The sequence below is a fragment of the Neopelma chrysocephalum genome, unplaced genomic scaffold (assembly GCF_003984885.1).
Source record: "Neopelma chrysocephalum unplaced genomic scaffold, ASM398488v2 Primary Assembly neopelma1_43, whole genome shotgun sequence".
Classification (NCBI taxonomy): Eukaryota; Metazoa; Chordata; class Aves; order Passeriformes; family Pipridae; genus Neopelma; species Neopelma chrysocephalum.
Window position 1 is genome coordinate 23,109,417 of NW_020897702.1, and position 60,948 is coordinate 23,170,364.

Here is a 60,948-nt window from a genome sequence, read left to right on the forward strand (position 1 = left end):
TGGGGTACCATAGGCAGCTTTAGGATCCACTTTGAAAACCATCTTAAATTAATCTCAGGTTGTACTGTTGCTGAATTTATAGAACTAGCCTTTTCAACAGGGGGATGGTCTTAGATAACCTACATCTAATAATCAAAATATACCTGCAGAGAACATTTGTGGAAAACACAGGCTGTCTTGCTCACATGGTCTGCCAAGAGCTTGCCCTCCCTGCAGAGATGCATAACCAGTGAATTTACTTGATCTCTGATGTTCAGATCTCAAAATACGTCAGCTTACTAACTTAAATAGTTTCGTTAGCCTTGCTTGCTTAAGGCTATTAGATAGTCCACGCACAAAATTCTTTTTTTTCCAGAAAGCCAACTGTATTCTGGGCTGCACCAAAAGCAGTATGCCCAGCAGGTCAAGGGAGGTGATTCTCCTGCTCTACTCCACTTCCAGGAAACCCCACCTGGAGTGCTGCATCCATCTCTCGTACCCTCAACATAATGAGGATGTGAACCTCTTGCAGTGAGGCCAGAGGAGGCCGCAAAGATGAACAGGGGGGTTGAATACCTCTCCTACGAAGACACGCCAAGAGAGTTGGGGTTGTTCAGCTTGGAGAGGAGAAGGTTCCAGTGAGACCTTAAAGCACCTTCCAGTACCTAAAGGGGGCTACAAGAGAGCTGGAGACGGCCTTTTGACAAGGACATGGAGTGACAGCACAAGGGGGTAAGGCTTTAAACTGATAGAGGGCAGATTTAGACTAGATATTAAGAAGAAATTATTTACGGTGAGGGTTGTGAGACATTGGAACAGGGTCAAGTTTTACACTGAAAGAGGGTAGATTTCGACTGGATATAAGGAATAAATTTTTATCATGAGGGCCAAGTGTAAATGTTTCTTGGGATTACAAGGAAGCAGTAGCTTCAGAAGCTTGGTTTTGAGAAAATAAAAAATCAGCAGTATTAACTCCATGCCAGCAGAGGGAAACAGAGCCTCAAGAAAACTAACTCACTCTTGTAGAGATGTTTTTCACCCATCATATCTACTGAAATGGACTGTTTTAGCCAGGGATAAAAAGACCCATTGAGATGTGGTAGGATATGTCATCTTGTTTCCTGTATTTATTATGCACACTGACAGAAATAAGTAGAAGTGATCTCTGCCTTGAGATGGACCTGCTAATATATGATTCAGACATCTTGCGCTTAATTTTTTCTAAGTTAATAAGTGTTTCCTACTCTCCATTTAGTTAATGGGTCCAAAGTGCACTTGGCAAAATATGATCCAAATCCAGCACAGTCAGAAGGGACTTACAGATTTTGGAATTCACATCTTTCACCTTGGAAGATATCATTCAAACACCAGTCATTGCAGCACTAGGTGCTTGTGACAAAACATGACTGGTGAGCTGGAAGAGCACTTCACACACTGGTGGGAATAACAAACAGTGATGACCCAACACATTTTCTATGCAAAAGACAAGTGCAGGTTTAGGCTAGGTTTTATTAAAAGCTCAGTGTTGGGGAGCATTGCTGCCTTGAGGTGGTGTTTCCAAAACACTGGGAGGGTTTCCAAAACTAATGGGGAAGACAGGAATTGTACAAAAAGGATCAGATTGCATATGAGCATGAATTTAACCTCTCAAAGCCCTTCACCATTCTGGGATCATAACATTTGCTTCCAAATCCCTCCAAACCAGCTTGCTTCTCATACTCACTGTTCTAGGTCCTAAGGGTTACATCTGTTAAAGGACACTTACGAAATAAGTAATTAAAAGATGCTGAACTCCAGGTAACCAAAGCAACCCACCTGCTTGCCTGCTCTATACAAACAAAACAAGGCACCACTGTGTATTCCACTCCAAGGAACTCAGGATGTAGTGATATTAAACAACAATCACTTGGGCTAAGGGAAAGAGATGGAAATTTAATTAAAGGATGATGTTTGTGACTAGTAATTTTGCAAGATTTGCATGCCTTAAGAACACATTCTTTTTCTTCCCCTCCCCCATGCTCAAAGTCAGCTACTGCCTCATGCTGGAAGTTTTGAGCTCCTTCTTTTTCCTCTGAAGTCAGGAGGCACTGACAAAACCAAGCACTTCAAATAATTTTCTGCAGAGCATCATTAATGTATTCCCCTTATACTGTACTCCTGCCCAACCCACGTGGAAGAGCTTGCTGCCACTGAACAGAGACCTGATGTGACTTTGTGAGTTTTGGTCATTGCAAGTGGGTCTGCACAGGGTCCTCAGTGCTAAATTCCTGTGACTGCATCCTCACTTTTGTTGCTGGCATCTTCAGTTGCACGCAGCTCACTGGGAGCTCCCTGTGTGACAAAGAAAACTGTGCACCTGAGTCTGGGAAGGTAGGTCACTGCTGCCCTTCCTGTCAGTGCACAGGATATAACATCACCTGTTCAAGAAGAGACATCCTTAGCTTCTACCTGCAAATGTGGTGTGACTCTGGTAGTAATTCCGTATATGAGGTTGATAAACAGGACACATGCAAAGAAAAGTAGTCAGACAACAGACAGAACCTTGGTGTTTTTAGCAGCTTTCCATCCAATAGACTCTACAGCACGATGGATTGCTGTCACTGCATCGCAGATGACTTACACCTAGTAATTACTGACATGCTGTTTCCCTGTGTCCTTTCACCTTGTCATCTGCTTTGGCTATATGCTTTCCAAAGCAAGTTCATCTTTTTGTACAGTCTACAGTAACACACATTCAACACTGCTTTCATCTCAATGAGTAACTAAACTTCCAAGGAAACAAAGCGAACTCAGACGGTGTAAAAATGAGAAGGGGCTCCATACCATCGATGATGCAAAACAGTCTTGCACAAAGGGACGTTAACCTCAGCCAATGAAACTAAGCAGAAAAATGTAATTCCATTTCCCCTCTGCACCCTTTCAGGCAAGGTGACAGACATACAGATTTCTTAAGAACAATGGCCGGTCTTGTGAGAAGCATCACAAGGCCCTAGTTCAGTTGCAAAGAAACTGGCAACAGTTAAAAACTGTCAACCTTGGAAATTCAATTAAAAAAGTCATATACCAATGCACATTATGCTAACTGGTGTCTAAATAGAGCAATGGGAGGAATAGAGTTTAGAGAAAAAAAAAATTGTTAGGAACCCCTCTTACCCTTCTGCTACTATACCAAGCAGTCAGCTACATCTAACCAAGGCTATACTCCTTTAACATCTCCCATCCAAACAAAGTGACTTCATGTGACAGCTGACGAAATCATAACCACTGGTGTTATAATGGAAAGTTACACACACATCCCCAACAAAATCTGGAAATTTAGATACTGAAAATACTCTTTCTTTCCATCCCTTACTGGGCCTCCTCTCCCGTTTCAGAGGTTGCTTGTTCCAGAGTGAAGTCTCATAACCGGGCTGCAATTCTCTATTTCCATTCACTGCTCACAAGTTCAGCTGTTTTCAAAATACAGGAGCTATTACTAAGACTGGGCTAAGACAAAAGATCACCAATCCAAGCCACAAAAGTATTCAGGCTGCAGAGAACGCTTTGAATGATTTTGAGAGTACTTCTTCCCTCAGTCTTACCTTGCAAATAGGACCACAGAAAGCTGTATGCTGGGATGTTATGGACAAGATAAAGCAGGTATTCTTCCCTGTAACTCAGCACTGCTCACAAGGCTGGAAAGAAGGGACCAGAAAACTGTGGAGGTTGTTTCTTTATTTCTCCAGAAGCCCAAGTTCTCCACCCCGCCTCACCCCCACCACAGATATGACCTCTGGTCCATTAGTGACATCGCAGCTGTAAGGGATTCTGTCCCTTCCTTCCCTGCTTCCTCCTGTCACAATTTCATATTGTTACAGAGACAAGCACTGTTACTGCTAGGCTGTTGAACATGGATGGGCACGAGGGACGCTAGAAAGCAGCATCCCATTCTTTTCTCTTGGAAGAACATCACTATATCCCTCTGTATGTTTTTGTCCTGAATCTTGGGGGCTGTAGGGAAGAAGTAGGTATATCACAGACAGCTCTGGCAGCTGCTATATGCTCTCTCTAGGAAGGAAAAGAGAGACAGAATCAGAAGGAAGATTTAGAAAGAAAACAGAATTTTTTAATTAAAATGCTGAAGAAAAACATGGAGCAGTTGTAACTCCATCTCTGACAGAAACTCTCCCTACTGTGTTTAACACGATTTTGGAGCCCAGTATTACTCAACTCCCGTCCATAAACTGGGATAGTAGATCCAAAGCAGACCAGGGTAAACATGTAGGAGACCAAGGAGCTTGGCTGAATCTCAGTACCAGGCATTTGCAAAGTGAGAAAGAGCAGAGAAGTACTGACACAGTGATCACTGATCTCCCCAGCTGGCCCATGTCTACGATAAAGTGCATATGCCAATAAGCAGAGTAGGGTTTACCTCATTAGCATGTGCTTTGCTGACAAAGCCTCTGCACCAACAGCTACATTAAGGAGGGGGGGGGGGAAGAAGCACACAGCAGCAGCCTCTCTCCCATGGATTCCTCCCTTGAGCCTTTAGAGGTGATCATCACAGTCTGGTCATCACAGTGCACACTCTCCTATCTCAACATTACCATAAGAGCAGAGGAAGCCCTCCAAAGCAGTACATCTGGAAAACATTGCAGTGATGACAACATGGGATGAGAGAGTCACAGAGCAGGTGATGTGATGTCCAGTTCCAAGCTGATACCTGGATTTTGCAGACCCTGCTAGATAAATCAAGTTGTTTGGTCAAGGAAAGAGTGGACTGGAGAAGCAACCAAAGTGATAAAGCAAAAAATAAGGGAAGTGACCTAGAAAAATAAAAAAGACAGTGGTTGAAGCACAGCTGCCTGCTTACATCATGCACAACTGGGAATGCAGACCAGACAAGTTACAGAGGTTTTCCAGATCTAGCTAAACACAATTACAACCTCTCTGCCAGTTTGGCCTCAGTACAAATATACCCCACCCCAAGATCTCATTACACTAAGCAAAGCAGAGTTTTACAAGTACTCCATTTCTGTAGCCAGCATAAAAGCACAATTCCAATTAAGAAGTACAAGGAACTGTTTATAGCAGGCTTCCCTATCCACCACAGCACAGGTCAGTATTATCGTTACAGACCTATTATTACTCTGTTTTCACTGTACTGTACAAATAATATCAAAATATTGTATTATGAATATCCAATTACTATTTAGTTCTTGATACCCAGTATTCATATTCAAAGGACAAATTCAAAGGAACAAAAGAAATGCAAAGGAAAGTAAAACTTTACATGTTACATACATATTCTTGACCGCAGTTCTTGAACTTGGGCTTTTAAGTGAGGTACGTGAAGAGATGGATTGCAGGACCAATCCCTCTAACCAAAGACAGATAAATGAGTGCAACAGTCAGGAACTATCCTTTCCACATTACAGTTTGCTGACTCTCACTCACTAAGACATTACACAGTGATAAACTTCTTTTAATTTCTATTTAACTTCTAACACATTTCAGGCTGTGAAATATCAAAAGGAAATGTGTAGTAACCAAACCTTTCTCCCCCTAAAAGAGGAAAATACACTTTTAGAGTAATTCAAAGAATGGTTATCTGTAATAGACACTAAGAAATATTCTTAAGCTACTACGTGTGTGTGTGCGCACTCGGGACACGGACAAGAACAAGTAGCGCCAGTGGTTAAGAGCAGAAACAAGAGCAGGACTTTTCCTACGAAAAGCAGGGAGGAGCATTTGGGAACTTAAAAAAAAAAAAAAGAAAAAAAAGGCATTTTGGACTATGAAGGCAGGAGGAGCAAACCTGTAAACCTGAGGCAGCAGAGCAGGGAGAACATTGCTGAACACCCGCAATGAAAGTAAGAGAAATGAAATACAGACAGGGCCTGGAACTATCTTAGTAAGACAGGATATATGAAACTCAGAAGGAATTCAGAAAGTTCTCAGCTGTTATACTTTTGTAACATTAAATATTAAGGACAATGACACAAAAGCATTTATGGAAGCATTAGCATATGCATCAGCACACTCCCAAGCACTGAACCACAAGAGATAAAATGGCCACTAGTCTGCAGTGGCAGCCATTTCACCTGCTTACAGAGGTAACAGAGAGCTACGAGAGGCACAGTTTGACATACAGATCTGCAAAAAAAAGCAACCACAGCTATTGGAAGAAAGGCACAGCTGCAGACAAAGTACCAGTCACATTCCTAGTTTCCATCCACATGCGAATAACTAGAACAAGCACAAAGAAAACAGGAACTAAAATTTACATGAAATGAATATCCATGAAATGAAGAGGAAGAATGTGAAGAACAAGAGGTGTTCTGACAATGTACCAACTCAGTATCTTGATTCCCTTTTTTACTTCACTATTTCAAGTAGGCACATTGTAGAAAGGCTATCAGTATAAATCTAATTCTTTACAGTGCTTCACTAACAAGAAACCAGTTGAGCCATGTGCAAGATCTATAACCTATGGTTTGAAAGATTAGCTCTCTTCAGAAACAACAGATAGTAAGAATTTACGTGACCATGTCTACAACAAGCCCTGCCACTGTGGCTTCAAAATCCAAAGGCATATTATCTCTGGTAGATTAACTGAGCTGCAGTTTTGTTTTTCTCTAGCAGTCATCAAAGCTATCAGTATAGTATGATCAGTATGGTATGATTTTACTTCTAAAACTCATAAGACTTGTATTCTCAGTGACTCAGGTGAAGTCATAACATAACATCAAAGGCCTGATGCTAAAGTTACCAAGGTATTTGGGAAGATTATTCATGTCAATATAAAATACTTTGGAACTCTTACAAACTAAATTCCTGGAGGAAAAAAAGATTACTATAATGAAAAATATCAAACAGGTTTTACTTTTCTGGCTTAGCTGCAGCTTTGATACAAGATGAATAGATTTCTGAAGTTAGCCAGCATTTCAGAAAGGGGAGATGATGCAGAAGATACCAAAAAGAACCTCACACTCTCATGAATTACAATTCAACTCTTTATTCAGTTCTCCATGCTATTAGGACAGGGATCATAATGACTGTTAACGCCATGTGTGGACATCACTCCATTCCACATCATTGCTGGTCCATCCTTTCTTCCCTTCATTGTGATGGAGGCATTATCAAAAGGCTAAATGTCCCCATAAGAGGCAAAAGACGACCTCCTGTTGCTGCAGAAAAACCTAGACAAATAAACCATTGAAAAAGTTAGTCTTTGCCCCAAAATATGAACACCAGAAATTCAAGCAAACATCATTAAAAAAATCTCTGTACCCGGCACCTATCTGGCTTCCTTGATAGCTGCATTACAGACACACCAAGGACTAAGCCATGGGTACCAAACTCCTCTTCTGACCTTGGAAAAGGTCTTTCCAGGTCAGGGAGTGAGATGCAGTGAAGGCTGTGTTCTAAAGATAAAATCTAGTTCCTGTTACCTTTCCAGTAGGTAGAGTTCAATCTCTGCAACTGGTGATCCAGCATCTTTTGCACGCATTAGACTCCTGCGGAAATATTTCATGTGGAGGAAAAATTGTATAAAAGTTTAGCAAAGTCAAACTGCAGACTCTTCCTGCCTAGTTCTCCCACTGATAAAGCTTCCGTATTTGCCATCCAGTAAACAAACATTTCCATTCAGACATGGACAAGTATTCCTACATCACATTACAATTGCACTACTCCTCCCATACACTGTTGTAAAGATGGGTGGGGAGAGCAACCATAACATTTGTGTTGTTTCTGCTGGTCTTGTGTTTGTTAGATGCATGGGAAAATATACACAAAAGCAGACCAAGTTTCCTCTTGAAACTCTCAAAATACAAGTTTCAGACTTAATGCACGACACCATTGAACAGAAAAAATCCAGAGAATAAAGACTACCAGGCAGTGCTTTGCACAGTAGCAGCAAGAAAGGGAACCTGCACACACATCCTTGGGCAAATCAGACTTCTTGTAAATGAAATATTTACAGATGTGAAATATATACAGTTGCACAAACAGTCAATGTGATGTTCCCATTCCTCATCAAGGCATAACTGAAATGTTCCTCTTGACTCCTGGCCTCCCACTACATTGATATGATAGAACGAAAAGAACATCTGTGTATGCAGCCACTGCTTAGTCTTTTCTCTCTGCTTCATAGCACCTTCATGTTCAGTCCATGTAACACTGTGTACAGTTTTCACCTCTCCAGTTCGTCTCTCTCCAAAATGTATGTATTTTACAACACAGACAAACTAAGCATCAAGGAAGCTCAGCAGTACCACTGCTTCCAGGAAATCTACATAGAAAAAATGGATGATCGGCCAAAGAGGTAACTTTGGGTTACTGGCTAATATAATATGGACTTTTCCTCCTTCTCTAACAACAAATGCTAATCTCTACAAGAGGGATTGTCCCAATAAATTCTGGAAATTAGTATATATGCCTGAAAATTCATTAATGTGATAAATTAATTTTATTTATTATTTCTTTTTTTTTTTTACAACAATGAATTATGTTCAGGTTGGACATCAGGAGGAATTTCTTCACAGAAAGGGTTGTCAAGCATTGGAATGGGCTGCCCAGGAAGGTGGCGGAGTCACTATGCCAGAAAACACTGTACGTGGCACTTAGTTCCATGGCCTAGTTGACATGGTGGTGTTCATTCAAAGGTTGTGACTCAATCTCAGAGGTCTTCCCTAAACTAACTGATTCTGTGATTCTGTGAAATTAGTTTTTTCCAATTAGAACACTTCACCGAAAAAAAATCCAATGACCTCTAATAAAACTTAATTTCTTTTCCATTCATGTATGAAAAATCTCAATTATATTCCAATTTGTCTAAGACAAAAATTCAGTCCTGAGTTGGAAAACTGTATATATATCATATTACATTAAACTTCAGATTAACATAACACAGTACCTGGACTTGGGAAAATGAAAAGCATTACATGAAGAGGGAAATTTAAAAATTCATTGTTGAGCAAAAGCAACTGCACTGTCTACAGACACAGAGGTACTACTGACAAACACTTCTGCTACTACTGTGTGTATCGCAATAAAACCATACAGCTCAGCAAAATCTATGTTAGACTTCTACTCTCTGTCCCCATTCAGACAAGACCAAGATTAGCACAGCTGACTGTTTTTAGAGAGCACTCCACACCTATATTCCACACCTTGTTCAACCAATCTCAGCCCTACACACCACTAACATTTCAGAAGCCAATATTTTTTTGGTAAAAGATGTGTACAGAAGCACATCGAGGAGTTCTGAAAGCAAAAAGAAATGGCAACAGAAGATGAAGATGCAATTCAATGTATGCAACACTTTCAAAGTTCTTTCTCAGATGCTTCGTCTGCTCTTAATAAAAGATAAACCAAAAAGCTTTCTCCCCAGCAACATCAATGACTACTCGACTGACACCAGACTTGGGATATAACTAGTTGTGTAGTTCCTATGCATAGTAACTGCTCTCCCTTAACCATTCTGCTTCCTATAGAAATGGATAATAGAATGGCATATTCAACTCCCCAAGCACATTCCTCTCCTTCCAAACAAACCAAAAATATCTATTACCCTAAGAAAGAGTACTGTATGTAGCTACATACAGCTAACTGCCTCCAAATAAAAAAGCAGACACACAGAAATTCACATAAATCTTTTATAAGCCCTTCCCGCACAGAGACTTGGCAGAACTTAATATGCTGACATATTACTGTGCAGACTGTGTATATTCTAGTAACACTTACACTGTTCCTAAAGGGAACAAAAGAAGGATGCAGAAATACCTTGAAGATGCCTTGCATGAGTGCAATGTAAATGTTAACTTTTCTGTCAGCCTAATCCATCATCTTGCTTTCAGTCAGTGTGAGGATCCTATCCAGTCCCTTCTTTCACATACGTATCACCCCCCTTGCCTGCCCATGCAAGTCTATGACAAGAATAGAAAATATTCTGCTTTCTTCAAATCTCTACCATATCAAAGATACAGAAAACAGGATGCTTTCCTATGTCACATCTAAAAGAAAAAAACCCAAAACCCTTTGTACTGACGGCCACATGCAGAAATGTGGCGGATCTGAGACAGTATTCTAAATGCCTTTTTTTTATACAGAAAAAAATAATCCTTTCCTGACCAGTTGACTCTAAGTCATCTTGCTCATTAAAAAAACTTAAGATATATTTATATACCTCTATCGTTTAATATGCTAAGAAGCAAGAGGTTACAGGTGTATTGGGGCATATAGGCCCATGTTCAGGGCCCTTCTTCCCAAATATTACTGTCATCTAAACTCAGTGCAGTAACACCTTTAATCCACATGACCATCCATTCAAGTAGACAAGCACTACAGTTAGTTTCCATATCAACAGAACTTTCAGCTCTCCTTCTCGAGATCCAGCTCCCAAAGGTTAGTATGCTCAGCATATATTATATACAGAAATTCTAGTGAGATTCCTCCTTACAAAAGCAGCTGAGAATGCTCAATATCAGCAAAAACTGTTTCCTTGCCTCATCTCTATTCTGATGATAGACTGACAACAGGCTTCAGACTCCTTTGCCTCTACTACCAGAAATTACTTTCTCTTCTTCACTTCTCAAGCCTGACCAGATTTAAAACCCTTTCCCTATGACCTTCTTCTCACATACAGACTTTGCTCATCATATATAACAAGTGTCTAATCAATTCTCCATACAAAATATTTTCCACTTTGCACATGCAATCTCCTTCCACTCTGCAGTAATTCAGTTCTGGGATTTCCAGCCTGTAGTCCACATAATACTTTCAAAGGCTGTATGATAACTTAGAAGCTAATGAGAAAAGCATACCAGTTGTCCACAGTCCTAAGTGGTGCCTGATGTGCACTGGAGAGTATTTAGCTGCCTGGCTATCAAAATTCAGATCCAGTTTAATTCCTGCATATAAGCACTGTTCCTGATTTTAGTGTAACCCCATGTAACAACAGGAAACAGAACTTTGAATTTATCAACTAATACTCAGCTGTCAGTGAACTAAGAAACATTTATGAAAGTACAAAAGCTATTGCTGTATTCTGCATATTGGTATATGTTCTGGACACAATTTTTTTTCCCAATCCACTTGGACGTGCTTCTCTGCATTTTCAGTTGATCCAGATTCAAATTTCTCCTATGCCAGATAGTTCATCAGTGCTTCCATATCTTGCTGTTCTCTCCTCTTTTACTTTCTTTTCAGAAAGAGAAGTCATCCTAATAAAGGTCAGCATTTTAATCTCTGGTAGGAGACTTACTCAAAATGGAGGTATTGTTACGGTAGAACATACTAATGACAGCTGCAACAGTAAGTATTTTATGATGTCTGGATCAGTGGTCCATAAAGGGGAGTGCACCTTCCCCAGGGAGGGATGCAAGACAATCCATAAGGCTGCAGGGCGAAAATATTTTTTCACTATTAATAAATATAGTTAAGTAAATGTTTTAAATAGTCTTCATCTTTATCTCATCCTGTTTTAATTTCTTGTTTTTATGTAAGTTTTATAATGTATGTAGCAATCCATGAATATAACTTCTAAAAAATATATATTGGGGTGCATGCTCAAAATGTCTTTTTCTGATAGGGATGTGCAATCAAAAAAGTTTCAGAGTCATGGGTCTAGGTAACTAAAGAGGTGGTTGAAACTACCAGCTGTTATCCACTAAGTCAGAAACATTATATATTTTGTATTTCCCATTTTCAAAAGGAATTTTAACTGTTGGTGATCCAAACCTTTTTTTCCTGCCTTGAGATATAGGAAGCCTCCACAAAGAACATGGTTCTTTACTATCATGGCGCTTCTAAGGCTTCTATCATGTCATCTATATGGTGCTCTCTAAGTAGCCAAAAAAGCATATGAGCTCTGGGCCTATGAGGTTGATCGCTGGCTGACCGTAAGGATACTTTTACCTTCATAAAATAAAATTCCACAGGTAAAGATTGCAGAATCCTTAGATTATATACCTCTATCGCTTAATTTGCTAAGAAGCAATAGGTTACAGGAGTATTGGGGCAAATAGGTCCAATTACTCTTTGGTTTTTAAACTAGGTTAAAACTAGAATTTCACCAATGGTACAACTATAATTAATCTTCCTGTGGGGCAGAGAATGGACGGGCTAGATAAATTCCTTCCAGCCTTATTTTCCAGTACTTGGAAGATGTGGCAATTTTGGTGAAGTTTAATTTTTTAAGACATATACTATGCCTTATAGAGGCAGACGGGAAACTGGAATGTTGAATCAAAGATGAGAATTAGGACATCAGGTAACCAAACACCAAATCAAACAGGTCAGTGTGCCTACTGTACTACAGGCAGTCTTTTGATGGTTAGAATTCTGTAAATTAGACTCACCATTCAAAGGGACAGTTCAGGGACTCTGCCTTTCTCCTCCATTCCCCTTACTCCAGTTAGTATTTTGCAATCCATTTCTCCCAGTACTGGAGGTTTCTCAGGTCCCAGTCATGAGTTTCTTCTGCTGCTGCTGCTGCCACCTACCAGTTTTATTATTCTGTTGCAGCAGAAGGGCATATAGAAGAAGTTCGTGTTCAGCATGCACATAATCATCATCCTTTGTCTAAGATGTCATGGCCTATTCAAGTTCTACAACATTTCCCCATACACTAGGCAAAGCACTGGGCAAAACCAAGATCAATACAAGGCTTTGAAAGCCATTCCATGAAGAGGAAGGAGCATGATCTGTAAAACCACCTTTCCAGCAACATTAAATACTGAAACATTACTTTCTGCAGAATGCAGTATATTTTTATCAACTCTCCCCAGCAAAGATCAATTGCAGACACTGCAAAGAACTAGTACTGTATCTCTTTCAAGACAGTCTCTACTTAATATGTATCTAAAATGAGGTTAGAGATGCAAAACTGTGATCCAACATGAATTCATTAATAAATTTGAGGAAAAGAAATTCTTATTTTTAGACATTATTACAAACCCCAAAAAGACACCCAACCACATGCCTGAAAGTGTTACACCCGTGTCCTATAGCAGTTGATGCACAAAAATATACACAAATAAAGGAATAGGCCTGCCCAGTGCTGAGACGCAAGAAGTGGGTGTGTCTGAAAGGAAAAAGCATTGGAAACATAAGTATAACAGGTTTGTAAAATTATCTTGCAAGTAAAATTAAAGACACAAATTATACACTCAATTATACCAGTGAAATTGGATATCACTCCACTGACTTTCACAGAGTGATTCCAGGTTTATCTCAGTGTAATTGAGAGCAAAATTTGGCTCTAAAATTATTCCCTCCCACCTTAATTTGAAGCTGCAGTTTATGGTATTGCTGATAAATTTACTGTGTATCAGGAAAATATAAATTGAGACTACGAAAAGTAGACTTTTATTACGGTATAGAGGAGTTATTAGCATACACAGAAAAATAATCTGAAACAAGTGCTAATTCTTTACAGATGTCATGGGAAATAGAAAACTGCATTTGGAAACTTGGAAGTCTGTTTGTAGGCTCATATTCTTCAACTTGGAATGGTATTCCAATTGTCTGATATTTACATCTGAGTAAAATACAAGATTATCCTCCTTAAAAGAAGTAAAAGAATATTAAGTACCCAGCACTTTTACATGGTTTGAGATTCAAGGAGTTGAGTTACCAGAGAAGGATAAAATGTACAAGTGCTTTGATATAGCAGTATGGACAACATAAAACATGTCCCCCCATCCTCCACAAACAGAAATAATCAACCCAACAGTCTTTTTCTTCAGCACACGTATTCTTCCATCTGTCCTCTTTACCGGATCCTGCTCTACTGAATTTTAATAGATTTAACATTCTTAGCACTAGTTTTTCATATCTATCAACTCCTAATTGATGCAGTTATATTTTATGTTCATTTGGCAAATGGAAAGCAACATACCTTTCAAAAATCTAAGCTAAAATAGTACACTTGAAGGCAAACTACCTTGAACTGACAAAGAAGTGGAATGAATGTATTACAAAACTATTCCTCACACAGTCGCATGAGGGGACTCACTTCTGTCTTACCTGAGTAAAGCAAAGGACAATGACAGTTTTTTTAAAGGTCAACAAGCATAAGGAGGGGAACTGAGGAAGAAAAGGAGGATTTTCTCTAAACATCACGGTTAAAGAAATCATTCAACAAGTTTCACCAAAATGAACTGATGGGAAGAAAGGAAGGCAGACAAGTTAGCAAATTTATGAAGGTTACAGTAAGAGCAGAAAAGTCTCAATTTACCTGACAACAGGTCGGTTTTGGATGTCACCAAACTGCTGCGTTTACCATTTTACCCGCTTGCATTACTGGGGGGAAAAGTTTAGGAAGGAACATTCTCAAGGATTTTTCATAAGTTCTCACTCTTGCCATCGGAAAGGGGAGAAGGGGTTTTCTCTGGATTGTTTGACTTTTTTGGCTCCTGAAAAGTTTTGCAAAGAACAGTAACAAAGTGTGAACTGTTAGAACACATTTCTGTAAAAAAAGGTAGAATAAGTCACACAAAACAGAGCAACAACAAATCCCACCCGAAATCCTCAAATCCAATTTGTGTCATTGTTTTAAACAAATAAACAAAACAAAAACTTTTCAACTCAAATTATAAACATGAGAGGTTTGAAGACTTCTAACAGCAGGCCAAGATCCACCATCAGAATGCTCCAAAAGTCACTCTCAAAGGTTAAGAAAGGTTTAAAGAAATAAAACAAAGGAAAAGGCAGTAAACACCTGGTTATTAATCCTGCAGTGTACAGCTTAAAACAATTCCTAGAGCAGTGAAAAAATTAAAAATTAAAAAAGACAGTAGCAACAGAAGTTACCTGTCCGAGCACCTACTATTCCATAGAGAGAACAGGAGTGGGTCGTGTGTCTCACACCAGCCATAAAGCCCATAAACCTTCTCAAAAAGAGTGAGCCATGAGAAAGATACTGTGCATGTGATCTGCTTTCAAAGTCTCTCTAGGCCCTTATGGTCTCTTATGTATTTAACTGACAGATTTTTGCAATAAGGGGAGAAAATATTTAGCAAAAGTCACTGGTTTCATTTGTTGGATTTTGTAGTCCTGTACAGCACCCGAAGAAGTATCTCCTTTGCGTCTGACATACACAGATGTTCCAGAGATTATTTCCTGAGTAAGTATCACACGTCAAAGATAGCACATGAAGCGGAGAAATTGCTTCAAGAGTGACCATCAGCTCAGAACGAAAACATTAACAGTCAATATAAGCATCAAGCATTGACATTGTTTTACAGATGAGATGTTTTAACATTACAAGAAAAGGTTTTATAAAACACATTAAAGCATTGAATACAAGGCTTAAAATACAACCCATACAATGACATAGTAAGATATTAATTATAAATACATTAAGTTCAACAGAAGAAAATCTCCAGTGTTACAAAGAACAACATTTGATCCCATGTAGATTAAGAAACTTATTCTTGCAAATAAGAGTTTCTAGCTGGCTCTTTCAAAGATTAAAATACACAGAAATAGTTGTATCGCCATCAGCTGTACAGGCACTATTGTAACCACCACTACGTTGACCATTTTTTCAGCACGTGCTTCCAAACCCACATATGGAGGTAGTGTTAGTGCAAATGTATGAAAGTTTAGCATGTGATTTTCAGCATAGGGAACTGAAGAAGATATAAAGCTGACATCTGTAAAGTTCACCTTCAATGGGAAACACTGCCTGGTTACCATGGGCTAGATTTGTTGGTGGTTTTTTTCCTTCAAGTAAAAACAAGACACTTCTCTTGCATCCCCAGGCAGTTCTATGCATTTCACTATTTCAGGAGGTAAGTAGGGAGTAAATACATGAGACAAGTGTGCCCATTTGTATCAATGAACCCTCAAGCAAGGTATTCATGCAGCATCAATACCCAGTGCCCAAGCAAATGTACATGATGTTTCAAATCCTGTCTCCCTCTGTGACCACTATGCACAGACTTATCTCCAAACTAGCAATGAGAGCACCAACCAGAGGTCTTTCAAAAAATCTTATGTTTACTTCACACATTTTACAACTGTGAGGTGTAACCTGGACTTTCTAAAAACGTGATAGAAATGTAAGGTTCCTGTGAGCCACAAAATACTATGGAGACTCAAAAAACCCAGTCCAGAACCTTCAGTTACGAGCTCTTTTCTCTAAAAGATGTTTCCTGTGATAGAGACACAGAGGTCCCATTACATCAACTAGCACATGTTTACTCCCTGCTGTTATTCCGCATGTGCTCAGTGTAAGACACAGCTGGAAAGGGAAGGATTGACCCTATCAGGCCCTAGAGGAGTGCAGGCACCTACCAGTAAACAGACAAAAAAAAGAACAAACACCCCCACCCCCACCCAAAATTCCCCTTAGATAAACAAGTAAAGGAAAAAGAGTGTCTGGAAGAGACAGTTTACTGCTCAGTGACTAGAGCTCAGTTACTAGAGAATTAGGTTTCTTTCATGTTCTGTGGTTCTGCAACTCTTCATGGAAGTTGAAGACCTTTACATTCTTCATGTATAACCTGCACACTTGAAGGCTCAGGAAGGATTTGAAAATACCTTTACTGCTGAAGATCCTTTTTTTGCTGGACCAGCCGGTCCACTCTCCTGCTTAACATCAACAGTCAACCTTTCACTTGATTTTAATAATAATATTTAATTCTACAAAAAAAAAAAGCCATTTTATTACATTCCTTTTAAAATAAAAAAACCAAACTGTACAAAGAAGCATGATCAAACCTCCATAAAGCAGGTTAATACTGTTCTGTTTATTGCCTCTTGAAGACTCTCTGCATAGTGTCCGTGAGTTGTGTTTAAGGTCCAAGTGAAGATAAAACAGCAGAGCAGCAGAGAGGTGAGGAAGGGCCACAGAGGTGGGCAGTGCAGAACCTCAGAGGGTACATGGGACATGCTCCATTAAAGTATCCAGAAAACAGCAGCATTGCACACACACAACCCCCCTCCAAACAAAACCTATTTTCACAAGATTATTTTTCAATTGTAAACGTTTTACTTTATGTTTTTAAAAAAGAGGCTTATCTTTATATATATATCTATAGCTCCAGGGTTTTATGAACCCAGAGAATGAGAGGGGAATGAAAAGGGAGAAGGAGGAGGAAAAGGAGGAGGAAGACAAGGACTGAAAAATGAGCTCAGTATCTGTTTTGGTTATTTGTTTTCCAAACCAGCTCAAGGCTAATGAGAAAATGCACAGCCAGAAGGATTAAGGAAAATCACGAAGCCTGGAAAAAAATTGGCTAAACAGCCAAAACCTCAAAAGAAATCAAGCAAAACAAATGCGCGCGCGCACAAACACACACAAGTGTGTGCACTCACATCACACACATGTAAGGGTCCAGGATCAAACTCTTGATTGATTGTGGACCTAGGTTATATACTTTTTTTCTTTTTTTTTTTTTTTAATTCTGGCTGAGCTCTCTTCTTTTTCTTTTTTTTTTTAAATCTAACGCGTTTTTTTCCCAAAGCTACAAACTGAGTATTTCTCCCCAGTTAAACTCTTTGGATTTCTGCCAACATCAGCTTTTATGTTCAGTGGGGAAAAAGTAAGCCTGGTACATATTGTGTGAACTGCTTTATTCTAAAGTTCCTCTGAACGACTAATCACTTTTAACCAGCTCTTCCCTCCTCCACGCCTTACCACATTCCTCCCTCCGAAAAAAAGCGAAAAATAAAAACAAACAAACAAAACCCCAACAATGTACAGGCTATATCTCAGTGTTTTCTTAACAAACAATCTGCAGTGTTTTCACTTTGGCCACTGTTAAAGATGCAGGCATAGAGAAGGAAGTGTTGGACTAGCATGTATTAAAGAAAAAGGAACATTAACATTGCAGATCTCTCTCAGAAAGACTAAAACACTAACAAACACAAGTCGATGCACGTTTGCTTTAAACTAGTGTAATTCATTTTCACATTGGATTAAACATCATTTTGTATACCAAACATTACAGTGCTGTTTATCTCCTCCAACCATGCAAAAAATAGTTAAAACGTGCCATTTCTGCCCACAAATAGAACATGACTAATTCTCCTAGATACCTTCAAAAATCAGGATTTGAAATGAGAAAAACACAAGTACTAATAGCCTCCTTCAAAAGCTTTATAAAGAAATTTAGACACAAAGCTGCCACTTAATACCAAGATGGTACAATTTACAGACTTTTACAGAAAGTTCTTGTTAAGTCAACTGACGCTTCTCTCAGCCTCATCATTTGAAAGGCCATGTCCTGCAAGGTCAGAAAGTGATGACTTTAAAAGGATCCTGAACTTACAGCTCCCACCTACAAGAGTAGGAACAGTAGGCTGTCCAGAAATTTTGAAATACTTGGTATCTAACACCTTCAACTCACATAAAGAATTTGAGGCACTCAGCAATTTACAGGATCAAGCCTTACAGAGGTAGAAGAGACTTTATTGGTGCAGTAATTCACAGAAGTTTCTAGAGAGCTGCCAGACAACTTTCTGAAAATCTTCAAGTGTGAATCATGCTTCAATGCTTGCCTGTGAAGACACATGAACTGCAATATATCTGGGGACCAAAGCAGCATTCAAATAAATCTGCTGCCTGGTCATGAACTGAACATCTTTATTGTAAAGCTGATGCTGAAGAATGAAGACAATTTAATGTTCTGCAAAAAGGTAGGGACAGCAATCACAGCACGTGTGCCTTTTACTCTTGCTCTCTTGACTGACACACCCACCCCCTTTCCTCATTTCCTCTGAGCGTCTCTGATAAACAGCATTGCAAGTTGGCTTAAAAAAAAAATTTACAAGAGAGAGTTCTGTTGGTCATCTATTTACACGTGGCATCACTCCACCAGGAGTTTAATCTCATTGGCTAATAGCTGGTTCATGTTGAATAGAGCCCCCGGGAGCTTGGTGAGCAACTCTCTCTCCGTGGTCTCAGGGTCGCTGTCGACAGAGCTGGAGCTAGCACTCATATTGTCGACAGCGGCACTAGCTGGAGGGCCCAGCTCTGGCTCGCTAGTCTCGCTTGCCGTGGACACCACAGAGAGCAAGGACATGCGCCGCGTCAAGCGGCCGGGGGTGAGCAGAGAAGCGGCATAGTCCGCTATGATACCAGCTACATCTAAATTACAAGCCTTGTCAAAGGCAATGAAACCTACATTTGCATTGGCCTCGCAGACGTAGAATGAACCGTCGTCCTTCATCAGCAGGTCAATGCCGCACACATCCATCCCCAGGATGTTTGACACTTGGACTGCCAACTGCTTGCCTTGTTCACTCAGTGAGCACATCATTCCTACACCACCTGGAAAAAGTGAAAAAAACTTGCTGTCTGTACTCTGGTCATGGGTGACTGACATCCTTCTCAGCTGGTTAGCACTTTTCTGTTGGGAAGCTCCAAAGTGAGCCTGCAAGCAGACTGCTGATGACTCAGAAATCAACCTCCTTTTCCTCTGTGACTACTAATGAACTTGAAGCCACATGAGGATTTCAAAATATTCTGACCTGCCTTTAGCAGGTCAAGATTACGACTTGTTTAAAAAGCAGTTAAGTGATGACTTTTTAGTCCAGAAAAAGTATCACACATTTTTATGATCCCAGGATATTAAAAAAAATGAACTAAAAAACCACACTTGTTCCTTCTAAGGTGGAGGCTTTCCCTACATATTTGTAAGTTGTCACAAGCTCTTGATAAGACTACAGCTCTAACAAATATAATTGGGGGGGAGTGGGGGTTAAGGCGTCGTCTACTCATGATGTCCCCTCTCAACTTGTTATCACAGGTTACTGCCTTTAAAGCAAGAATTAGGGATCATTTGTGTCTGAACCGCAGCTGGTCCAGTTAACAGTCCATCATCTAAGAATTAACTGACTCAGACTTCATCTATCACAATACTTAAGTTCGAAAAATACCCAAAAAATAACAAACAGAAAAAAAATTTAGCAGAAAAATCTTTCAGGCTACATTTCCTCAGCATCAGGTAGTAACTAAAACCTCTCAGGCATTTTGACTAACCAAAACTGTACTACACATGAACATATTTTATCCCATCCCTGCTCAGGTTCAGTACAGTTTTAGTCAGGCAACCTCAACATTCCTTCCTCCTTTTACCTTCATAAACCCTGTGTCCAAAGCTATGCAGTCTCAGTTCTGAGTATGCTACAATCAATGCAGTAACCTCCTCTTCCTTCCACATAACGGTCTTTGAAGGAAGCGGTTACAGAGGGGAACTTGACAGACTTAAGGCAGCACAGAAGATGCACAATGCAATCCAACTGTTTATTGCCTTCAACAGTTTCCTCTCTTAACATTCTCTTCTACCCTCTTGCCAACTCTCTCCTCCACCTCCCTTAAGTGTCGCTTTCTGTCTTCCTTCTTTTTCTGTTCCTCTCAACAGGATGGAACAAATGATAACATGGCATTAGCATGAAACTGCCACTACCACATCAGTTGCTCCATTTGCGTTCTAGAACTTTCCCCTGCTTTTCATCCATCCTATCCATCTAATACTGTGGGCAGAGAATGTCTCTCCCTCTGTGTCTGCTCAACAGGCATCTTACTTAATCCCTACTCTTATGTTCCCTCTATAAGCCCCCAGCAGTAAACACAATTAATACAAAATAAAACCTGCAGCTTATTTCAGTTGGCTTTGTGATTTTTCAGCTGGATTGAAAAATTCTGACCAAAACTATGAACAATGCTTTTCCTACCAAGTGAGCAGTTACTCTGCATCCTCCCATCTGTTGAGCAGCGGAGCATGGTGCCCACCACACGACCTCCTACTACGATGACACGTACATCCTTGCCATGGGACTCTTTAACGTATTTTTGAAATAAGTAAGGGGCATCATGACGAATCAAATGGCTTAGGTCGGCCAAATGGTGCTTGTCTCGTGCCAGGAACACAGCTTTACCTGTATGGAGAAAAAGAACATCAGAAGACTGAAAACAGCTACCCATTTGAGCTGCATCAGTGATTCAGCACATGAAAATAAAACCTCTGACCAGCATATTGCCTGTTCTCACAGGCCCCATCCATATACCCATTTACAAATTCTGCCATGGACAACAGTGTTCCACTGATGCAGCGCTTTTAAGTGTTCAAGTGCTGCTGACAGAACTGAGGAGACATGTGAGGAGTTTAAAAAAAAAAAAAGAAAAAAAAAAGGAAAGAAAGAAAAAAGAAAAACTTGTAGATAAAGAAGGTGGTCTTGCAATTTCAACTCCTTTTGGTACAAGTCCTTAGTGAGAGAAAAAAGGGAAGAAATATTTAAAGAGCAGTAGACATTTAATTAATAACAATTTTATTCATCCAAGAGGACTGGACCCACAACCTACAGCTTTGACACACAGGAACCAACGACATGAAACTGTTAAATACTGGGCAACTAAAAACTCTGAAGTCACAAGTGTGCCACTGCATAATCAACCATTTCCCTGTTGGGAAGTTGCTGAATGCTGCTCTTCCCATTACCTACAAGGGCTTACAACTCCAGAATGAGGTTTTGCAGTGGAACAACTACATTCAGAGGAAAATACTAGACTCTACAGTATCCAAGATAATTTACCAGATTCCACAAGACATGAAATGAATGGAATACACTACAATTAAAAAAAAAAAAACCAAAAAACTCTTTAGAAATCATTAGCTTTTCTGCAAGCAACACCTCTAGGACTTGGAATTTTTAAACTAAAATATGCCAATTCATTCCCCTTCCCTTCTAGAGCACACCAAAGACTTCTTTGTTCTTTCCCAATTTTACCAATACTGATGAAAGTCACTTCTGAAACAGATTCTACCAATTTCCACCTCATTTCTAGTCTTAAAAGGCTGCATTCCTTCCCACCTTAAGCTACATTTCCCAACTCCTTTTCCCATTTCCTAAGGGCTCTTTCTATGTCATATTAGACTTATGTTTTGCAATAGGGCTGCACAGTTCTTGTCGCAGAATGTCGTTCAAATTATGTTACAATGTTAACAGAGTACAAAAATAAATTGATAAACTGCCTATCTTAAATAAGGCGACAGAAATGCAGCAGTAGCACAAGGAGGAGAAATAACATGTAAAGAATTCCACCAAGTGCTCCAAAGCCCAACTGGGGCAGCCTCTTTAGTCAGGATTTAAGGTCTCCATAACACAGAACGTTGCTTGAGGAACACAGAATTTCTCATTACAGAGAAATGAGAATGTAAGCTTAAAAATCATGACAAGACAGCAAAAACCTCCATGTGCTTTCTCTTCCTCCTTTCTCCTATTCCAGACTTTATGTCTCCTACAGGCACTTAATAATCCTACTGCATTCTTGAAATTAAATAGGAAGAATGATGCCAAGGAGGGAAACTCCGTAGTTCTTGGGAATTATGCAGCATCACAACGTCTTGGCAAAAATAAGATTGGTACATTTGCTGCAGCAGCAAATTACACAGAAAACACAGCTAAAACTACTTTTATTCATCTGACAGTACCTATGACCATGTTTGCCTGTTTATTTTAAATGCCATTTCTAAATGGCTGTTCTTCAATTAATGTGAAAAAGTTTCCCCAACTCTCTTAATGTGAAAGGATATGTACTGTGCATAAATCTGCATTAGAATGCCTGGAATTTAAAGTGCTCTAAAAGCAAAACAGATTTACATGTATCCTAGTTAAAAAAGGGAGAAGGAAGTCAAGAGCTGTAACTATCATTATTTAGCAGATCTTAACTAGAGGCAGTGTCAAGTCAAATCCACTGTCTCAGATATTCCACAGTTGTGAAATTCAGCTTGCTGCAAAATCAAACTCCAACTTGGCTTTATAGCTCCACACATACTTTAAAACCAAAGTGGTGTTACCACCAAGAGAAGCAGGTCTCATCTTCCCCAGCCCCAGCATTTTGTTCTCACTCTTCCATTACATCAAGACAAGCATTTGTGTCAGTAAGTGCTAAGTCAAGTAAGGAATTAATCTAAGTAAAAATAACCCATCTAGATTCATCCAGCATCCGTTCCTGATTCCTTTTACTACATGGCTACAGAAGCACTCAAGCCAGCAGAAGAGATGCACCAGAGCAGCATAGAGTGGCAGCACACTGACACACAATAAGAAGGAAGAAGTGTTGTCTTTTAGTTATGATTTTGCTTAAAGCAATTGCTGGTTTATGTGCTCAAACTTCATTTTTAGTCTGTTTATATTTCTAGTATTTTTTAAATTGGTTTTAAAGTATATTAAGAACAGAGCAACCTCCTGTGCAAATAACCTCTGAAATTGATTTATACCCAGTTTCCTTTAGTAGATTGCTATCTAACACTAAATTAAGTTAATGTGTTGTTTCATATCCAATACTTAAAACAAAAGACTAATAACAGAAAAAATTTAATCTGAACCTGCTGTAATACCACTGGCACTGTCAGAGGTATTTTTCAGAAAAACAGAGATCCAGTTCAACAAACAATATGTCAGATTTTATTCAAATTTGAATCCTAATTACAGCCAAAGTCAAGTAGAAAAAAAGTCACTGAATGAACTGAGATTTCATTTCTTAAGCCTATTTAAAAGCATCCCTAAAATCCATGTAGACTTCTCTTTATTTTCCTAAGGCCCAACCTCCCATTATTCCAGTTCAAAGCCTTCCTCACAGAAGTCACCAATGCACCATAAGTTTGAACCCCTTTCCCCCCACACTACTGCAAGACTAGGCTCTACTAAAACTGTTTCCCAGTGTTGCAGTCTATTCAACATTCAGAAGTCGAAGCGGGATAAAATTTATATGTACTGGAAAGAAGTCCAGCACCTAACAGAAGACCTTCTTAACTATCATTCCTTGATGAGACCAAATCTTAGAGTGCTGCTCAGAATATTCCTTGGCCTCACCCCTGACCTCACACCCACCTCGATGACCCCGCGTGTTCTTCACCACCATAGGGAACTCCAGCACTTCCGCCTCATCAATCATTTTGGAAAAATTCTCATGACCACCTGGCAAAAAGAAAACCAACAACATTATGTGCCACCAGTCTGGTGTGGCCTAATTGGGGATGTAATCGGCATACCTTCCTCCCACCCTTACAGCTTAGATAATGCGTTAAAAATACCAGTTAAGAGAAACTTGGTCATGGAGCATGGTCAGACTTTGAAGGTGTTTGTGATCTGTGGGATACTAACTCCTACTTCCTTTGAAATTGAAGACACAAGTTGACAAAGGCCTCTTGATCACAATTGCAAAAGGCTCAATCTAATTTTCCAAATCTGAATGACCAGACTCTATCATCTTGTTCAAGTTTACCCTTTTTACTCTAACTCCCACCTTTTCAAGTGTCTAAAAGGAAAACAGCAGAGACACAACACTAGTAACAGTTCCATCCAAACTACTAACCAGGAAAGCAACATGGAATACAATGACAAGGCATAATCCAGAGAGCAGCAACAACCAATACTTTGTCACTCCACCTCCCCCCTTTCCAAGGCTCAAGTGTCCTGTATCTCATTTTCCCTATATCCTAATGTAGTACTTAAACCTTTTAATCTCACTGCATCTGTAAGGACCTTAGAGAGTAGCTTTTAATGGCCATTCACACGATTATGGTTGATACTCCAAGGTTCTTTGAATTCAATTCACAGAAAGCTGACCAAGTACAAGAAATACAGAAGAGAAAGTCAGGAGACAAAGGGATGAGCCCCCTCTAACAGCATGTGCAGTAAAGCGCAGAAGTCAAGCCAAGACACTGGTCACAAAGCCAGCAGCAGCCATCACTACCCTACCATGGATTTTAATGCATGCCATGGAATAACATGTCATTCAGCACATCCTGCTTTACTTGGCAAAGCCAGCTCTCACTGATAACTTGATACTTGCAGTTTAGAAAAAATAATAGAAAAAAAAAAAGGTCATGCTTCTGTCAAATTCCAGAGGCAGGCATTAAAAGTAGTGGCAGAGAGTTATGAACAAACAGATATGTTCTGCAATTATCCCATCATTCATGGTCTTCCCTTCCCCCCAAAAAATTAAAAACTCATTCCTTCCTGAATGAGTTAGAGCAACCACATGTATAAAGAAACGGTGTGTTTCTTCTCTGATGTGTTTTCACAGTAAGTGATGGAAATAGTAATTTACAGTAATTAATAGAAAACCATGGGTTTTGTTCGTCAAGTTTGTTTCTGTTTTTGCCAAGTTCCCATTACGGAAGCCTATTGGTGCAACAACACAAAGGGGAGGAAAGCACTAGCATTTCTCAAGAAAGAAAGGAAGGTTGAGAGGTATCTTCAGTTCTTTAACAGATTGTAATTAGGAGCTTCAGGGTAGCTCAGACAAATGGTTCCTCTAATCTAGCACTCTGTCAGGAACCAGACTCCAGAGGCAGGCACAAGAAACAATAATTATCTGTTTTGATGGGAAACAAACCCCAAACAACTGTTAAAAGCTGAACACAATGGCTTGTACTCTTTTTGTCCTTCCACAAAAGCTAATATATTTGCAGATACTTTTATTCATATAGAAGTTTAATCTATTTTCAAATTCTAACAAAGGCTAGATCTCTGTAGTATCTTAGCACATTTAGTTCCCCAAGTTCTTGTCTGTTGTTTCTGGTAATTGGAAAAGAGTTAAAAATGTTTTAGCAGTAACAGCCAAAGTTAGTTGCTTAGAAGGCTGAGGTACAGTTAAAGTACTCTTCTCAAAGCATTACCAGCTAATAAACAAAGCCAAAACCAGAACCTGAGTGTCGCGACTTTAATTTCCTCTCCTGGTCACTGAGCACTTAGCTGTGCAACCAGCCTCATGCTACCGAATTTCTATGAATTTCCAAAACTTGACTCACATCCTTTGCACTGCAAAAGCGTAAATAGTGGTAGGCAACTATGCTATCCTTTTGATCCAAAAGCCTTACCATATGAAAAAGTGTCTGGAAGAGGCACACCATGACCAGCAAGTTCTTGAAACGTCCAGAACTTGTTGACACAGTTGAGGATGGCTTGGGGACGATTCATCAATCGACAGCCCATCTTCTCTAGGTGGCGAAGGACTGTGATATCGCTGTCACTCTGGACCCAAGGTGTTGGCACACGCACAACCACCACTTGTGGGTAAGAAGTAACGAGTTCCCCTTTCACCCGGAGACCTAAAGACGGAAGAGAAAAACATCCCAGTTTTTTACCATCCCATCAGCAAAAGGTAAACAGGCAAAGAAATACTGCACTATCTGTGATCACAACACAGATACTAGACTTCAACAGTGAGTGTTGAAACAGAGCAACTCTCCCTACTATCCATCTTGACAGTTGTGCTGTTTCATACATGTCACTCTTAACCCACTTAAAGGTAGGACTAAGCAAAAACAAGACTTTATTTAAGGCACACAATCTTGGGCTTCTTTCCAGGGTGAAGGACACTTTTTCTAGGTTGACATGCCATCCTTTCTATGGGTGTTAGCTCTACACTACATTCACATCAGCTGTATTAACAGCTCAGGAGGTTCCTGTCTCCCACCACTGGTTCTTGCCTACATGATGCAGTTCATACCTTTCCCAGTCCCAGCTGTATTGATCCCTCTGTTTGTGGTATAACATTACACAACATATTGCCAAAGTAACAGAGATTAGATACGAGCCTTAAAAAAACACAAAAAACCAGCAGTATTTTTAACACAGGTAATTTCAACAACGTGATTTATAAGTATTCAAAATAACTTTATCAGCTAACAGGGAAGCACCCTGTGACATAAAGGCAGGAACTAGAAGGAAAGCCAGCTTTGCCACCAAGACCAATGATGTAAGTCATGATATTAATCATGATCTACAGTTTTACAGACTAATTCTCTGAAAAAGAAACACTGAAAGACAGGCTGCAGGAATAGGAATACGACAGGATTGGACGGGAGGCATCAAGCTCAATGAAGACAGTCTGGCATAGGAGGATGGGAAAAGACAAATAGGATTTGATATTCACATTACTCGCTTTATGTTCGAAGTAGAACTTTATGACTTCAGCATCAAATACAGAGCTCACACTGTAGTCAGCACTTTAACGGTTAAAAAAGAGAAAGCAGGTGGGCTGAGAAATCACAGTGCATCTGCATTTCTGTGCCTACCAAAGGCCAGCTGTAACTACTGAGATCTAGCCAAAATTAATTGATTAATCTGATTACTCTATTCCAAAGATGTTACTTTACAAATACAGACTTGTATGTATTCAACTTGAAGACACAGATTCCCAAGGAATATATTTCATTTGAAAGTGCATTTGAATTGTGAGAGATGGAGGGTGGGGGGAAGAAGGGAGGGTGTCCCCCTCTCTCTACTTCCCCTTTTTCTTTTCTTCTCCCAACCAGGATGTATTTAGAGCTTGCCTTAAATAAAATGAAGCAACCACCTAACTCCCAAAAAGGAAGTAGATATATGCTGCCCAGTCCTCAGGAGGACACAGAACCACACTCTGGAAAGGCCAAAACAGAGGCACATCCAATTCAAATCCCTTTTTCCAATCCCCACAGCCATAATTGCACAGAGATGAGCAAACATAAGCAGACGGGTGCTCTGGCTGCTCACCTCATTAGCACCAAGCACTGCCGCATTGCAGCTGACATGACTCGCGTGTTTAAGCAAGCAGGCTTCAGACACACACTCCTCCCATTTCACAGAGGCATCTCAAGCAAGAGTAACAACAAGACACTGCTACAAACCTAAGCAGACTGTGAACATCACAAAATGGACTACCATCTCCTTTAGCTAGAAAAGGAATACAGATTCAGCAAGCAAAAGATTTTTTACTTATTAGTCAGATTCTACCTTACACATGTATTTTCCTGTTTAGGTGCATGCCCAATTACATCTACTTTTTGCCCATGTAATTGCATGCATGTCCTGATCCACATGCAAGCTGTGCAACAATCATTTTAAAAAGGAGTGCATATTCTACACAATCCCAAAATTGCCACCGTCTCTGTGTTGTGAACCAAAACGACATAATTTTCCAATTCATAATCTCTCAGTCTATTTTGTTGTTTCGCTTTAAAGTCACGCCACATGCTGAAGTTTTGCACCATGGAATCTGAAACAGAAAAACAGCAGTTTGAGGAGATGTGTATGCCTCACCTGGAATTCTCCTGAATACCTGCATTAGACTTGACTATCAAACTGGTGTAAATTTAACCAGGCCACCATCCCCCCTTCAGTAACTTTGGAAGTACAATGATGTTATCAAGAGAACAATCTGAGCTTTTGTTCCAGATTCAGTCATATTCTCTGGTATAGATACTGTTGTCCACAGAACAACAACAAAAAAATTCTCTCCCCTTAGAGAAGGCAGTTTACAAACAAAAATAAGAGCTACTCAATGAAATGTATAATTTGAATCAGTACTACTGACATGCGCCATAAAAATTAGCTGCAGTTTCCCAGCAACACAGTGCTGCAAACAGAAGCAGCTTTATTACAGTAAAAAGGAGAGCCAGATTCTGCCATTTTGGAGTGAGCATGCATTCAGCATTCCATGTGAGACCCATCAGTTAACAATCAGGTTAACGGTCGTTATTGCCTACTGGGCTAAGGATATAATATTTATTCACTATGATGTGCTGAAAACAGTAACACAGAAGATATTAATACACACAATTAATTTATTTTCCAAAGAAACAATTCATGAATGCACAGAGGAATAAAGGAAAAAAAAGATACGTTACAGAGATGTTACTTAGAGAGTGGTTAAGAAGTGATCAAGGTTTTTTTGAAAATCGTAGTTTCCTTAGTTGAAAGGGACTCCCAAGGATCATAATGTCCAACTCCTAGCACTGCACAGGCCAGCCCCAAGTATCACACCATATGCCTGAGAGTGTTGTCCAAACGCTTCTTGAACTCTGTCAGGCTTGGTGCTCATGAGGAAGTTGTAACTGCGATGACCCCTCAGTCTCCTCCAGGCTGAACAGACCAAGTGATGCCCAAATCTGCACACATTTGAGATGAATTCTCTTCTCTTTGCAGTAATAGTACCATCCTGGTCCCAAAATAGTATTAGCAGGTTACACTCATGGTTGCCTGTGGACAATGAGCCAACCTCACATACACACAGAAGGCAGATGCTCGGATCATACAGAAATACCTTGGCAAATAACAAGTTGGTCCATTTGCTGTCTTTCTCAGTGGATGCCCATGACAGTGCAGACATGGCAGATAGCTATATAGTCCTTTGAAGTACCAATACTAAAGGCCAGGAAAGGGAGATTTCATGCTTATCCGATACTATGAACCTTCTCATCACAAAACAACCATTTTATCAGCGCCTGGGGAACAATTTTTTAGGTTATCATATAACATTTGGGTATTCTTTGGTCCTATGACATAAAGACTCCTGAGTTGGCGTATCACACAATAAAAACAGATGTAACTTGAACAAGTCCTGTTCTTTCACTCAGTTCCAGCTTCCTTTGTTTTTCCTCTGCAAAACAAAACTCTCCAAAATGGAACATGGTACACCTATAACATTATACATCAAACATCACAGCATTCAGACAAAATATAAAAGGAATTTTCGCAATGTGAATTCTAATCACCTGGGAATGAACTTGACCCCTTACACCACATCCCTCAAACTCGAAAAGCCTCAAGTTTCTCTCAAAAACAGCTCAAAGAAGCACATGATAGAACTGAGTGGGTAAATGCATGATTGTCCATCATTTGCCCCAAGCAGTCATCCTGCTTTTCACTCGCAAAGAATGGCAAGTGAGCTTAAAATGCAAAGTTGCTGGTCTCTGCTAAAAAGGGCTATTTTGACCCAAACAGATAGAAGTCACCACATGAGCCTGTGAAGACCACAGAAAATGGACAGACTGTTAAACTGAAGAAAGAGGCAGACACTACTACTTCTGTTACCAGTGAGATAAGAAGGCATGTATCTATACCCTAACAAAAGTTCTTGAGACACGAATCTCCAACATGGTAGAGCCCATTCGTATAGCAAGATACGCCGGGTGACAGCTGCCTCTCTAAAACCTGATTTAGTACAATTTTAGGGTGGATGCACTTATTTTGGGAAAAAACTCACAAAATTCTGGGATTTCCAAACCCTCATTAACATATGCAGGGTTTTTTCAGTACCTTCTGACCTCTTTCCTATGACAAGTTTATCTCACAATCACAATTTCTCAATTGAAAAGTCTCACTCTTTAGAGTTATCATTTAGGTGGCACACATTCCCAATGAAATGCCTCAAAATACAGACATACAAACAAAACTTGACTTAATAAGTTGATGCCCATCAGCTAAGACTCCTAAGCTATGTGCTTGTTCCCATCCTACAGCAAAACACAAGGCAAAATGCATCACCTTAAGTCTCAGTGAAGGGATTCTACACTATTCATAAATCTCACAACACAACTGGGACAAGCTTGCTGCTCAAATACAGGCACTGTAGAGCCTGCAAACCAAACACTCCTCTGCAAGCCAATCAAAACCACAGTCAGAGTACACCTTTTGCAATTTATAAGCATTGGTGTTTCATCTACACAGTTATCCTAGTTTTTTGCGGTCCAGAAACTCTAGGAAACACTTCTGCGATGACAGCATTATGGATGGCTAAAAAGGATCAAGATTGAGAAACTCTGTGGCTTCTGAATATTTTAATTCACATCCAAGCAGTATTTTAAATTGCTTACATTTTTGAAACTCATTATATTCAGTTTGCAGCCTACGCCATTCCCTTCCAATCTCTACAAGAATCATTCATCAGCAGATTAGTAACTACTGCAAAGCAATATCTCATGTCCAGTTTGCATGTTACAAACAACTGTACTTTATCTGAAACAATGCAAATGTTTTCACCGAAGGAACATAATTTCAGGCGATAAGTCTAAAATCTCAAAGATTTGCAAGGACATCAAAAATAATTTCAGATTTTTTATAGCTCTCGATATAGCAAACATCAGGCATTTTTAAAACAGGAAAACTTGGTAATATTAAATAAATTTATAAAAGTATTTTCAGTCCAAATTATAATTTTGGGAAACAGTCAAAATAAGCAAACTGAGTCACCAAGGCCATGAAATACATAGGACTCCAAAACAGGTCTACAAGTACAGCATGTGACCATAAGAATCACAGTCAACTTCTTCAATAAAATAAGATACAAAGCTAAATGCCTCAAGTATTTAATATACAAGCAGAAGGAGATCTGGGTGGGCTTACATGTAAATAAAATTACTGATACCAAGCTTCTATTTTTATGCAATGATCGGTATATAATTGACAGACTAAGCCAGATGAAAAGATTAAAGTAGCTGGAAATGTCAGAAGATATGGCCTGGGGAAGAAACCCAAAGGAGACTGACATAAGAATAACAAGTAAGAAACTTCCCCAGGGAGAAATTTACCTTTATTTCTATATGTACATTAGAAAAACCTAAATCAGGGAACAAGTTTCCATGATGAAAAAGACCAAGCTTTTCACTCTGTGCCTGAAGACAACTGTAACTGCCTTGCTACCCATGGAAGCTCATGATCTATCACATCACATTTCTGACCAAACAGATCAAAAGAGCAGGAATGATGCGCAGAAGGCGGGTTTGCTAGCACTCCCTATGCAGTGCTGCCATGAATTCAGCAACATAAAACATTCTAGTCATTGAGTCATCTTCTTTCAAACTGACTTCCAAATGTATACATTTCACAGAATTTGTCTGAAAACTGTGTGACTATTAAATTATTTCATGTAGAGAGCATGGATAACTATGCAAGGAATCCTCACTCTGTGGCCTCATCTGCCCCAAGCAGCCACTTTAACTTCAGTAACTACCTGCCTATAGCAAAACCCCTAATAAATGCCAACTCTCTGAAATACATAAGTAAAATGAAGCAGGAAAAAAGTGTTTCAGTATTCAGACAAATCCAGTATGTGGAGTATTTTTCTAACAGACATACAAGTGTACAAATGGAATAACAACTGGTCATCGTGCATGTAGCATTACAAAAAATAAAACCTGAATCAAGTTTCAAAAGCACAAAACATACATTAGCTTCCATCACATTCCCTACAGGAGCTAGCAGGGTCTGAGAACTTCCAGAAATATTACCCAGATTTTTGCTCAGAGATCTGTACACTACCCTGAAAGTCTCCAGCTCTCACAACTTTGTCATACGAATTTATTCATCCACCCATCCGTGGAGTTGCTAACGTTTCCCAAATGAACAGTCACTCAGCAAGCCGACTATAATGAAGTCATCTCACTCAGCTGGGAAAAACAGGCAAGCCTTCTATCACATAAACATTTCCTCGTATTTTGAGGATATTACATCCTGCTATTTGCTTTTCCCAATTAATCAGTTGTTCTCACATAAATCACTGAATTTTTCTACAAACCTGGACTCACTCCTGGCCTCAAAACAGGGCATTACTATTTCTGGTTCATCTCTCCTCCCAATATCTGTCAGCCACAAGACACTGCATAATATTTGCATTAAATTTCTAAAGTGTTTAATAATTACTTACAGTTTACTTGCAGGGAATTAAATGTGTTTCACCCTAATTGCCATGTAAAAGCAAGCTTCAAGCTCCAAAAGGGAGATATCCCAAACTTTAATAGCAAATTACTGCAATAATAAGATATACATTCCCTCACTAAACTAAACACAACTAGATCTCTAAAATTCTTAAAACTCAGCATACTTCAAATGTACATTCTACCAAGACTGTGGTAGAATTTAGTAATAATTAACAAAAGTGGAATTATCATTAACAAAGTACTATTCTATACCTCTAAAGCTTGCTGCTATTTAACTTTATGTATCTCTTACATCTAAGCAACATAGAACTCCCAGAAATTGGGCGATATATTATTTTTTTCAAATTCATTTGAAAAATATAAGTTCATGGAGATGTGTAAGTATTTCGGAGCAGCTGACATTTCCTGGGGGTTCTGCCAAAGACAGAGGCAGTCACAGAAGTTAAATTCTTCTTCTGAGAAGTGGCTGCCTGTGGCAGCTGTATGCTAGATAAAGTATCACACTTTAAATGCAATTTTATTTAAACCAGAACTTAACCTTTGAAAAGCAGCTAAGCACTGCAATTTTAGAGAACCACCAATTTATTAACACTAAACTTCCCCTTTGAAGTTGCACAGGAATTTTCTCTGTATCACTTACCACCTGACAACCACAGTTTATTAGTCTGAACACTAAGTAGTCACAATTTCTCCAAAATTTCACTGCCTTGTAAAAGCCTCTGACATCTAGTATTACCAAGCTATTTTTTATTCTAGTGTCCAAAGAAACAGATTTCTACAATACTTCTGTGCTGGGTGTTTTAAGTGCATATTCTCTCCCTTCCTATCCCACTCACTAGTATTTTCAAACCAAATTAACAAGTGCTGACATTCAACTCCATGTGTTTAATATGACCTCAATTTCCTTCTCCACAAAAACTTAACCAAAAAGGGTTTCTTGCCAAGATACACTTGCAGAGCTCAGCAGTTCAAATGAAATCACACAGAGCAAAGACAAAACCAATCTCTCTAAAACAGTACTATGCCATTCTATTCTGAAACGGGGACAGAGAAATTAAGAGGAGCACATCCAGCTTCAATTCATAAATTCCTAACATAAGCATTGTGAAAACCTTCACAAAAGGCCACTGCTGCAGCTCCAAACAGAGCAAACAGGTACCTGAGTCAAACTACCTGTACTTCACATCCCTTCCTGGACTCAGAGGACCTCTTCCCTTTCCCAGGAAGAATACAGAAGTATTTTTAGAAATGCACAGGCTATTAAAAATGGTGAAAAATTTGGTAAGGATGATGATGCTCAAAGTGATTATGGCCATTCTGGCCTAGCGGTTCTCTCTGGGCAAAAGGGGAAAATAGACCAAATGCTTACATGCATACCTCACTAAATCAGCATTAAGCAGACTGATTATGGCTAAATCTTGTTTCTGAGCTGTATTTCTAGTCACCATACGTTGCTTGCTTATAATCCCAAAACATACACACTTCTTCAGAGTCATGCATAACTGTGTAGTGAATGGACCCAAATATAAAGACATAAGTAAAAGGGATATCACAAACACAAATTATTGTTTTTAAATAAGTAATCAATTTAGAAAGATATTCGGATGCAATCAATGTCAAATTAGTACAATATCTTAACAATTGAACATTGTTTGAACCGAAGTTGTGTTGCTATGTCTTTCATGTCTAATAGGAAAAGCCCTAAAAAAACACTGAAAACTGGATCATTTCAAAATGGTATCAAAATTATTTCAAAGTTAATATTTGTGATAAAAACTTCGTACACAATTGCAATGGTCTTAGAAACTCAATGTTTTAACAATCTGTGAACATCTGAGAACATAGATTAGCACTCCCAGATGAAAAACCAGTATCATATTTATATGTCAAAGGCAGCATGAACCAGGTCTAAGAATAAAGTAGGGATGAGAAAGAAGGGGAAAGTTATCTACCTAGAAAACAGAGATGTGACTAGAATAGACCATACAAAGCTTCACAAGTAGTGAAGAACTGAAACTTAGAAAACAGTTACTTGAAATCTAAATTAAAAGCTGTCCTCTTCCCCCCTATTTACCACTCTTGACAGCTGACCCACTTGAGCTGACAAAAGCAGTAGGGTCCTAACCAAATCAAATACCCATGAGTTACACTCAGCAGTCACCAGAGCTAAGATAAAAGCGAAGACACAGAAAACAAAAGAACAGGAATATGCTTGGTTATCAAAAAAAAAGATATTCTATACCTATCTCCCTACTGCTTGCACTTCAGAGCCAGCCTTGGTGCCCACATGTTTGCACCACAGGCCACCTCAACATATCTGAATGCCAGAAAACTAACAGGTGGAAATAGGTGGGGGTTTTTTTGTGAACTTCATTAGCTTGTGATTAGAACATGAGTTGAAGTGCTTGCACAAGGAAGAAATGATGGCATAACTGGGAACAGAGGTGACAGAGGGAAACAAGGGCTCCCCATTTTGGAAACCAGGAGCTGTATATTTAGCAAGGCCTTATGATGATGGAGCAGATCATCCTAAGTGCAATCACACAGTACCTACAGGATGGACAATGGATCAGATCCAGCCAGCACAGGTTTAGGAGGGGCAGGTTCTGTCTGACCAACCTGATCTCCTTTTATGATCAGGTGACCAGCCTGGTGGATGAGGGGAAGGCTGTGGATGTGGTCTACCTGGACTTCAGCAAGGCCTTTGACACCGTTTCCCAGAGCATTCTCCTGAAAAAGCTGTTAGCCCACGGCTTGGACAGGGGCACTCTGTGCTGGATTAGGAACTGGCTGGATGGCTGGGCCCAGAGAGTGGTGGTGAACAGTGCTGCATCCAGTTGGCAGCGGGTCACTAGTGGTGTCCCCCAGGGATCAGTGTTGGGCCCAGTTGTATTTAATATCTTTACTGATGATTTAGATGAGGGGATTGAGTCCACCATCAGCAAATTTGCAGATGACACTAAGTTGGGGGGGAGTGTTGATCAGCTGGAAGGCAGGAGGGCTCTGCAGAGGGACCTGGACAAGCTGGAGAGTTGGGCTGATTCCAACAAGATGAGGTTCAACAAGGCCAAGTGCCAGGTCCTGCACTTCGGCCACAACAACCCCATGCAGCACTGCAGACTGGGGACAGAGTGGCTGGAGAGCAGCCGGGCAGAAAGGGACCTGGGAGTTTGGATTGACAGGAAGCTGAACATGAGCCAGCAGTGTGCCCAGGTGGCCAAGAAGGCCAATGGATCCTGGTCTGGATCAGGAACAGTGTGGCCAACAGGTCCAGGGAAGTGATTCTTCCCCTGTACTCAGCAGTGGTGAGGCCACACCTGGAGTACTGTGTCCAGTTCTGGGCCCCTCCGTTCAGGAAGGATATTGAGGGGCTGGAGCAGGTCCAGAGAAGAGCAACAAGGCTGGTGAAGGGACTTGAACACAAGTCCCATGAGGAGAGGCTGAGGGAACTGGGGTTGTTCAGCCTGGAGAAGAGGAGGCTCAGGGGAGACCTCATCACTCTCTACAACTACCTGAAAGGAGATTGTAGCCAGGTGGGGGTTGGTCTCTTCTCCCAGGCAACTATCAGTAAGACAAGAGGGCATGGTCTTAAGCTCTGTCAGAGGAGGTTTAGGTTGGATACTAGGAAGAAATTCTTTACAGAGAGGGTAATCAGGCATTGGAATGGGCTGCCCAGGGAACTGGTGGATTCTCCGTCCCTGGAGGTTTTTAAGATGAGACTTAGTGGCACTTAGTGCCATGGTCTAGTAACCATGGTGGTGTTGGATCAAGGGTTGGACTTGATGATCTAAGAGGTCCCTTCCAACCCAGCTGATTCTATGATTCTATGAAACCTTCACTTAAACGCACTGCTCAGCGCAGACCACACTTCAAAAGCAGACATCTGTTTATAATCTAGACATGATCTCCTGGTTTCTATGTGTCTGTAGGCGAGACTTCTTGCACCTCACTAGGTTTTCTGTACCTCCCACTAGGAGAATCTCAGAACATTCCTGGGTCAAATAAGTATGCTTTACAGTGTTTTAAAAGTCTAAAAGCATCTTTAACTGATAGAATACCCACTTGTGCAAAGTGTCTGTCCTGTATCATGTATCTAGAGCCCACAGACACTGACAACCTTAGAAATAACAAGTTCTGGAATCCACTTCCCCCTCAAACGCAGAAATCCATAAACATTAAACAATCCCATCCTAAAACGCAAGTCTTCAATATTACAGAACAAGAAAAGAATCATAAAATTATTAAGGTTGGAAAAGACCTCTAAGATCAGGTCCAACCACTAACCTAACACTGCTAAATACATGTAAACATACCTTACTGTAAACTCACTCTACTCTTAACACATAGTCAGTCTTTTCTATATTTTAAATGTGCAACTTCTGTTCATTTTGAATAGCAGATGAAGGAGAAAAAAGTTAGGGATACACCTGAAAAAAAATATGTAATAGGAAAGGTCTTTCCAAAAGTAGGAAGAAATCTCAAGGAAGATTTCAAGCAACCCAGAATGGCAGAGTTTATCCTCCCATCTGAGATTAATCAAATTTTTTCCTGCAATGCCAAAAATCTACCAAATATCTTTAAAATGCGCAACAACGCACCTCACCTCTCTCTGCTACCAAACAATAACTTCTTTTATCTCGGTAATCTGCCCTTTTTTTACTTAAGCAAACTGCTGTGGAGAAACATCCCATGTGAGTTTTCAATCTGTAATGAAGACATACATCCTTCCTATCTGTCTCCCATAACAGAAAACACATCTAGAAGCACTTCTACACTGTCAAAAACTTTTAATAGATTATATCCAAATCCCTGTCCTTTCCAATTTTTCCTAAATATGTTTAACTGAGCCTGAATTCCAGTGAATGGAAAGATTGCCTCAACTTAATTTTTTTACCTGCCATTGCAGTCTAAGGCCTTTCTCATCAAATTGCATTAAATTTATGAATTGGAAGCACTTATTTTGGAATCAAATGTGTCCTTCTAAGAGGAAGGAATTTAACTGTGATATTTTGGAAAAAAATTGAGTTAAAACTGACTCCAAAGCTTGCAGAGATAATATCAACTCCTGTCAATGGGGAGATTCTCTGTTTCTTTGGGGTTTTTTAAATGTGTCAGAGAAAAACTTTATTTACTCAGATATACAGTATACAACAGTTCCAGGTGTCATCATGAGTACAGTATTTTTCTACACCAACAGCTGCACCCCCCAAAAATTGTTCTAAACCCAAAGCTATAACCAAAAATTTCTTAGTTTTGACAGACTAACATAAAACTATTCACAAAACAAAGGAGAGAAGGAAGAATTACATTTTTCCCACACCTCTGTAAGCACACTCACTGAGCTTGCTTCCTCTTCCCAGCTTTAAAGAGTTAAATTACACTGCAGTAGCTGTACACATGCTCCATGCCCAAACTGTAATGAAAACACCACAGTATTATTTCTCACCTGATCCGGATGCAGAAGCTTCCACCTAATGCCAAAAACATGTTAACTAATTAAGATACTTACTACACTCCCTAATTAATACACTCCATACAATCTGTAACTTTCTTCTTAAAAGAAAATGCTCCTCAGAATTACACAGGTACACAGCCCTTCCAACCAGCCCAGTCAAATAAAAAAAATCATGTAGCAGTAGTACTGTATTCACAGACAGCAGACTAAAGCAAGCAGAAGGGAATCCGCCAATGTCAGCTTGTTTTGACCTTTGAAGACATCCCATTTAAGAGATTTTACCACTAATCTCTAGATTGTAAGGGTAATTCTGAGTTTAACGATCCCTACAAATTCCTAAGTATCTTTATAAACATTCACTCTACACTACAAGCTCTAAAGCTCTCATGTCTTTTCTGAAATGATCACCTGCCCAACTTACAAAGAATCAAAAATCACAATGGGGCTATTGTTCTCAGCACAGACAAGTCATTGGCAGAGAATAGAAACAAAAGCTTTTTTACCAGCTTCAGGTATGACAAGTCTCCTTAGTTCATTTACCTTTTCCATAGATTCCTCGAAGAACCTCCTTTAAATATTTGCAGATTACATTTGTCTTCAAGTTCTTCCACTTTACAGCAACACAATCATGGAAATGTCATTACCAAATGCCACTCTTGATCTGTTCTTCGTAACAAAATTGAAATTTACATTCACTCCTAGACTCTGCCTCTAACAATTCAAGATTAAAAATTCTGAAAGGAAAAGGTTTAACAGCACGCTACGAACCTTGGAAGGCCCAAGCAAGAAAGGGGAAGAAATAAGCAACTCTTTAGAAATTCCAGTGTTGAACAAAACACTCACACAGCTTTGTGGTTCTAAGACAATTTAAGTCACTGTTGCTGCCAACAGTTTTATTCTCCAGCTCCATGTAATCCTACAGTGGCATGTAGTACCACCCACTCCCTATCACCCATACTAGTGCTCCCAGACCCAGTAATAAGCAGGTAAACTTCCTACACCAGCAGAAAACTCTTCTGTTGTTCTGTAGAATTCAATTTCTACAAGTACTGCAAGCCAAACTAGCTCACTGTAGGATCTGATCAATCCAGGTGTCAACTGTAACAGAGAAGCCTGGATCATAGGAATGATAGCAAGGATCTGAACAGTTTAAATTGTCAAGATAATGCTGTTTTGAGACTGTAGAATTTTCTTCTGTGAGGTGGGTTTTTTCTTCCTACAATTACAACTCTATGGTCACCATGCTAGCTCAGCTTCCAGCTTTGTAAAAACGAGCCTGTCAGATTGACTCCTGGTTTTCCAACTCCCGCTCTTCCGACCTATGCACATAATACATTTTTCAGTGGCTTCCGCTCAGACAGGTTAAGAAACATTTGCAGCAAAACCGCTATAAAGGCCCGGTTGCCAGACTTGTTTGAGCACAACAAATAATTACAAGCATTAAGACATGCAGTTTGCACCTATGGCATCTGTTTTGCCTGCAACCACAGACCTTATTCACCTCAAAGCATCCACAAAGGGCATGCACTTTCAGAATCCTGCCTCACCTTTAGTCCCAAGCATGTAAGGAGGAGTGCACAAAGAACCATTTCAGTCTTAGGCCAGAATGATCCTGGGAAGATCGACAGAAAAACAGAAGGAAGCACGATATGAGCACACACATCTCAAAAATTTCCAGTCATTACTAAGTTACTTCTCTCTACCTTTCTACCTGCACTTACATCATTACTTCAACCCATAATCTCCCCTCATTGGCATCTGGATAATTCCCATGCCTGAGGAATCTGGTGAATGGATAAAGACTCTTTCAGAAAGACAGGCTGTGAAAATGAGAAGGGTTGTGCTCTACACAAAGGAGCAGATCACAAACATGTAGCTTTGCTTTGGAATACACAGAGCTAGTCAAGAAATCAGCAACTGATACAGTGTGCTAACACAGTTGTGACCATATATTTGCATTTTTTCCACCTCCATAAGGGTGGTTTAACTTCGTGACAGATTGCCCCGAGAGGAGGCTGCAGAGGCTTCACCCTTGGAGATATTAAAAACCTGACTGGATATGCCCCAAGCAACCTGATCTAACTTCAGAGCAGGCTCTAGCTTTCAAGTTGGCCACTTTGAGTAGAAGGTTGGTCCAGATGACTTTTAAAGGTCCCTTTGAAGCCAAATTATCCTTTGATTCTCTGGGGCCTTCTCCTGCAGTATGCCTGGCCTCTTATGTTACTTACTGCTATGCCCAGCTGCAATGGTTGGATGCATGCTCCAAAAGGCAGTATTTCACAGCTAAAACTATATTTGTGGGTTCACTGGGAAACATCCTTTCTTTCTTTCGCATAATCAAGATCATCTGACAAGTTCTTACAGTCATTAAAAAACTAAAAATTAAATTCCTCGTGCTGAAAGTGGAAAGTGCTTCTATAGGTTTGACGGGGGGGTGGGGAACAGGACCCACAGCCTGATTCCGTGACCGTAATGAAACTTGGAAAGAGACTGAAAAAGAAATTCAATATACAGTAAAGGCCAATCCTGTATGGAAAGAAGAGTAACAAAGGAGGGAAAGAATTTATGAAGCTTTTATTGTTAAGCTATAGATAAACAACCGAAAACAAGCCTTGCTCATCATAATTTTATTTTCCTGGTGGAAGCAGGCATCCAACCAGATAGTCCTTCACAGAAAGATGTAGAAAGCTGTCAGGGACACAACGGGTCCTTTAGGTCCCAAGTTGAATTTGAAACTATTTTTGTGGAACAAAAGCTACTTCAAGCCTTTAAAAGTCAAAACTGTCTCAGTGGGAACAAGGAGAGATGGACTGCAATCCAGACAAAACAGAGTTAAACCTTTAATCTTAGTCTACAGCATATTCATGAAGGTTTTCTGAGTTAGGGAAACAGGGACACATAGTAACATTAGTAGGAGCACTTGATATGGCCTCTTTTGTTATGAACAAAAACCTTCTTCATTGAGAAGAAAAAGGCATAATACAGGAATGAAAGCTGCCCCACAGCATTTGAGAGATAAGATTTTGAAAGCTCTGCTTTCTAGAACAGTGAGTTAACAACAGTGTGGATAGTGCAGAAAATACTGAAACTCCTAAAAAATAATTCCACTATCATAACAACTAACTGCCTCTGCCATGGGAGGCTCAGCCAGGCTCACTAGCGCTCCCTTCCTGCTTCATGTTAAGAAAAATCTCAACTCAAAGCATTGCATCCTGCCTGGCCACAGAAGTAAGAATGTAGTTCATGCCGTGAGTCTATTCCTCATCCAGGAACAGAAGGCCCAATACTTCATGTTGATATTCAAAAGTAATGTATTACTTTTTTATATATATGAAGATGTCCTTAAACATGAAAAACAGCCTCCAAGGCACCTCATAAAATATGAAATATAAACACTGAAAGCAGGGCTGTCAAAAGAACCCAAACTGAATTCCAAGAGTGGAATAAGCCAATTTCCAAAGTAGCTGAGAAGTACAATAACAATGGGGACACACCAATTTACATACTCATGAAACAAGTATGAGGGAGAACAATGTACAAGAGCAACCCCTCCAGGTATTTAGACGGGCAAAATAATTCCTCATTCTCACTGACAGGACACATATTATCTTGAATGTAAATTTATCCATGGACTACTATTCAGACAGACTATTGGGTTACCCAAATAATTAGTTATCATTCCATCACTCCTGGTTTTCCCTACATCTACATTTTTCAAAGCCTGGATAGTAAACAGTGTGGATGCATCTAGCACAGTCCCTATGTGACTACACATACTTTATTTACAAAGAATGTATGCATTCAATATTACATTAAAAAGCTACATTAAGAGAAAACTATTGCAGCCACGAAGCCAAGAGCATAAAGGTTAGACACAGCCACAACTAAGGATATATCTGTAGCATTGATCTACTAGCCCACCCACATCCTGTCTTCAGTCAGACAAACAAACATCATTTTTCCCTACAGCAGATACCTAATGTGCAGAGGAGGTACAGCACTCTCTTATCAAGCAGCTACTCAGCACTGTATTTTCTGTTGTTCAATGTGTAGTCCATGGACTGCTATACTGAAATCCTTGCTTGAAACACACCATTATTAATTTCTCCTGGAGTTTTATTTAATGTGCTCATCACAGTAACACCTTAGTCCTTCACGATCTTAATTTATTTTGTTAATACCACAGGAAATCAGTGAGTAGTCTACTGGTTTCCCATATGGGGAAGGGAAACCCAGAGGTAAGTGTTAAAGAAGGGATTCTAGATGCCACATTTGGAAGACTGTGATTTCGCAGTTGCTCATGCTGCTCTGATTGACTTTATTTGTGGACGCAAGTATTCAGTTCTTTCACAAAGCTGATCCTAGTATCTAAAGTCTGGGCACTCAGAAAATGCAAAAACATGCAATTAAAGGCAATTTCTGAGCAGTTCAATTTAACTCACCAGACTAACACTTTTCTTCCAGCAATGTTCTGCTTTAATTGTCACAAATTCTTGTAACCACAAAGAAGGCATCCTACAAATTGTCCTCTCCTTCACTACACTTCAAGTTATATTTCCAGAACAGAACACCCTGTACTTTCAGGAGGCTAAAGAAAAAGTAGCAATTGATTAAGTAATTTAAAGTGTAGTATCTGAAAACAAATGCACAACAAAGGAGTCAAAAATGCAAATCTGATTTTGCAAATTTCTAATTTTTGGGCATTTGCTATTGCTACTCATAATAGTATTTTATCTATACATTTGCAGACAATCAAAAGCAAACTTCCCTAGCATCTAAGTAACACATGCATGACACTGGTGGAATAGTGCCATGAGGGTTACACCAGTTTCATCTCCCACACAGGCCTCTGACACTTGAGCTGACAGCTACAGGTCAGCAGCACTGAGCTGCAGCCACTGTGTGGACCAGCACCTTAAGGTGGATGGACTTCACCATCAGCAAGTATCTGTGTAAGCAACCAGCAGAGGAAAATCTGCACGTCTGATTCCACTCCAGGCACTGGAAGTCAGCAACTACTGAATGCAGCTTGCTTTGCCCCAAATTCTCACTCCCCACTCATCTCCCTCAGCATTCATCCCCCTAGATATAACACCTGTGCTTCCACTGCCTTTCTGTCCCACCTTCATTCTATTCCCTATTTTTCCAGTTAATATCCAACTACAGATTTCTCTACTGTCATATAATTTCTTTGCCACCAATTTTGAATACCACTCTAACCACTCGATTGCCTGCCTTTGCCTTGAAACTCATTTTCCATTTGAGGCTCCTTGATCAGTCTGTTGAGTTTCAATACACAACCCATGCTGTACTGGTTTTCAGATCCAATTTCCTTCTTGAGGGGAGCAATTTCTCATCTAGCAAGAGTTTCACTGCCATCACTTCCTGTTATCGTTTCTTGTTCCAACACGTTTGCCAAGTACACTGCCTCCCCACCAGATTTTTCTCCACTGGCACCTCAGTCCCCAGTCCCAAACCAATTTCAATCATCTTGTCTCCCCTATATTTGAATGCAATAAGTGACTCCATTCAGGTCTCTGTCAGTGAGGAGGTATAACCAACATGAAAGAAGATCTCCATTTTAAATTGTATGCTCAGACCAAACTGCATCTCCCATCCCAGAGCAGACACAAGGCCACAACACCAGAAGTCCTTTTTTTGCATAACATAGGGCTATGTTTCAAATGTTTCAGCTGTGAAGCTTAAACAAACCTCTAAGATGCTTAACATATTATTTTTTGAATTGGTAATAATTTGGGACAAATTTATGTCTACTTTCATCAGCAAAAGCTACTTCAGCCAAATCGAGTTCCTGTTCCAAGTTAGTCCTTCCAAAAACATCCTTATGGAGTTAGGGAAAAACAGAAAAATAAATTCTTTTTTCCTTGAAGTGCCCTCCTTCCACTAAATGACTTTGCAAAAAATTTCCAAAACTCTCTCAAAAAGATAAGACTGAAGGGGCAGATTTATATTAATAAGGAAGGACAAATTCCAAGCAATAAAGCTCTGAAAGGTTTGGCCCACTGCAAAGTTAAGATGGGTGAGATGAGACCCATCTACAATGTCACAGAACACATCATACAATGCTTTATAAGTATGTCACTTAAGAACAGAATCACGTGGAGAGAAGAGCTGCCAGTGTATAGAATCTGGAGTTTGGGGCGTTTGCCTGGGTGTAAAAGACTTGTCTAACATTTTCTGTCTTTGGTGGAGGTAGTAATGGAAGTGTATTTCTTCCCAGGCTCATGCCCTGACCTTAGACATGGTGAGTACAACTGAGGGACCTGCAATAAGAATTGCATTTGCACTGTGCTCCAGCAGCTCTGTCTGTGCACTTATTTCTATTCCTAAACTGCTTGTCAAACAATTAATAGCTGTATATTTTGAACAGCTAAAGAGAACACTTCCACAGCTTTTTACAAACAACTTTCTCTTCTGTCCTTGCGAAAACTTAAATTAAAAGGAAATCATCCTTCTCAAAGTTCCACAGCGTTGTACCAACAAAAGACAATCAACATGATACCTAAAGGATACTCTCAAATCACATTCTTAGAACTCAAGGGAAATATTTATTGATCTTTTGACTGCTGTGTTTCCCTACCAGATCTAATTATTCTTTAGATGGAAAATGCCAAGAAACAGATTTTGATAGCATGGATTTTGAGCATATTATTTCATGGATGTTACATTACAACTATTATTGTGAATAAAATCATCTACCCTAATAACTATGTCACTGCAGTCCAACCTCCTTCTCAGCTAAAAAATCAAAGAAAGAACACTGGCATATTTAGTCTTTTTACTTCACACCTTGACAAAATGGATCAAATCACTAGTGTGTCTCTTTCAATAGCTGTTCTTCCTTGTTTTACTCACAGATGTGTCAAGATGAGTAACAAGCACAGCAAGATAGTCCCCAGTTCAATACCTGCCCTATATGGAAAAAACACTTCCTATATGATAGGAAAGATTTTCTACTCGTTAATGCAGGTAAACAATTAATTAGTGTAACTCTAGCAGCGTTTTTCTGACAACATTGGCAGAATACCTTTGCTCTCAGGTATTCTGTTCAATTTGTCAAAGCACATGTAACACATTCTGCTTCAACTTGCTTAAACTTTTGACAATTACAAAGGCATTTTATCACACTTTTAATCCTGAAATGGACTAGGCCCTTAAACAGATATAGAAATCATGTGAGCTCTTCCATTCAAAGAACAATCATTATAAGGACACCACTACAGATTTTTGTGACATTGTCAATGTTAATTATTTACAATACAAGGAAATAAAAAATAATTAATAGTTTCAGTAGTGGCATTCTTTTTGTTATTGTTGTTCTCCTTTTCATTCCACTCTTTCCATGGAGCAAAGGGCAGATACAAAAGGAAACAGTAATTCTTGAAACTGGTAATTCACCACATTTTACAGACAAGAATTTATAAAAATAAGTAAATAAAGGGACTTGTCCATGAACACTGGTATTCCTAGAAGTCCATATCAATTTAAACACCATCTGCTCAACAGAAGACCCATCTCAATACTGGTCAAAGTTCAGCAGCACCAGTCTCCCTCATATTCACAGTCACTGAGAATCAGTCAACTGCCCATCATTCACAAATGGACAACGACTAGACTTGGAAAAAAGGTGGAAAAAGCCAAAGCTACTGTCATTGCTTAAAGAACAGGTAATAGAGAACTCTGTTCACAAATCTAGTAAAGCAAGCACAGCTGTCAGTTCCATAAGATTAAGTTTTTCACATCAGTACTTGTGGTATCTCCTAATCTCTCACACTCCAACACACAGTCTACCCTTTTGATTTAAGTGCTGCAGAACACTACTGTTTGCGCAGTCACGCTGTTCCCTGACTCAGAGGACTGACACAGTATAAAAAAAAACACCTGCCACCAAGAAGAGGCTGATTTAAAACTACACCAGTATGCAGACATGGTTCACAATACAACTGCTCAGACAAATGTGCCAGCAAAACTTGCCTAGGTGACACAGCACTGGAACGGGAATTGTTGGAAAAGTGACACAGAAACCCCTGGCCAGTTAGACTGCCTTGTGAAACATTAGGTTAATTTTCATTTCTTGACTAGGATGTATGGAAACACATCTTTCATTTTGATTTTGTCCTTTTTATATTGTTTATCATCCAGATGGCCATTCCTGAGACTTACTACAATTAAAAATCTGGCAATGCTTTCTGGCATTTTCAGGTATGATGGCATGCACGTATGCTCAAGATGACGTGCCCTATGAGTCTGATTTTCCTGGCTGGCTGTTCTAGAATATACGCAAATTAAAATCTTCAGACCTTAACACAGCCCTCTGAAATTAACATAATAAAATATTTCCATGCAGAAACATTCCCACCTCTCCACCTTGCAAGGGTGGTTTTGGACTGAGCCCATATCTACCACTGATGACATACTGAAGAAACAAAACACTTTTGAGAAGATCAAATTCATTGTTAGCCTTGTTATTTAGCACCAGTTTGAGATAGTAGCAGATCATTCACAAAAGAACAGAAATCTCTGATAGGAAGGAGGAAAACTGCAAGAACACCCAGGATGGTTAGAGAGTACAAATCCTTTCTTCCTATAAGCACTATAAGAGAGCTGTCTTTGGTGTCACAGTTCTGAAAAAAAACAAAACCCAATTCTTCTTAAAATATGTGGCAGCTGTTGAAATGTAGTTATTAAAATATGATAATAGAGCAAATGTTTGAATTGATGTTTTTTCTACTAGAGCTGTGTTTGTCTCACGCATCTAATATCGGGGTGGTCACACAGTGGATCACACCCCCCTCTAAATACAGCTATCATTCCGGAATCCCCTCTATATAGTCCATAACTGCCTACTAGTACTGCTTATGGCTCCATCAGATTTAACACCCATCAGACTGGCAAGTGATCAATTTCCACAGTGAAAGAACATCAGAAATGGTTTCAAGTGATTCTGAGCCCAGCACTTTCAACAGCACAAAATTCACTTCGTGTCAAACCACCTTCCAGTCCTTTGCACACAATGCAGTTTCTTCTCCAGTTCTCACTTAAGTTACAAACCAATTTCCCAACTCTGCAGAGGAAGCAATGGCTGCTCTGCCTGTAGTTAGTAGCAGGAAACAGGCCAACTCCGCAGTGCTCAACAAGGCACCTTGCCAAGGCTGCTTGCCTCTGCTCCATCACTCCCAAAGCCACTGCTGCACGCTGCCGGAAAAGCTCTTACAGTAAGGTGCACTGATGGACTGACAAGTGCCAGGAGACTACTGAAATGGCCAGAAGGAAGAGGAGGCGATTATTCCCCCTCTTGTGTGATAGAAGACAGCATTTATGTAACTAAATGACTCAAAAATATTATAAGTTTTGATATTTTGATACAGCAACTGTTTTGTATCTGTAAAAGCCCTCTCTCACCATAGACCCAGCTGATTCATAAGTCCTTTTCTCACCATTTCATGAAAACACGGGAATTTGTTATCCAACCTTACCTTTTTTCCCTCAGCTTTCTATACTTTACAGAAATGAGATGAGCTGAGTTGGTTAGAACATGGTGCTAATAATGCCAAGGTTGTGGGTTTAATCCCTGTATGGGCTATTCACTTCAGAGTGGGACTTGATGATCCTTGTGGGTCCCTTCCAACTCAGAATATTCTGTGACATATTCTGCGAGATCTTTCAACTATCCTGATTCCTCCATCTTTACTTCCACTGCTATCGAATCCAGTGTGAGAAAAAAATCAAAGATCACAACTATTTGTTAACCAGTTTAAACTAAATAAGAAATGAAGGACAGATTATACAAAACAAAATCACATTTTGCAGATGAAAAACCTAAACAAAACACTGACTTCTATCACAAATTTGAGGCCCACCCTGGAAACGCAGATGCCTAAACCAACACACCAACCTTTACCAAATTAAAAGAATCTATCTTCTAAATACTTCCTCTGCAGAAAAAATGAAGGTAAGAGATCTGTTTCCAGATGTCACTTATCTGACTTAAGAAAAGCCAGCTGACCATGCACAAAGTATTACCAGTTTAGAATATATTATTACTACGCCCTTTTTATTCCTCACCTAGGCTGATCATTTGGTTTTGACTTCCAGAGAGAAAGCCAAAAAAGTCTTAGGAAAAGTTCATACTTTGTTTTATACTTTAGTCACTCCAGCATCTTCAATAGTTTAAAGTTCATGAAAGCAACTTTCCTTAAAACTATTTTCCTTCACAGGACAGTATCAGAAAATATGGAGATTCCAGAAACCTACAATAAAGGTATTGGTAAGTTGCTGACCCAGTGAATTAAAATTTCTGCTGTTCTGGTAGCAAAGAATTTTAATTAAGATATTATTGTGTATCATTTTAATGAGGGAAAGATCCAAATTTCCATAACACATTCTTCACCAAAAAACAGTTCATGAACTGTGCTGCCCTACAGGTAAGGTGTGCAGTCTGTGGGGAAAGGTACTGCTCAGTCCTAGACACGGGTAAGAAAGAATATTCAGAATGAGGAGACAACCCATGAGCGTGTTTTGTCTCTTGTCCAGTAAGTCTCCCCTATAGGGTGGGACTTTCCTACAGGCTTGCTCCACCTCCACCCCATCCTACACTGTACATTCCTGCTCACAAGCTTTAATTTATCTATCTTCAAATTCCTCAAGCCTGTTACATCACTGCATTAGCAAACTTAGACAAATAGTTTAAAAGTACGCGTTTTGATGGGGCTCACTGCATGTCTGAAAATGTCCTGCAGAGTTTTGTTATACTACTTGCTACGTATTTCAAATTAACATAGGAATTACCAAACTAGATTAGACAATGAGCCACTTAGATTAGCTTGGATACAACATGAAAGCATGTCAATAGAGACATAAAGTCCTCATACAGGGCAAACAGGAACAGCAGTGCTGCAAGTGGACAAGAGAAACACAGCTGCTCCATTCCACAGTAGATCATACTAAACTGGTTTAGCTTCAGGAATTTAGCTCTTAAACTTAGGCTACAGCTACACTGAGCCAGTTTAAATCAGACCAGTTGCAATATCACCCTCCACTTTTTTCCACATATGCCTTCCTGTCCATTAGACTCCATGATCTCAGAGGTCTTTTCCAACCTAATTGATTATGTGATACTTTGATTCCTGTGCAACAGTGTTGTGTATATCTGATTCAGTAACCAGCTCAGCAGGTGCAGCCCACCAAGGCAGCAGAAAAAATTCGTTTTATGCAGTTCTTACTTTATCTCAGCTTTTGCCTTGGAAATCTACAGAGTACTTACTGCCAGTGCAAAGGAAACATGAATGCATGGCTTGGGTAAGCAGACACTTATTTAAGTAAGGCATAAACAACAGTTATTTTCAAAAAATACTTGTTGAACTTAAATTATTTCCAAAACCGCTTAAGTATAAATCAGTTTAAGAATTTCCTTCTAGACTTAAAAGGAAAAAAATTATTTCTACATCTCCTAACTTCCATTTACAATGATTTTTGGACTTGTGCTGTGTTGAGGAATCTAATGTGGATCTTGAGCTGCATGCTAGGTCATCACATGGTCAGTCATACTGGGGCTGTGTGGGGTGCTTGGGATACTGAGTCATTCTGAGTTTCAGCTGCAGAAGAAAAGGAATCAGCAGTCACTGCTGGGCCTACACTGCTGGTTTGCCTGTGAATCACTGCCCCAAGGAGTCGCTGCTGCTGTGTCCACTGACTGAAACAACCCAATCTCCCCCCCTTTCCCTTCTGCCACACCAGATCTTATCACTTCTGACACACACAAATCCTGTAAGTCTCAGCATTGCAAGAGTTTCCCACTTATGCCTTTGGCTCTAGGCTTCAGTGATACATCAGTGTGCTCTACTGTCAAGGTATACACCATGTGATTTGTGGAAGGGACAATTTTCAATTTTGCTACGTATCCCACTGTTCTGTTCCGTTTTCCTAAGTTTAGAAGTGTCTTTTCAACTCTGGCCCTGTGAGGTAAATAATTCCAAGCTTTTTCATGTCCTATGCTGGATTTTTGGTTTCTGAAGCCTCCAGCCATGTTACTGACAGTCAGCAAATCCACAAGATTATTGACTATATCACCTACAGAAATACCATATTTTTAAATAGCATCCTACAATTTCCAACTTGACTTTGTAAAGTTAACATTCTTCTAACAGTTTACTTAAGAAATTGCCTAGGTCTTAAAGGACAAAAAAAGCTCTAATCAAAGGGTGAATATGTGACCAAAAAAACCCTATTATTTCCTACAATATCATGTATTACCTTCAGAGTCTGAACCCTGAATTGTTAAGCTTTCAACACAAATAACGATAGAAAAGGAAGCAAAAGCAGGTAATTATCCAGTAAGCACACATTCTCTTAAACCATTCCTCTATGTTGTACAAAATTTTACTCAATCTGGATCCCTCTCACAACAGTAGATAACTAAAAGGGTATAGAATGCATTACCTCCTGGATATTGTTCCAGGACACCTTTTCCTAGGCCAACTGAGGACTTTAATAAGGCAAATGAAACACAAAGCTTTTGCTTGTGTCTTCCACCAGAAATCTGTATCAAAACATGTGCAAAAGGTCTAGGAAAGAGAACTGGAAAATTGAGAAGGAAGATTTTTCATCTCTCTCCATGAGAAAGAATTGTTTGATACAGGACAACTCCCACCCCTTGGAAAAAAAACCACAGTTAGACAGTCCAGACTATTTATAACAAAATTTCTATCTGCAATCTTTCAGCATTTTTTTCTCACTCCTTTTCAAACCATTAGTTATTTACATCGTTTTGAATGAAGACTTTGTATGAGAATAACATCATGTTTTTTGGATTTTCTTTCCAGTAATTCCCCTAATTTTTCTCATTCAGGTACTACATATTTCTCAGCAATAATTTTCCGACTTGTGTACTTTATCTTTTTTCTTGCAATAGATGCAGCATTAGGAGACATTAGGCAGAAGAGAGTAGAAAGGTCCACGATTTATGCTTGCCATATTTAACTGCTCAAAAACAGACAGAAGACAGGAAAGAAGAAATCATCACCAAAAAATAAAAAGAATACTGAAATGGTGGAGGACTAATTATGCATCTCAGAGACTGCAGCTGAAGTCCAGGATGGCTGCCTTTGCATAACAGGCTGTCCAAAGGACAGCACACTCAGAGCAGTAAGATGTTCAGACTTTCTGACAAGAAGTTATCTTGATTTGAAACATCCTACAGAATTTCAATCTATGTTAAAAATCATAGACTCCTCAGATTAAAAGCCAGAATAGGTAAATAAAATTTTATTAATACCAGAATAAAAGACACTGGTTTTCCCATGCATAAGTTTTATGCTCGATTGATCCATGCCACAATAGGGTAAAAATTCTGACTAAAGTTCTTCCCCAGAGTCACTTCTATGATTCCACTCCCACGTAAGACTTCCCAATAAGGAACAAGGAATATGATCACGTGGCAGGCTTTTGAGCTGAGGGTACTTTTATATTTTGTTCCCACACAGGATTACTTGAATACAATTTTCAGAAATGTAATTTTTCCCTGCATCCCCAGTGGTATTTTTTTTTTGACTGATATATGGGAAGAGATATGGAAGAAGTAAAGGTAAAGAACAATACTGCAGTCTCCTTACTTTAGGAAATCCAAACTAAAAAGTTAAAACAATAATAAACTACAAGTGTTACACAGCTTGACATTGGTGGTATTAATATTCTTCCTATCACATAAGCTTACTATCTACAGCATCATTTTCCTTAACATTTCTGACACAATGTCTTGCTTTTGCCTTTTAATCACCACAGGGGAAAAAAAAACTAATAGGAGAACAAAACAGAAATCTGACCATTTAGTTTTAAACACTGTAAATTGTAGTAATAGTTCAAATTATTCAGATGCACATTCTTTGTTTTTCACCACCGTTCGTTTTTAGCACATACGTAACTCCACGTGCGTACAGCAGCATGCTTTAGTTATATCACATTATAATCTATACCATATTATAACAATTTGTACTGTTCACTGGAAATTCCTTTTAGACTATTTCAAATGTGTTTTCTATTCTGGAGTTAGAACACAAACAGAAAACAAAAAAATCCCCCCGAAACTCTTAAATGCGACCCATAAACTTCAATTATCTAAGCAAAAATTAAGCTCCATGATTTCTTATTAATTCAGAGGTCCTTATCCTGAACTCAACAAAACAAAACAACCCTCCTCTCTTTTCTGCAGAAGGAAGGCAAAAATGGTTCTACTGCAAATTAGTAAATTTAACAATTATACTCAACTAACATAAAAAAGGCTACAAAACATGGTATGATGTACATCTACACGATTTAGATGATGAATGACAGGTAGTCTGGCACACATGGACTTCATTATTAAAGAGTACAGATGCTCCATTTTACAATCTTTTTCGAAGTACCCTTTCAGCACATTCCCAGCCTCAGCTCATTCTCACCAAGATTTCCATCCTCAATGGTCAGCACCACTTCATCCATCACCAAGGCCCGGAAATCCAGCTCCTCCTCACAGCATTTGGCCTTCAGTGCTCTCAGGATCTCCTGCTGAGGGTAATCTTCTCTGATGCGACGGTCTGTTAAGAACCACAGCCTGGGAGCAACTGAACTGCACATCTTGGACTTGTCTTGCAACCTTCAAGGTTTCCTTTCAATGGAACTGCTAGACAGTGGAGAAGACGAGACTCTGTTAGAGCACATAATTCTCGATCCCTGCTGTACCAAGTCCCTCTCCCTCTCACAAGTCAGTCCTTTTCAACAGACTGCAACTTCCAATCTCCAAGAGGCAAAATAATGTCTACACCTAATCTGTCACCGAGGTACCAACAACACAAACAAATCTATTTACACTTGAAATGTGAAAGGCTAGTAATCAGGTCTTGGTCCTCATCCTAGCTTTCTTCACAAAAGGTATACAAATGATGTAACTACTGGTACTGGTAGTAGCATCCCCCTTCCTTGAGAGTACTAAGAACCATGCCAAGAACTTAATACACTTTGAATGGTCATGGCTGAAGGCCAGAATTTCAACTTCACCATTGGGATAATTCCTTACAATTGAAATAACTCAGCCCCTCTCCTAGCTACTGCTAAAACACCCAGTGACAGAGTTTATTTGTCCCTTTCCACCACATAGGGAAGAAAGTAGAGTGTGACAAATTCTTTATGTTAAAAAAGATGCACAGAAGAACAGAAGAAATTCATTAAAATAAATTTTTTCAGATAACTATTTAGGACTGATTTGCTCTTACAACTACTTCACATTTACTGCACAATATACTTAGAAACATATTTAGTAGTATCCAGAACACATAATAACAGAAAAAAACAATGGAACAAGGAGCATCAACAAAAGGTTGGAAATACAGAACATTAATAATATATATAAAATAAAGCAAAATCAAAGTCTGAATCTCAGTACTAGCCCTTTCTTGCTCCAAATAATTTTTTAAATCACCTTTATACATAAACAGCACTAATGAATTCAGCACCAAGAACAGAAAAAACAGTTCAAACTGAAGAAATTCAATGGTGTTAGAACTGGTAACAGCAAGGTACTGCTCCTTTTGCTTTAAAGACAGAGGACTTGAGCTAGTCTTGACTGAATACATTTTTACTGAAATATTTTAAAAGCTGTAAAACAATTACAGGTATGCTAATGGAATACTCATTTGCACTCAAGAAAGACAAGAAGCAGCACAGTGTAGGGAAAAAGAATTCTGGAGAAAACCAGAGCTGCTTTCAGTGTCAGATTTTAAACTTTCCTGTTAAAATAAAGAGGTAGAAATCATGATTTTCATCAATATATCTTACATAAGCTCCAAAGAGAACTGAACTCTGGGACAGAAACAGGAGTTTCACCTGGTAGTCCTAATGACAGGACCTGCTGTCAGCAGGAAATGTAAATACAGAAAGACAGTAAGTATACAACTGCTATCATTTGATATTACAAAGAATTTTAGTTTCTGCAGCAGGTCTTGGAACAAACGGATTGTTTTGCTACAACCACAAGAACTGGATTTTTTTTTGTAATCAAAAAGTGAGTTTTTTCTACTAGTACAGCTTTTTCTTAACATGAACATCAAATGTTAAGTGGACATTTTTACTCCTGGTACTGAGAACCATAATGACAACAAGCAAAGACTGAGATTTTTTTCCACTGTTTTGGTAAATGAGGAGCAACAATAAAGCCAAGGACTACAGTTCTTCATCCTAACAGATTGAAAGCAAGCAGAAGCTTGAGAAAGGCAATCATAGATCCAGACCAGCCCTGGACAGCAGTCAAGATGTTCAAGGTAACGGAGGAAAAGGACTGTTTGCTCCCTGCAGGAAAATGGGTATGAGGGGTTATAAGGAATATCTTTTGATATCTCAAAGAACCTCTTTGTTCTTCAAAGCAGCCGAAAGTGGAAAAGGCAAGATGAGGTTTGGGCTTGCAATGGCTGACAACTATCAGATCCTGCTCCACTTTTGTCTCTCTCAACAATGGATTTCTCTACGTGGCAGTTTACATAAAACTTCCTGGAACAACATGCTCGGCTAGGAACCGGGACAGGCTGTGTTTTCCAGCAATGTCACCGCCGTGCTGTGGCACAGCCCAGAGGCCCCTGGGCACCGGCCCTCGCCGCTGCCATTTGCACGAGGGGCTGGCGAGGCGGCGCAGCGCCACCTGCCGCCCCGCCCCGGGAACGCAGCGCTGCCCGCCGCGCCCGGACCGGGTTAAAGGACAGCCGGGGAACGGCGAGCACGCAAACAAATACACCAGGCACACCTTCTCTTCATTGAAAAAAAAAAAAAAACAAAACAAAACAAATCAGAAAACTACATATTTTCAGCTTGCTTGAGGTTTTAGTTTGGGGTTTTGTGGTTTGAGGTTTTTTCCCCCTCTGCACTGGTTCTAACACTGGTGCAAAAAACAAGTATTTTTTCCCCATTTTAGCTTGCTAGTAACCCGAGATTTCTTTGCCAATCTACTCTCATTTTTCTCAAGCCTCTTTTCTACATCACCCCACCTCCACCCCCTCAAGTCTGCCATCATCTCTCCCTGATGCCATTTCAGCACTCGAATTCTTAAAAATCAGCAAAGGGCCATGGTTCTTCTACTTTTGAAAGAAGTTACAGCTTCATTGAGAAGAGCCATCCAGGTACCTCAACGAGCACATTAAACGCACAGGCATACAAAAATGCCTTGGGTAGGGGTATTCATCTCCCTCCTAATACTATGTCTCATTCCCTCAAAATCTTAGGAGTTTTATAAATGTATATATAAAAGCTAACATCTTATCTTAAGGAAGGCAGGTAACAACCTCAAATCTGGAAGCAAAGATTAAGAAATTCACTTTAGATCAAGCTACAAGCCAGCAGCAGAGGCAGAAACTAGTAATCCTAACTCTTGGTTCCTTCACCCCAACCCTACACCTCCTTTTTTTTCCACCTGGAAAAATATCTTTTTCACACTAACATTCCGTTCCTAAAAACAGAATCTACTCATCAGTTTCAGTCTCTCCTTACAATCTCTATTTTGATTGTGTAAGAAGTCTCACAGAACACAAAACCTGCAATTTACCCTATTAACCCAAACATCTTAACAGTCCCTCCCACATTCTCAAGAAAACGGTCTGTAGGAGGAAAGCTGGCCTTGCAGTCAGATGCAAAAGAGCATTAAGCTCTCAAGTTGGATATGATTGCCAGAATTTTTCCTTGAAAACCAACTCCACCCATTTCAATCTAAAAGACACAGCCTCAGACAATGCTGGGCGTGCATGGAATACTTCCTAATCCATGAGAGCATCTATTGCAAAATAAGTATGGTATATATAAGGGGAAGAGCAGATGTTTAAATATGTTCAAGATGACCAGTTGAAGTGCAGTTTTCAATCAAAGCTACCTACTACAAAGTACAATCCTTCAAAAACTATTTAATAGATATATGAAATTAAAAGCAAAAAATAATCATCAACCTAACTGCGTAAAATGAACTGGGAGAGGTAAAAAGGGTGGTATCAAAGTAAAAGCTCTCATAAAAATCAAACTCTGTGTCACAGCAGCCAAGCAGACACTGCTGCATCAGCTTCAGGAAGCTGTGTGGAACAGATTCTTAGCAATTTATAGAGGGAATGGAACACTCACCTCAACTTTGAGTTGTAGCACCCTTGTATTGCTTAAACTAGGCTTTATTCCGGCAGGCACACAGCAGCTTCCTCCCCTCCCCATCACATGCAATCCCATTTCCTCCCATATTCCTTCAATCTGCAGTACTCCTTTCGCAGCTGTTCTAACAAAAGCACTCACTGTGCTCCTTTTCTACTTTACATCATATAGGAATATGTTTTCTTGAAATAACAGGGAATTCAGCCAATCAGATCAGTTGTCTAGAGAGATCTAGAAATCTTCTCTGAAGACCACTCTTTGCCTCGAAGAGGTCTTCTCTTTATAGAGAGATTAGAGACCTGTCTCCAGGAATGGGAGACTGGTCTCCATTGTTAATTTACTCCTTATCCTGTCTTCAACACCCAAAAGCAGGAGAAAAATGGACTAGTCTCTTTTTCTTTTTCATCATGATGTATGACCTCTAAGAAGAAACCCATTATTAGGGGATAATAATTAATTTCTGTTTGACTGGTAAATGTGTAAGATAAAAGATACCTAGTATGCAAAAAAAACCTGTTCTGTATTCTTTCCACTCAGAATGCAACCACTCGATGCTTCTGTAAATTAAAAAGTCTAACTTGTTTGTTCCCTATGGGAATGATGAATGGAATCCCAGATGTTTTGTAGCATTAAGAATCAATATAATCTAGCTATTTCAACTGCTCGACCTGTGATCTGATGTTGTAGCACACTCCCACTGACTATACTATGTTCTGGGAAACAAGTTAGAGGAACAATTACTACCATCAGCCCCTCCCAGAATCTCCCTTTTTTCAGAGCTTGGCTCAGACTGAGGCTCAGTTACAGCACTGAGCAGCTAACACAAACTACACAGATTCCAGCAGTTAATCTCTATTAACTAAAAAAACCTAACCTTAGTTTTAGCAAACCTCTAGGCATGCTGGATCCCTACAGCTGAGATAATGATAATAACAATCTCATGGAAGTGAGAAGGAATGAGCAAGGAGACTGACAGTCATGACTGCCATGGGAAACAGAGAACTAGGAAAAACACAGCTCCAAGCACTCACCTCACTACGATTAACACTAATAACATCATTGATGCTTATCCCTTAATACTCATTTCCAAAACAGTGTTATTCAACTTGGAAAATTTATTTTGACTTCCTTTTCATCATAAATTAGCTAAGGCTTGAAACTAAGTACACATTTCCAATAAACCAATCGTCTCCACCATTGCAGCAGTTTCTAGAACGCTAGAAGGCCACATTTCAAGACACTGAAGACCTAAGAACATTTGACAGATGCTTGCAAGTTATCTCCTTTAGGAGATACCTCAAGGCAGATCTGAATTATAAAGTCAATCTTGGATAGCAGACCAGTTAAAGAGCTAACAATCAATCAGCCAGCACATGACCCAGCACATAAGACGCCATACATTGTCATGTAAGTCTCTGTCTCATCTTAATGAGAGGAGACCAGTATTTGAAACATCCCAGAAACAGGACTTTCTATGCCATAAGGAAAGGAGGTCTGCAAACAGTTCACAGCTGTTTCCAGTATAAAGTACAAGCAATTATTTTCCACACAAAGGTATCAGAATGACGATCATCTAAAGAAAATGTATGGATGATGAATATATCCCATGGTGATAGAGATAAGAACTGACATCTTTCAAAAAATAAATCTAAGGTAAATCAACTCATTCCTGACAATGCTCCTTCATGGTGATGCTTAAGGCCAACATCAAGAAAAATTCCTCTTTACATACCAAAAACTAGTTTTCCTAAGACTGCCACATAACTGTTTGAGACTCTTTGGAAAGAACACATTTTTAAAACCTGAAGAATCTGAAAAATTAAAACATTTATTTAAATGCATTTTATATAATATATTGAGCAGCTGCAGCGCAATCTGTCCAGGGCTGCTGCATTATCATCCACCCTTTACACATGCATTGTAGAATTTAAAGTCTCTGCAGGCAGGTGAACCCAAGCACACCTCTTTGAAAGCATATCACAGTATTCACCTCCTTTTCCCTTAGAGATTTGTAGACTCCAAAAGCCAAAGGATATGGGAATATATTAATTGTTCCCATTCATTCCTAGTACAATCCCCCCACCCTGCAGACGGGCAACTGCCCGCTCAGTGATGGCTTTCATCTGCTTGTCTCCACCTTTGCACTGAGTGATGTTCAGGATGCTAGCAGCAATCCTCCCAGGCACAACTGCCTCTAAAAGGCAGACGTACACACACATACACACACACATACACACACACACGTCTTTCCTCTTCTGTGTTCACGCTTGCAAGTAGATGGTTAAGATTCCTCATTCACACACCCCACTTCCCGATCACCACCGAATAATCCATTCTCTTTCCTCTCTGCAACATGAGCCCGATACTGGTCAGCACCAGCCATCCTTCTACTTCTTGGTATTTTTTTCTACAACAGCTTTCTCACCCCCCTCCACCATCCCTGTGTGCGCACGCACGCCCATGTGCAAATAAAACACACATTTCCTCCCACATCAGCTGCTTTTCTGATGAGAGGCTCTTCCACCTGTGCCAGGTTTCCCTGCAGTGTGGTACAACACCCCCCTCTCCTCCCTGATCCGTATGTACACAGCCAGTTTTCCCTCCTCCCTTCCCCCACCCCACAGTCTCTGTGCATGCCTCTCCCAGCGCCTGGAGTGGGGGAAGGGAAACATGCACTGCGTGAATGAATGGATTGAAGAGACTTACCAGAAATTTGGTGAGGAAGGAGTGGAAGACGAAAAAGACACTAAAGATGGGTGTTTCCTTCAGCGTGCTAAGTGCTGCTTCAGTTCTGGCTCCCTTAAGGAGGTCACGTGTCTTGCTAGGTACCCCTTTTCCTGGATCCTCTACTAACCAAAAAGGGTGGCAAGGAAGTCTTCTGGATGCCTCTCTGCACTACACTCCAAAGGAGGGAAGGGTACTACTGAAGCTCTCAAAGCAAGAAAGGGATGATGATGATGAGAACGTTCTCCTGGTTCTATAACAGGCAATGTCTAGCAGATGCCTCAGGGAGCAGGGTAGAATTGTGAGGGGGGAAAGGGGAGTAAATGACTGTTAAAATAATTCCCAAATTGTTTGGGATAGGAGGGATAGGAAGGAGTAAAAAGAGTACTGGTGAAGAGCTGTAGCTTTCTACGTAAAATAGACTCAATCCTTGTGTCTCTACTTCCTCAGAACTAAGCGCTTAAATGACTCGGAAGACACCAACACCTAGGGAGGAAAAAAAAAGAAGAAACGTCCCTATTAGACATAAATAAACATATAAAGGTATGCAATAAAGATAAACTAAATCCGAAAGGAATAAAAGGTGCCATTCAAGACAATAAGCAAAGTCAAATGAAAATTGTGAGATGAACACAGCTAGGGGAAATGTGCAACTTTAAAGAATTTACACCATAATATTACCACAGATACCAATTTTAAGAAGAAAAAGACCCCAGAAGGCTAAACAACTTGTTCTTTTACTGAAGAATGTGCATTCAATGGAAAGATAAACTTGTACCTACACATGAGCATATGACAAAATTAAGTTTTAAAACCTACAGAAACTATTCTATTTATTTGTGCGAGTCTTTAAACCCCTCCCCCAGAATAACCTTTAGGATTCAGATGAGGAGACTCGAGAAAAGTACGTTTCAGGTCAGGAGCACGTATTCCTATGCATTAGGAGCATGTATTCCTATGCATTGGACTCCATTCTGCCACAGAAAATAAACATTGGTTTATAAACGGTAACAAAAAAAAGAAGAAAAAATAACATGTCTAGAGAATGCTTGCTTAAATGATGGAATCAATTCAAGATTAACAGTGGCACACTTGGAGAAACGGAGCCCCTGACAGATGCCAGGCAGTAAAGTCACCGATGTGCTCTTTAAACATCAGAAAACAAAAGGGGAGAAGAAACCTAGTTGGGAAGACCTCGCTGCCAGACCCAACGCCAGCCACACACCCCCCTGCCTCCATCACGTGAAGATCTGCCCCCGCAGCCACCGCGGATCCCCACGGACCCGTGCGAGGTCGCGGCCGCCGTGCGAGCCCGGGCGGGGCGGCGGTCCCCACCCTCGCTGGCAGCGCGACCCGCCCGCGGAACGGCGGGTCCCGGACCGCGGCGCAGACCCCCCGCACACACCCCCCGCCCCTCTCCCCGCGCACAACGAGCGGCCGCCGCCGCCGCTCCACCTCCGCCACCCACCTGGGCGTCCCGGCGGGGAGGCGCGGGCAGCTCGCCCCGCTCCGCGCGCGGGGGATGCAGCACAATCACCATGGGCGCAGCGCGGCGGCGGCGGGGCGGGACGGCTGTGAGGGGACGGTCCCAACCACCCCCCCGCCCGCCCGCCCCCTCCCCGGGCACGGCGGACCCCACCCCCGCGGGCTCGCGCCCGCTCAGCCCGACATCTCACCCGCCCCGGGCACCGCCGAGCCTGAGGGGACCCGCGGGGCGCCCACCCCCACCCCCTCCGGCACCGGGCCTGGGAAGAGAGGGCGCGGGGCGAAGAAGGCTCCGGGGAGACGCGCCCCTTCCTCCCTGCCGGCGGCGCGGTCCTAGAGGGAAGAGGGCGACGCGACGCGACGCTCGCCCCCCTCCCTCACCCCCCCGCCTTCCCCCCTTCTCGGTGTCCCTCCTCCCCGCGGCTGAGGCGAGGAGGCCGCGGCTGTTCCCTGCACCGAGCCCCCCGCCCGCCGCCGCCGCCCGCGCCCGCTCTCGCCGCCTCACAGCGGAGCGGCGGCGGTGCCGTAACGGCCGGGCCGGGCTCGGCACGCGCGGGGCCGGACCGAACCGCTGCCCGTGAGCGGCGGCACCGCCCGCGCGGTGAAGCCGCCCCTGTCTAACGGCCGAGGCCTCCCACAGAGTCTCGGAACGGGTCAGGCGGGAAGGGACCACAGCGGGTCATCTGGTCCAACCGCCCTGCTCAAGCAGGGTCA

At 40.3% G+C, this 60,948-nt stretch overlaps 1 protein-coding gene and 1 long non-coding RNA gene across 10 annotated transcripts; both read right to left on the bottom strand.

The window, feature by feature from the left end:
- Positions 1-6,956: 6,956 nt before the first annotated feature.
- LOC113964875 lies at positions 6,957-12,754 on the bottom strand. Its single transcript, XR_003533326.1, has 3 exons — positions 12,324-12,754; positions 7,413-7,478; positions 6,957-7,160 (listed from the first exon to the last, which is right to left on the bottom strand). It is a non-coding gene; the product is annotated as an uncharacterized LOC113964875 (long non-coding RNA).
- Positions 12,755-17,390: 4,636 nt separating this feature from the next.
- On the bottom strand, positions 17,391-60,739 carry RIMKLB (ribosomal modification protein rimK like family member B). Of its 9 annotated transcripts, none has more exons than XM_027677639.1 (7): positions 60,426-60,739; positions 58,732-59,235; positions 52,317-52,537; positions 25,806-26,036; positions 23,812-23,898; positions 20,653-20,856; positions 17,391-19,246 (listed from the first exon to the last, which is right to left on the bottom strand). In XM_027677639.1, exons 3-7 carry the CDS (start codon positions 52,489-52,491, stop codon positions 18,783-18,785), a joined length of 1,161 nt encoding a protein of 386 aa, XP_027533440.1. In that variant the 5' UTR covers positions 52,492-52,537; positions 58,732-59,235; positions 60,426-60,739; the 3' UTR covers positions 17,391-18,782. The 9 variants fall into 9 exon arrangements, with proteins under 9 accessions (XP_027533440.1, XP_027533442.1, XP_027533439.1 ...); XM_027677641.1 differs by lacking the exon at positions 60,426-60,739 and adding an exon at positions 60,218-60,344 and having other exon boundaries at positions 52,317-52,534; XM_027677638.1 differs by lacking the exon at positions 60,426-60,739 and adding an exon at positions 60,218-60,343.
- Positions 60,740-60,948: the final 209 nt, after the last annotated feature.

Excerpts from the sequence above, each read along its gene's own strand:
- RIMKLB (XM_027677643.1), bottom strand. The coding sequence starts at position 52,491 with ATGTGCAGTTCAGTTGCTCCCAGGCTGTGGTTCTTAACAGACCGTCGC. Across the intron at positions 23,899-25,805 it reads TCCAGACACTTTTTCATATG|GTGGTCATGAGAATTTTTCC; the intron begins GTAAGGCTTTTG and ends TCTTTTTGCCAG. Across the intron at positions 19,247-20,652 it reads GCAGAGTAACTGCTCACTTG|GTGGTGTAGGAATGATGTGC; the intron begins GTAGGAAAAGCA and ends CACTTTTTCCAG.